We start from the raw sequence: 72,089 nt of genomic DNA, 5'->3' as shown, positions 1-72,089 counted from the left end.
GTGGGGGCCAATATTCAACGTTCTTAAAGAAAAGAATTTTCAACCCAGAATTTCATATCCAGCCAAACTAAGTTTCATAAGTGAAGGAGAAATAAAATCCTTTACAGATAAGCAAATGCTTAGAGATTTTGTCACCACCAGGCCTGCCTTACAAGAGACCCTGAAGGAAGCCCTAAACATGGAAAGGAACAACCGGTACCAGCCATCGCAAAAACTTGGCAAAATGTAAAGACCATCGAGGCTAGGAAGAAACTGCATCAACTAACGAGCAAAATAACCAGTTAATATCATAATGGCAGGATCAAGTTCACACATAACAATATTAACCTTAAATGTTAATGGACTAAATGCTCCAATTAAAAGACACAGACTGGCAAACTGGATAAAGAGTCAAGACCCATCAGTCTGCTGTATTCAGGAGACCCATCTCACATGCAGAGACATACATAGGCTCAAAATAAAGGGATGGAGGAAGATCTACCAAGCAAATGGAGAACAAAAAAAAGCAGGGGTTGCAATCCTAGTCTCTGATAAAACAGACTTTAAACCATCAAAGATCAAAAGAGACAAAGAAGGCCATTACATAATGGTAAAGGGATCAATTCAACAGGAAGAGCTAACTCTCCTAAATATATATGCACCCAATACAGGAGCACCCAGATTCATAAAGCAAGTCCTTAGAGACTTACAAAGAGACTTAGACTCCCATACAATAATAATGGGGGACTTCAACACTCCGCTGTCAACATTAGACAGATCAACGAGACAGAAAGTTAACAAGGATATCCAGGAATTGAACTCATCTCTGCACCAAGCGGACCTAATAGACATCTATAGAACTCTCCACCCCAAATCAACAGAATATACATTCTTCTCAGCACCACATCGCACTTATTCCAAAATTGACCACATAATTGGAAGTAAAGCACTCCTCAGCAAATGTAAAAGAACAGCAATTATAACAAACTGTCTCTCAGACCACAGTGCAATCAAACTAGAACTCAGGACTAAGAAACTCAATCAAAACCGCTCAACTACATGGAAACTGAACAACCTGCTCCTGAATGACTATTGGGTACATAACGAAATGAAAGCGGAAATAAAGATGTTCTTTGATACCAATGAGAACAAAGATACAACATACCAGAATCTCTGGGACACATTTAAAGCAGTGTGTAGAGGGAAATTTATAGCACTAAATGCCCACAAGAGAAAGCAGGAAAGATCTAAAATTGACACTCTAACATCACAATTAAAAGAACTAGAGAGGCAAGAGCAATCACATTCAAAAGCTAGCAGAAGGCAAGAAATAACTAAGATCAGAGCAGAACTGAAGGAGATAGAGACACAAAAAACCCTCCAAAAAATCAATGAATCCAGGAGTTGGTTTTTTGAAAAGATCAACAAAATTGACAGACTGCTAGCAAGGCTAATAAAGAAAAAAAGAGAGAGGAATCAAATAGATGCAATAAAAAATGATAAAGGGGATATCACCACGGACCCCACAGAAATACAAACTACCATCAGAGAATACTATAAACACCTCTACGCAAATCAACTAGAAAATCTAGAAGAAATGGATAATTTCCTGGACACTTACACTCTCCCAAGGCTAAACCAGGAAGAAGTTGAATCCCTGAATAGACCAATAGCAGGCTCTGAAATTGAGGCAACAATTAATAGCCTACCCACCAAAAAAAGTCCAGGACCAGATGGATTCACAGCTGAATTCTACCAGAGGTACAAGGAGGAGCTGGTACCATTCCTTCTGAAACTATTCCAATCAATAGAAAAAGAGGGAATCCTCCCTAACTCATTTTATGAGGCCAACATCATCCTGATACCAAAGCCTGGCAGAGACACAACAAAAAAAGAGAATTTTAGACCAATATCCCTGATGAACATTGATGCAAAAATCCTCAATAAAATACTGGCAAACCGGATTCAGCAGCACATCAAAAAGCTTATCCACCATGATCAAGTGGGCTTCATCCCTGGGATGCAAGGCTGGTTCAACATTCGCAAATCAATAAACGTAATCCAGCATATAAACAGAACCAAAGACAAGAACCACATGATTGTCTCAATAGATGCAGAAAAGGCTTTTGACAAAATTCAACAGCCCTTCATGCTAAAAACGCTCAATAAATTCGGTATTGATGGAACGTACCTCAAAATAATAAGAGCTATTTATGACAAACCCACAGCTAATATCATACTGAATGGGCAAAAACTGGAAAAATTCCCTTTGAAAACTGGCACAAGACAGGGATGCCCTCTCTCACCACTCCTATTCAACATAGTGTTGGAAGTTCTGGCTAGGGCAATCAGGCAAGAGAAAGAAATCAAGGGTATCCAGTTAGGAAAAGAAGAAGTCAAATTGTCCCTGTTTGCAGATGACATGATTGTATATTTAGAAAACCCCATCGTCTCAGCCCAAAATCTCCTTAAGCTGATAAGCAACTTCAGCAAAGTCTCAGGATACAAAATTAATGTGCAAAAATCACAAGCATTCTTATACACCAGCAACAGACAAGCAGAGAGCCAAATCAGGAATGAACTTCCATTCACAATTGCTTCAAAGAGAATAAAATACCTAGGAATCCAGCTTACAAGGGATGTAAAGGACCTCTTCAAGGAGAACTACAAACCACTGCTCAGTGAAATCAAAGAGGACACAAACAAATGGAAGAACATACCATGCTCATGGATAGGAAGAATCAATATCGTGAAAATGGCCATACTCCCCAAGGTTATTTATAGATTCAATGCCATCCCCATCAAGCTACCAATGACTTTCTTCACAGAATTGGAAAAAACTGCTTTAAAGTTCATATGGAACCAAAAAAGAGCCCGCATTGCCAAGACAATCCTAAGTCAAAAGGACAAAGCTGGAGGCGTCACGCTACCTGACTTCAAACTATACTACAAGGCTACAGTAACCAAAACAGCATGGTACTGGTACCAAAACAGAGATATAGACCAATGGAACAGAACAGAGTCCTCAGAAATAATACCGCACATCTACAGCCATCTGATCTTTGACAAACCTGAGAGAAACAAGAAATGGGGAAAGGATTCCCTATTTAATAAATGGTGCTGGGAAAATTGGCTAGCCATAAGTAGAAAGCTGAAACTGGATCCTTTCCTTACCCCTTATACGAAGATTAATTCAAGATGGATTAGAGACTTAAATGTTAGACCTAATACCATAAAAACCCTAGAAGAAAATCTAGGTAGTACCATTCAGGACATAGGCATGGGCAAGGACTTCATGTCTAAAACACCAAAAGCAACGGCAGCAAAAGCCATAATTGACAAATGGGATCTAATTAAACTAAAGAGCTTTTGCACAGCAAAAGAAACTACCATCAGAGTGAACAGGCAACCTACAGAATGGGAGAAAATTTTTGCAACCTACTCATCTGACAAAGGGCTAATTTCCAGAATCTACAAAGAACTCAAACAAATATACGAGAAAAAAACAAACAACCCCATCAAAAAGTGGGGAAAGGATATGAACAGACATTTCTCAAAAGAAGATATTCATACAGCCAACAGACACATGAAAAAATGCTCATCATCACTGGCCATCAGAGAAATGCAAATCAAAACCACAATGAGATACCATCTCACACCAGTTAGAATGGCAATCATTAAGAAGTCAGGAAACAACAGGTGTTGGAGAGGATGTGGAGAAATAGGAACACTTTTACACTGTTGGTGGGATTGTAAACTAGTTCAACCATTATGGAAAACAGTATGGCAATTCCTCAAGGATCTAGAACTAGATGTACCATATGACCCAGCCATCCCACTACTGGGTATATACCCAAAGGATTATAAATTAGTCTACTACAAAGACACATGTACACGTATGTTTATTGCGGCACTATTCACAATAGCAAAGACTTGGAATCAACCCAAATGTCCATCTGTGACAGACTGGATTAAGAAAATGTGGCACATATACACCATGGAATACTATGCAGCCATAAAAAAGGATGAGTTTGTGTCCTTTGTAGGGACATGGATGCAGCTGGAAACCATCATTCTTAGCAAACTATCACAAGAAGAGAAAACCAAACACCGCATGTTCTCACTCATAGGTGGGAACTGAACAATGAGATCACTTGGACTCGGGAAGGGGAACATCACACACTGGGGTCTATCATGGGGAGGGGGGAGGGGGGAGGAGGGAGGGATTGCATTGGGGAGTTATACATGATATAAATGATGAATTGATGGGTGCTGACGAGTTGATGGGTGCAGCACACCAACATGGCATAAGTATACATATGTAACAAACCTGCACGTTATGCACATGTACCCTAGAACTTAAAGTATAATAAAAAAAAAAAAAAAAAAAAAAAGAGGTGAGGCATTGTAATGGAAGAGAATTGGGAAGTTATCCTTCTGAAATAGTAAAGAGTATAATGAAGGAATCTATTATTTTATTTTTATTGTATTTTTGCCTTTGAGGCAAGATAGAGTAGCGGAAGGAGCAGGGATTGAGGTTTTACTCCAGGTTTTGCTGTGTTCTTTTTCTGTGACTCAACCTCTCTAAATTTTATTTTCTTTCACTGTGAAGTCACATGCCAGCGCCAAAGTTAGGGAAGATTTCTGAGAATGGTCTAAAGGTTAATAAGATACTGCCCAGCAAATATTTGGTGTTCCATAAAGTTTCTTTTTCTTTCTTTTTTTTTATTTTTGAGACAGAATCTCGCTCTGTCACCTAGGCTAGAGTGCAGTGGCGCGATCTCGGCTCACTGCATTCTCTGCCTCCCGGGTTCACGCCATTCTGCTGCCTCAGCCTCCCAAGTAGCTGGGACTACAGGTGCCCGCCACCATGCCCAGCTAACTTTTTGTATTTTTAGTAGAGTCGGGGTTTCACCATGTTAGCCAGGATGGTCTCCATCTCCTGACCTCATCATCTGCCTGCCTCGGCCTCCTAAAGTGCTGGAATTATAGGCGTGAGCCACCGCGCCCAGCCCATAAAGTTTCATAAAGCATACCTCAGATGGATAATGATGGGGAAACAGGTTTGTTCACAGTAGACATGCATCCATTTATTTGTTCTCCCCATACACTTTTTTTTGAGACAGAGTCTCATTCTGTCATCACCCAGGCTGGACTGCAGTGGCAGGATCTCAGCTCATTGAAACCTCTGCCTTCTGGGTTCAAGCAATTTTCGTGCCTTGGCCTCCTGATGTAGCTGGGATTACAGGCATGTGCCACCATGCCTGTCTAATTTTTGTTAATTTTAGTAGAGACAGGGTTTCACCATGTTGGCCAGGCTGGTTTCAAACTTCTGGCCTTAAGCAATCTGCCCACCTTGGCCTCCCAAGGTGCCAAAAACATTTTACTGAGCATGTATAATATGCCAGGCACAGGGAGTCTACATGTGTACATCATTCCTGTGCAACGTACCTCTAGAAGTTTATAGTCTAGAGGAGGCCTGACATCCCAGCAGCTTCTGTGGTGGATAAGGTAAGAAGCCCCACAAAAGAGGGGGATGATTCATTGTCTACAGAAATCAGGGAGTTCTTCACAGCAGAGTCCACCCTCCAGTGGTGTCTGAAAGGATGAGTAAGAGATCTCTGCATAGATGAGATGGAGAAGGAGGCGGTGTTACCTACTGAGGCATGAAGGCTCTTGTTGGGGTGGCGTGGATATTGATGGAGTGTAAGATATGAGAGAACAGTGGCAGGGATGATGATGGAGAGATAGACAAGGGTCAAGGTGCATCAAGGTGCAAAGGGCCTTTGTGCCCTGCTGTGGGATTTGGAGTTGATCCTGCAGGCACAGCAGAGCCACTGAATTTAGGGATTGATAAAGAAATAGTTAAATTGAGAGTGCTAGAATGTCTAAATGTGAAGAGTGATCATGTTTATATAGATTTCTTAGATACTGCCAAGCCTTTTTTTAACTTTCTTGATTTGGTATTAAAGTTGGAAGTGATTAGTAAAGTGATAACATTACTAATTTTTAAAACATTCTGGTCTCCTGGCCTTCACATTGTTTTATTGGACGATAAATCCTTTCATGGACGTGCTTATTAAATGGCTAATGTGGAATCCAAAAAAAAAAAAAAAAAAAAAAAAAATAAACCCATATATTTTAACATCTATAAAAAGATAAGAGAAAGATAAGAGAAGACATTAGAGGCCAGAACTGCATGGCCAAGCAAGCGGTAGGTAGAGGGAAAGGCTCAGCGGTGGTTAAGTTCACAAGCCCAAAGCTGGCAAGTGCTCCCAAGAACTCAGCCTGCACGGCGGTGATGGCAACCAGAAGCCAGGCCCAGCATGCTGGAGCTAGCCTGCTAGGGAGGGGCAGAAGGCATGAGCAGGAAGGTCTGCCCAGCCAGCAGCAGCCTATCGGTGGCAGGGGGACGGAGCAGCAAAGAAAAAAAAAACCAGCACAAACAAAAAGCAGCAACTAGGCGGGCACAACACGGCCACCATCCCAGGACCCACCTGCTCGGCTCTCCAACTCCGCAGGCAGCCCAGGGCAAAATTTCATGTGTTCCTTGTATACAAATGACATCCCAGATTATAATTCTCTGCTAAGATCTAAATAAAATTTAAGAATTTAAAATACCTAATAATGGCCACTATTATTACTTCTCTTCTATCCTTAACTCTCTCCAAATCCAATTTAAATAAAATAGTAACCTCTAAAGGGACAGAAATTACAAAGGGCCCATAAATTAGTTGAGGAGCGATTAAAAGCTAACCATATAGAATGATACAGTCAGTTGCTAGGTTATGATCCTGATATCATCAGAATTCCTTTAAGTAAAAAGCAATTTGAAGCATTATTGCCCTTATTGATGGAGATGGATCTGCAAATAGCAGTCTCCGATTATGCAGGACAAATAGAGCATGTCCTTCCTGCTGATAAAGGAAGGACATTTCTTATCTTGTACTCCTATGATCTTGCCTACAAAAATAGTTCACTCCCCCTACCTAATGCTTTAACACTGTTTACTGATGGTTCTGGTAAACACGGAAAGGCAGCAGTCTGGTGGAGACCACATAATTCACTCACTTGATCTAGGTTTACTAGCACTTAAAAAGCTGAAATTGGGGCCTTAATATTGGCTTTGGAAACTTTTTCTACTTAGCCCCTCAATATTGTTAGTGATTTTGCCTACTCTATTTATTGCAGAACTTTGGGACAGTCCTAATTAAATCCACCCTGGAACCCACCGTGTGCTCTTTTTCTCTGTCTTCAGCAATTGCTAGATCAATGTACACATCCTTTTTTTATTACACACATTCAAGCCCACAGCTCACTGCCTGGCCCATTGGCTTATGGCAATGAGCAAGCAGACCTTCAGGTTATGACATCACTGCTTGACCAAGCCACCCAATTGCATCAATTTTCCCAGCAAAATTGAAGAAACTTATCTAAACAATTTCAACTTACCCAGAGACTGGCTAAACAAATCCTAGAACGCCTAATTGCCAGCTCACAGGCATGTCCCCTACTTGAACAGGTGTTAATCCTAGAGGATTAGAACCTAATCAGTTATGGAAAATAGATGTTATACACATCCCTGAATTTGGAAAACTAAGATATGTACATGTATCATTAATACCAACACTGATCTAATTAGTACCCATGCCTTTCCTGGAGAGTCCACTCGATATGTCATTAAACATCTTCTATTAACTTTTGCACTTATGGGACTGCCCACAAAAATTAAAACTGATAATGGTCCAGCTCATGCCAGCTCACAATTTCGCCAAATTTGTCACACATGGAACATCCAACATTCCACAGCCATCCCATATAACCCCCAAGGATAGGCCATAGTAGAACGTACACATTCAACCCTTAAAAATACGCTCAAAAAATAAAAAAAGGGGATTATGGGTAAAGACCCTGCAACACTATTGGCACAAGTCTTATTTACCCTTAATTTTCTAAATTTTGATGATAAATTTCAATCAGCTGTAGAAAAGCACTTTACTGAAACCTCTCAAGACATAAAACCTGCAGTTCTATGGAAAGATGTAAACGGTGTGGTCCAAATGAACTGGTAACTTGGGGAAGAGGGTATGCTTGTGTCCATACCCCCTCAGGTCCTCTTTGGATTCCAGTATGACGCATCAAACCATACCATGGCATGGCTAGGAGCCAAGCCAGTACCAGAAATGAAGGAACTGACCCTATAGGACCTGCAGCCCCAGAGGATGCTGCTTCCTCAAACAACACAGGCCCCAGACATTATGCTGAAGAAGGCAAGTCAGAAGACTGAGCAAATCCTGCTGGGGAAAGACACCATTCACTCCAGATAATGTATTTTTTTTTATTCTCTTCCTGTGCCTGCTACCTCTACCTGCTACACTCAATTAAGCTCATTTTCTAAATCTGCCTTTTTTCAGCCCCGTTATCTGGGCAGACACTTCCTTCCCAGCTTCTAACAATGAGACTGTTTGGCTGGAAGGGGTTAACATACCCCCAGTGAGGTTCCTTAGTAACAGGATACATCAAACTGAAGCCAAGCAATGCTGCAGGTCATTCCTTGATTGGAAAAGAATGTTGCTAATTACATTCATAACTGTCTTATGTTATTTGCTAATTGTAGGATGCAAAGCCCGAATAAGAGCAATGACTGCCTCACCCGACAGACCTGTTGTTGCACATATCTGCATGCTTCGGTCAACAGAACTCAATGAAAAAAAAAAAACAGAGAAGAGGTAGATGTGGGAGTTCAGTCAAGTTGGTGGGAAAAATTTTAAGATGAAGTTATAGGATGTAGACACAAACATTCTTGGAAGGCCAGAAGGTTTTGCAAGTCTCGGGATAGGATTATGGCTGAAGGCAACCTAATTCTTACCTAGAGTTAATAGCTTGGGGTGCAGATACAAAGGAACATAGAGTAGTTCATCTAAATAGCTTGTTTACTCACGTGGCCTAAAACCAACCTTTGGTCATTCACAAGCAGGATGGCCCTCTCCGGAGTGGGGGCGACCAGGTTAATTACCCACACATGTGTTGACTCAAAGCCTTTGTCAATTAAATCTGTACTAAATAAATGGTTGCCAGCTTGGAGGGGCTGCAAACTCTCTTTGGATGCCACTGTGGCAGCCCCCTGGCCCATTCTTTCAGTGAATATCAGTGTCTGAGTACATGTCCTATCCATCGTGCAGCTGGGGTCTACAGGACAGATCCCTGCAGTCATGGTGTGTCATCCTTTTAATGTGCTGTTGAATTCAGTTTACTAGTATTTTGTTTAGAAATTTTGCATCAGTATTCATCAAGGATATTGTACTGTAGTTTTCTTCATGTCTTTTGATGGTTTTGCTACAAGGGTAAATTTGGCCTCGTAAAATTAGTTTGGGATTCCCTCCTCTTTAATTCCTCCAAATAATCTGAGGATTGATGTTAACTTTTCTTAACAACATTTTTTTTTTTTTTTTGAAGACAGAGTCTCACTCTGTCACCCAGGCTGGAGTGCAGTGATGCGATCTTGGCTCACTGCAAGCTCTGCCTCCCGGGTTCACCCCATTCTCCATTCTCCTGCCTAAACCTCCCAAGTAGCTGGGACTACAGGTGCCCACCACCATGCCCGGCTAATTTTTTGTATTTTTAGTAGAGATGTGATTTCACCATGTTAACCAGGATGGTCTCGATCTCCTGACCTCGTGATCCGCCCACCTTGTCCTCCCAAAGTGCTGGGATTATGGGCATGAGCCACCACGCCTGGCCTCTTTGCAACTTTTTTAAGGCAGAGTATCACTCTGTCACCCAGGTGCAGTGACATGATCACAACTCACTGTAGCCTCAACCTATCAAGCTCAAGCTATCCTCCCATCTCAACCTCCCAAGTAGCTAGGACCACAGGGACAGGTGCCACCACACCTGGCTAATTTTTAAATTATTTTTTTGTAGAGATGGAGGTCTCACCATATAGCTCAGGCTGCTCTCAGATTCCTCTGCTCAAGTGATCCTCCCACCTCAGACTCCCAAAGTTCTTGGATTATAGACATGAGCCACCATGCCCAGCCCTAATTTTTCTTTAAATGTTTAATAGAATCCTTCAGTAAAGCCATCTGGTCCTGGGCTTTTCTTTTCTTTTCTTTTCTTTTGGATGGAGTCTTGCTTGTCACCCAGGCTGGAGTGCAGTGGCATGATCTCGGCTCACTGCAGCCTCTACCTCCTGGGTTCAAGCCATTCTCCTGCCTCAGTCTCCCTAGTAGCAGGGATTGGTTTTTGATTACTGCCTCATTGTCCTTACTACTTTTATGTCTGTTCAGATTTTTAATTTATTCATGACTCACTCTTGGTAGGTTTTGTTTCTATAAATTATCCATTTCCTCTAGTTTGGCCAATTTGTTAGTGTATAATTATTCATAGTAGTTAGTCTTTCATAATTATTATTATTTATGTGACATCTGTTGTAATTTTCCCTCTTTTATTTCTAATTTTAGCTAATTGAGTCCTCTTTTTTTCTTAGTCTAGCTACATGTTTATCAATTTTCTTGATCTTTCCAAAAACGAACTCTTGGTTTAACTAATTTGTTTTCTCTTTTCTATCCTCTATTTATTTCTACTTCAGTCTTTGTTTTCTTCCTTTTGTTAACCTTAGGTTTTATTTATTTTTCTTGTTCTAGTTCCTGAGGTGTAAGGTTAAGTTGTTGATTTCAGATCTTTTTAATATAAGCATTTACTACTATAAAGTTCCCTTTTAGTGCTGATTTTGCTGCATCCCATAACTTCTGGTATGATTTGTTTTTGTTTGGCTCCAGATACTTTCTACATCTTGTGATTTCTTCTATGGCCCATTGGTTGCTTAAGAGTATATTGTTTAATATCCACATATTTGTGAATTTTCATGTTTTCCTTCTGCTATTGATTGCTAGTTTCATTCCACTGTGGTATGAGAAGATACTTTGTATGATTTCAATATTCTTAAATCTGTTGACTTGTTTTATGGCCAAACATGTAGTCTATATTGGAGAATGCTCCATCTGCATTTAAGAATATGCATTCTACTGTTGTTGGGCAAAGTGTTCTATGTGTATCTTTTAGTTCCAATTGGTCTACAGTGTTCAAGTTTTCTGTTTCCTTGTTGCTTTTCTATCTGTTTTGTCTACAACTGAAAGTGGGGTATTGAAGTATCCTAAAACCATTGTGTTGCTATCTATTTCTCTGTTCAGTTCTGTATTTTCCTCATATGTTTGACAGCTTTAATGTCAGATGCATATGTGTTATTTTTATGGTGAATCGATCCTTTTAGTCATATATATATATTTATATATATATGATTATATATATGTATATGTAAAATCCATTTTTGCCTCTTGTGACAGTTTTTTCTTAAAGTCTACATTTTCTGATATAAAGTATGGAATTCCTACTCTTTTTATATTCCTAATTACATTAAATTATATTTCTAACCATTTCACTTTTATCCTGTAATTTTTTTTCTTTTTGCTTCTTTACTTTGGTAATCTCAAAAGTCCTGTCTTGAGAATTTGCTGATGCTCTGTTGTGATTGGTTAAGTCTGCTGTTGATTCCTTCTAGTGAATTTTTCAATTCAGCTGCTGTATTTTTCAGTACAAAAATTTGTTTGGTTCTTCTTCACAGTTTCTCTTTGTTGATATTTTCATTTTTTTATAGTTTTCCTGATTTCATTTAGCTGTCTATTTGTGCTTTTAATTCACTGAACATCCTTATAATGGTAATTTTTACTTCTTTGGTAATTAATATTTCTACATTTATTGAGGGTTGGTTTCTGGATATTTATTCATTTGAATGTGTCATATTTCTTTGTATGTCTTATTTTTCATTGGGATTTTGCCACTTGAAGAATCAGCCACCTCTCTCAAATTTTATGATCTACTTTCATAAAACAAGAACTTTCTTCTCTCAGTCCAGCTAGAAATTCTGAAGGTATCTCAAGCCCTTTCTGAAAATGTGCCCTCTCTGGTCTTGTATGTGTAATCTCCTAATTGAAGAGGTTTGCCAGTTTCTACCCTGATGTCTCTCTGCCACACTGTGGCAACTCCGGTGCTATAATAAGCCTTAGTGCTGAAGCTCCACATAGTTTCTGTGGTAGTGCAGACTTTGGTGTACTTTGTTTTCAGACAGCCCCCCGCCACCCCTTGTCCACATGATATATTCCTGTGTTTGGATTCAACCATGATAAATACTGGCTCCTCTGGTAAATCTCTCTGAAAGTCAAAACGCTGGACCTACATTCTACTCTTTTCCCTCTCCAGGAAGAAAGCAAGAGTTGTGAATTTTCTCCCAATTCAGCCTCACCATGCTGGGGCTAGGGGCTCTGGTGATAATGCCACAAATCTTCCTATTGGGCTTCAGTTTGGTCCATGTATTTCTAAATCCACATTTCCATCAGGGAAGAAAGGTCTAGGGATTCCTATTCTGCCACCTTGCTGATGTCACCTATGCTCTTTTCGTTCTCTTTGTCTTGCAGGATTCTGAATTTCCCCTTTGCTTTTTTCCCTTTCACCATCCACAACAAAAGGGTACCTCCCAGTTCTTTTTAACTCTTTTCTCCCAGAAGTCATGCCTTTCCAAAACTGGCATCTCAAGTCTACATGATTTTAAGTCATTCTCCGTTAGTCATTACTTTTATCTACCAGGGTACTCTTACAGTATTTTCACACCTAGGATAGACGATGTTAGCTCACCCTCAGGCCCTGTGCACTCGTTCTCTCTTGCGTAGTTTTCCAGCCCCTTAAGACACCCCTTCTTCTCCAAAAGCTTGTGGCAAGAGTTAAAAACATAATTGCTGGAACTTGATGTTCATATACGTATTTATTTTTATTAACAGGTAATTTGAAAAGTTGTAGTGTTCTCTGGTTATGCTGAAGGTGTGGATCATGTGTGGCTTCGTTTGCTTTTTATTATTTTTCTATATAGTTTGTATAGGATGTGTAAAGAGATTTGTTTTTGGTGACTTCCATTATCCTCAGGATACTAGGTTCCAAAGTTTTCTCCCTCAACCAACTGATCTTAGGTACATTCCATGATGTAACAGGCCAAGGGATGGTAGTATGGCAGAAAGAAGCCTCTAGACTGTCACCATATTCCACTTTGTAGCAGTGCTGTTGAACATACTCAACTTTATGGATTTGGTGATCAAGTAACACCCAATTCACGATGGGCAACTCAATGTATTTGGTATCCCGTAGTCAGTATCTAGTAGAGCTTAATAACTGGCTAAGAGTTATTTCTCAAAAGCAGACTAATTCTTTGCCTAAGAGAACACAGCTTTGCATCATATCCTGCAGGCCCTCACTGTGATTTTCCTACCAGATTGAACGTGCTTCATATCCACAGACATCATAATTTGTGAAAGACACTTCAAGTATATTGGGACCCACTGAGTCAAAAGCAGTGAAGTTCACAGCTGTTTGCAGTGCTGTTTACCATCTGCAGACCTTTTGCCCTGGGTTTCTACTCAAAATCCACTAACTTCTGGTCCCTCAGTAAAGAGATCCAATGCAACTTTTCCTAATGTGTTTTTGTTCAGATTACTGTTCACTAGAGCTCTTCATTTTGTTTCTGAGAACAATTATGTGTCTTTTTACTTAAAATTATCATTCATTCCACTGTCTGAAAGTGAAAGAGATGTCACAGTGTGATCTTATCCACTTCTCTCATAATTTTTTTTTTGGATATCCTTCCAGAGTTCTGTATGCAAATACAAGTACATACAAATGTTCTTTTCCTCTTTACCAAAACATAGAACACTGCATTATACATACATTCCTAAATAAGCCTTGCTCTTTTTCACTTAACATTCTCTCTTCCTGTATCAAGAATAGTCATTCTCTTTTGTATAGCTTCTTAGTATGTACTGATAAATTTGTTAACCAGTCCTCTAATGATGGATACCTTTACACATATATCATTTCACATACACACATCCAAGTATATCCCAGAAGTAGAATTGCTGGATCAAAATGTTATGTAATTTTGGACAATAGCTTCCAAATTGCTTCTTATATAAATACCAATTTTTAACACCAATGACAACGTATGAGAATACTTACTTCTTTACAGGCTTGCCAAAAGTTTATCAAACTATGAATTTCCACCAATGTGAACTTTTAATCTGCCTTTCCTATCATGACATAAGCCATCTTTTTAATAGGTTTGGGAGTCATTTGTCATCTGCTTATTCAGACATTTCATCTATTATTTTCATGAGTGGACTTTTTCTTACTGGTATCTAGAAATATTAGAGATTAGCCCTTTGTAAAACAACATGTTCATTTATCGTCTTTTGACATACCTGTTACTTCCTTGTCATGCATACTTTTCTTTTTAAATTGAATTTAGCAACCTTTTCTATTATGGTTTCTACATTTTAAGTCATAAAGAAGTCTTTCCCTCCCTAACATTATAAAACTAGGGAAGAATGATAGGGTTAAACTTTCTGCATACCTTCTGATCTTTCCGCTTACAAGGGATTTTAAGCAAGACAGGTCCTAGCTCCATCATCATAGGTCATAAACTTCCACATTTCCGCCATGGTTCTTTGCATAATGTTGCACACAAAATTTGAAGTCTGTCTTTAGAACTGTTTCCCTGACTAATGAGATACATCATATGGCTAAGACTTATCAATAGTTTGTGATCACCTAAGGAAACCCTCATTTGAAGCAAATGCCTTATACAGCTTATTCTGTAAGAATCACAGTAGCAAATAATTAGTAGCTATGTTCACAATTCAAAATTTTATTCAGTATAAATAAGATTAACTGCTCATTCGAACATCACAGAAAGGGACAGTGTTTGACGTGAATGTACTAATTTCTATACTTCCAGTTAAAGGGAGTAGGGATGAAAAACTATGCTCTTCATACAACTATACCCATATAATACCACCCACCATCTGAATGTCATCCATTTGCCAGGTGTTTTACTTATGTGTACCACTTTATAGTTGGAGTGGGACCTAATGTTACTTAATGGAGTGGGATCTAACACAGCTTATATGCTTCTCATCCAATCACCATGGATCTGCAAATACAATGTGTGGTTGGTAAGCTCAACTGTTTTTTTTTGAAAGTGAAAAAGCTATATGGAAACTTGCAATTGTTATGATGGGCTATTTCAAGCATTTCTATGGAAAACTAAGTGTCACTTTTTCTTCCGGCTTGGAGTCTGAATAACCTCTGTATTCCAAGGGTATTACCACAGTCACCAACAAAACACTCACTGTATGCTTGCTGAGTGATACGCACCTGTGAGCCACATATACCTGGCAATTAAAGAGCAGAATCTATGCAATTCCAACAGTTGAGTAAAGAGAAATATAGCATTTGTTAAGCACAGTGTCTATACTCATTTAAATTAGAAAATCTAAGGCAGTAAACTGGAAGTATTGCATATGATTTATATGGAATGAACATTTAAAGGTTGAAAAAACTGAGATTAATTTCCACATAACTTCTGCTTGAAACTTGGGCAGAAAAAGATATTTGCAACTATTTCAAATTCTGTTTACAAATCCTATGTCCCATACAGCTGCACAATTTGATAAAAAAAGGTAAAGTTTATCTGATTTCTCAGACACCAACTATAAAAACTATCATTAGAAATCATTATAAATGTATACTAAAATATTTAAGTCAAAATGACTTGAATTAATTATTCATAACTGAAAGGCAGAAACTTCAGTAGATCTATTAACAAAGTATCTCTATTAGTCCCTGAAAATAATTTACTGTTTTGCAAAACTATTTTTATTTCTTCCAAAAAACAATGGGATACATGTGCAAAACGTGCAGGTTACAGATACATATGTGCGATGGTTTGCTGCACCTTTTGACCTATCTGCTAAATGCCCTCCCCTCACCCCCAGCACCCAAAAGGCCCTGGTGTGGTTGTTTCCCTTTGTCCATGTGTTCTCAATGTTCAGCTCCCACTTATGAACAAGAACATGTGGTGGTTTCTTGTTCCTGTGTTAGTTTGCTGAGGATGATGGCCTCCAGCTTCATCCATGTCCCTGCAAAGGACATGATCTCATTCTTTTCTATGGCTGCACAGTATTCCATGGTGTATATGCACCATATTTTCTTTATCCAGTCTATCATTGATGAGCATTTGGATTGATTTCATGTATTTGCTATTGTAAAGAGTGCTGCAATAAACATACATGTGTGTCTTTATAGAATGATTTACATTCCTTTGAGTATATAAAAACAATTTTCTTTCAACATCCTTCACTTGAGTCTCATGAAAGCACTGAGCCTATGACTGTGTAACAAGTGAAAATGTTCTCAAGAAAAGCTCAAAGTGATTGTGAGAGCTAAAGGTTTTGTCACTCTAGTAAAAAGAAAACACACATATTAGAAGCATCACATATTTAATGTCAAAAAATTTGAATTCAAGTACAAAAATTAACACATGATTTCAACATTAAAAACCCGTAACACTTGTTATTAAAACAATACAAAGAATATCAAAAACACAAATGAAGCATAACTATAAACTCCTTAAATACATTAACAGCAAAATTATAATTTGTGTATAACAAATAACAAAAATATCTGTAGTTATTTTCAAGGACCACAAAGGTAGACTGCTTTTTCTTTAGTACTGCAGAAAATTTGTATCTTAATCTTTTTGTCTCTTCATTTCTTTCTACATAATGGTTAGATGCTTCTGGTCATATAATTGTTCTAATCTCCAGTACAGATAGTGATCCTTGGTAATCAAATCTACTATAACCATTGTCTTCAAGTGCTTTTTGTGAAATGCTATTTAGTAAAATTATGCAAAAAATTAACATAAATGACTAGGTTCTATTGCCCACTCAGGAATCAGAAGAAAATCCCAAAAGTTTAAAAAGAATAGTAGTTTGCTGTACTTTTATCAAGAGAAACCACTGAATAACTTTTTAAACTTTGCATTTTTATAAATTCTGCAACTCCATGTTATTCTGAATTATAGCTGATGTTTAGTACTTTAGAATATCTTTCTAAAACCAAATGTGCAAACCCGATTCTAAAATAAAACAGTATTTTAATTTGCAAGTTTACTACTACAAATTTACACAAATTTTCGTACTAATGTTAGTATTTTCTTCAGAAGAATGAGGCCTGATTGGAGATATATAGTCGCTGTCCAACATGGCTGCCATTAGCAAGTGATATTGTTGGTGACAAGGGATAGCCCGGATAAGAATAAGGCCTTGAAGTATAAGGAAGCACGCTGGGAGTCCCAGAAGAGAGGGTAGCACTAACAGGGGAAAGACTATTTATTGAGCTGCGATGGAAATTGTAGTCTGTAAATAAATACATGAACAATTATGCTGCACATCTTTATGGACACAAATTTAATTTAAAGAGACAAAGCATTAAAACAATAATCACATTTTAACATAATGTTCTAACATTGGAAATCTTGATGATACTATATTGCTGGTTAAAGATTATTTCAGCATTCACTGCACTGTAAATCCTCAAGAGTTTTGTCAGTATTACCTTTCCTTTAGTCACACAATGTTTCAGAGATCTTACCAGAATGAATTCTTGGATATCTACTATTTCTTGGGGTTTTGATTATAGAAAAAGAGACATCTCATTTCTCTTGCTCTACAAAGAAGCTTCTTTTAAATTTGGTTCTAAGGGGTAGTCCATGAAGAAAAGATAAAAAACAGTGAATTCATATTTGTTTTTTTTTTCTTTGAAGTTGTATTAGGCATCAAACCAGCAGAAATATTCACCCCTGGACTGCAAAAACATTTGGTATAAACTAGCTGGCCAATATTTCATTATTTAAACACTAATATAAACATTTACCTAACTCAACATACTAACATTAAAAGTCCTACTGGTACGATAAAACAGTAAAATGAATCATCTTTATTAAATAAACTTCGAAAAACCATTATCAACTTATAGTTACTTCAAAAAACCATTATCAACTTATAGTATAGAAAAATACCCAAAATTAAACCAAATTATTAAAAAATAATTGTATTTGAAATACTGCTGTTTCACAATAAACATTCATCTTATGCATCAATAATTTCCTGTTTCATTAACTGCAACATTTATGTGTGCATATATGTTACAGACCAAATTTTTAAATCCTGTACCTTCCAAAAACTCAACTATGTTCTTTACTGTAAAATAAGCCAAGGGTGTGACAATGACTATAAAATCATTATTTAGAAACATTATGGTGTTTCTAGGAATGGAAGAAAAGAAATTAGGTCATCTAATGTACAGGTAAGGTTTTTTTCTATAATACTGTCCTGGTACTATAAATGATGCCTACGCCATAGGTGCATTAACTTAATGTTGTCATGGGACTTAATGTTTAGCCAACAGGAATGAGATCAACTGCAGGAGAGTAAGCTCAAGCAACATCAGAAAGGACCTAGTTCAGGAAAAAAAAAAAAAAAAAAAAAGGAAAAATGAAAATCAGTTAAATATACATTTAATTTCCAGCATTATAAAATTCTAATTAGACAAATTTTATGACCTTTTTATGAATGGTACCATAAGATCAACAAAGTGATCTGTTCCAGGAACACATAAATACATTTAGAGTAACCAGTTCCAAATATTTTCAGTATTTTGAAAATGAATGAGAAATTACTTTGATACCATTTACTTTTCTAACATCCAAAGTAGGATGACTATGTACCATACAATCTTTTTCTTTATTTTTATTTATTTATTTGAGACAGAGTTTCACTTGTTGCCGAGGCTGGAGTGCAATGGTGCGGTCTCAGTTCACTGCAACCTGTCTCCTGGGTTCAAGAGATTCTCTTGCCTCAGCCTCCCAAGTAGCTGGGATTACAGGCGCCCACCACTACACCCAGTTAATTTTTGTATTTTTAGTAGACACAGGGTTTCACCATGTTGGCCAGGCTGGTCTTGAACTACTGACTTCAGGTGATCCACCTGCCTCAGCCTCCCAAAGTGCTGGGATTACAGGTGTGAGCCACCGTGCCTGGTGCTTTTTTTTTCTTTTAAAGGATCCACTTCACCTGAAGGGTTTGGTAGAGTGTAAACAGGACCATTACTGGCTCCATGTATTCCCAAATAATTGCTTTATTTTAAAAAGTCTGATTCTTTTCTCCTGAAAATTATTATGCAAATACAGTCAATTCCTTATTAGCCATTTATCTGTAATACACCTAGCTTTTCAAATTTTAACAATGTGGTCATCAACAATTCAATTTAGAAGAGCAGGCTACTGCAAACAGAGAAATGTAGTTTTCGAAGAGAAATCACTTCTGTTTTGCGTTTACATCCACTCAAGAGGTAATGCAGCATATTCATGAAATGTGGATACTGAAGGTATCTTCAGGGAAAAATTTCTGAAAGTGGATAGCCAAGCAGTTGGCTATTAGCAAAATGCTTAGCTTCTCCGCATTCCTGATAGTCCCCACTGTAAACCTTGAACTTAACCCCTTAAATATATACAATGATCAATTGTTGTATTGTGTATTTTCAAGGAGACAAAATTAAATACAAAATTAAAAGTTGATTATGACTTTATTCATGTAGCATAAATCCAAAGAAAAAAAATCCCTCACAAATAACAAAGATTAGGAAACAAAAGGTTTCAGAAGTTAGTAAGATTTTACAAGCATTTCAAAAATAAATTTTATTACTAAAATCACTAAGAATCTAAATATATTCAGGAAGACATCTAGCTGTTTAGAAAATACAATACAAACCAAACTTCAATGAATGAAATGTGAGCTGAAAATGCTTAGTGGAATGAACCTAAAAGTACAATCATGTTTTCCTCAGATCTATTATAACATATAATTTTGACATCATAGGAAATAAAAAGGAATTCTAATTTTAAGAAAATAATACATAAATAAATTAGTTAAAATTCCTAGCATATACTTATTTGTCCACCCCTAGTTTTTCTTCCCAATGAACATCCTTAGCTCCTCAATCCCACTGTTTCTGCCTCAGACTGGGATCTGTACTTCCGATCCCTTCTTAAGGAATGACACAGAGCCAATTTCAGAATGTAAGTTATACACTAAGTGTTATTAAATTGCCTTAACACTTTGAACACTGATATACAATTCACATAAAATGCATATATCCTATGTTTATTTCAATGAGTTTTGATAATTGTATAAATCTATGTAATGAACACTCAAAACAAGATATAAAACATATCCCCAATCCAGAAATTTCCTGTGCCCTTTTCCAGCCAACAGACCTTCACGTGGAGGCAACCACCTTCTGATTTCTACTCCAATAGATTAGTTTTGCCTGTTCTTAGACTTCATATAGTAAGTATTAAGTATTTTTATGTCTACCTTTTCTCTCAACATAATTTTAAGTACATATGAATTAATTTTTACCAATAAAAAATTAGTTACAAAAAGAGGAGGCCTCTATACAAAGTAAGAATGCGTTTTTTTCCATTCACAAAGAGAATCCACTGACATATCTTGCCTTGCTAAGTCAAAATTCAAATACCTTGTTTTGGTAAAATTATTCCAGAAAGCTAATCCAGACAATCTCCTAATATAATTTCTAACATTCATTCATGTTGTGTATTTCAGTAGTTTCTTCCTTTTTATGATTGAGTATTATTGTATGAATATACTTCAATTTCATTATCTATTTGCCTACTGATGAATATCTGGGTTGTTTCTAAGTTTTATTATGAATAAAGCTGCTAGGAACACTTTTATACAAATCTTTTGGTGGCTATATGTTTTAATTTCTTTTGGGTCAATATCTGGGAATGGGATTGCTAGGTCATAGGACAGATGAACCATACTGCTTAAGAGTTCTCCAGTATGACTGTTTTATATTCACACCAGTAAAATATGAGACTTCCAGTTGCTCCACATCTTAACATTTGGCACTGCCAGCGATTTTAATCATACCTATTCTAGTGAATTATTGTATCTCACAGTGGTTTTAATTCTGATTTCCCTTATGACTAACAACATATTTACTGCCCATTTAAATATCTTTGGTAAAGTATCTGTTTAAGCCTCTTGTTTATTTTTATTGGCTTTGTCTTTTTCTTGTTGATACTGATAGTTTTTGATGAGTCAAATTCACTCATTCAAAATCACAAACCAGGAATAGGTTGAGACCTTATTAAACTCTAAATCAAATGACCTCTTTCACTGATGAATGACGGAGACAAAAGCTGAACAGACAAACAACAAGTTAAATTCACACCTTCTGATTCCTAGGAAAGTATTATTTCCACTTGCTTAAGCTTTCTGTACTCTGGCAATCTTCTCAAATATGGTTGAGAGAAACTGTCTGAAGAGGTTATTATGGGGAGGGTGACAGAACTAAAGCAGACAGTGCTGGTCTCTAAGCTACCTGGTTTTCACTTGCACTGCCCATTCCCATACTTCTTATTTCAACTCCCTTGTTTTATATGCTAAACTTTCACTTGAAGAAAAGGTTGTTTTGTGGGGAAAAAAAAAGAGAACAACTGCTCTGACACAGTGGATTATTACAGAAAACCTGATCAAATGTTATCTTTAATTTCATATTTATATATGGAATACAAATATTTTCATAGAACAAATTTGATATATACAAAGAATAGCAAATAAGCTTAACCTTAAGTGGCAATTCCAATTAAGCAGTAATGGCTAATAGGAATTTTAGATTCAGAAAGATTCTGGTGGTGTGTCTGGAATAAACAGGAAAGCGAGTGATGACTTATGCCACATCTGACACAGGAGCAAGAGTAGAGACTGGCAGTACATATACCACACACTTGTCAGGCCTGTTTATGTAGCTACTGTAATTTGGTCTACCACCTTTCTGTATTCAACACAAAGACAGTCTGGTAGCAAATAACACCAGTATGTTTCTCAGTGAAAATGTAAACAGTGGATAGATATATTGCTTCAATGTATTTCTTGTTTCGTTTCTAATTCGTCTTACACATCTTGACCAAACATCACTAATTCTTAGCTGTTTTTCTGTCTTAAAGATGAAGAAAACCCTTAATAGAGACTTTAAAGTGAGATAAAAGTGTCTTCTCATATTAATTTTGACTCCATTTTTCTTTTGTTTCTGACTATTCTTTAGACTAATTTTTCATTAAAAAAATATTCCTCCTAATTGGTTTTTCTTCTCTGTTAGCTATGTGAGTTCTACCACCACACCCATCCACTTTCTGATATATCTTTAAGTGTGCAACTTAGTGGTTTTTATCACATGTACAACACCACTATAAAATTCCAGAACATTTTCATCATCCTAAAAAGAAACCCTGTATCTATTAGCAGTCACGCCCATTCTCTCTTCCCTCAGCCCCAGCAACTACTAGCCTTTCTATTTCTATAGACTTGCCTATTCTGGACTTTTTGTATAAATTTATGTGGTCTTTTGGAACTGACTTCATAACATAATGCTTTCAAGGCTCATACATGTTGTAGCATGTATCAGAACTTCATCCCTTTTAATGGCTGAATAATATATCATCATACAGCTAGATTATACATTATTTATTCATTCATCAGTTGATAGGTATTTGGGTTGTTTCAATCTTTTGGCTATTATTAATGCTGCTGCTAAGGAATAATCTGCACAAGTGTCTGTGTGAACATATGTTTTCAATTCTCTTTAGTAAGTATCTAGGAATGAAACTGCTGAGTCGTATAGTAATTCCCAGTATAACTTTTTGAGAAATTGCTCAACTGTTTTCCAAGGTAATTAAGACTATACTACTTTACATTCCTACCATTGTTAAGATTGAAACACCTGATCTTTTCATCTATGAAGTACGTTTATCAGACCTTTAACACATATTTTAAGCATTTCTTTTGATTACTATGGGATTTGTATTAAAATTTTTTTAAAAAATCCTTATTGTACCATTTTATTATTATTTCAATTTCTAACGTTCAATAACCACAACTGAAATAACTATCTCAATAACTTACTTTCACTGAAACACTAAATTTTATCTGCAAAAAAAAAAAATCTTTTTTTTTTTTTTTTTTTTTTTTTTTTTTTTTAGCTGTACTACTATCCATTCCCAGAACATAAAATACGGCTGGGTTCAAACACAGAGATTAAAATATCATATAAGTATAAATAATATCTATCATTTATTTTGTACTTTCTATTCCAGTATAGAAAATCAAGAGCTAAATAAGCAGAGAAAATATTTAAAGAAATGAAATTTCTTTAAAATGAAATTCTAAATTATCTAAAGATTACAATTTAAATCTTCGAAAGCAAGGGTTTGAAATTCTAGAAAACACAAACTAATCTAGAGTGGTTGCCTGAGAGAGAATGGAAGGAAGAATGGATTACAATGGGGCATAGAGCATCTTTTAGGAGTGAAGGAAATGTTTGTTTTCTTAATTGTGGTGTCATTTCACAGATGCATACATAAATCAAAATGAAACAAATTGTACAGTTTAAATATGGGCATTTTGTTGTATTTTATTTATACCTCAATAAAGTCAGAAACATATTAAACAAAAACCAACAAAACTCAAGTGTGCCTTTTGGTTAGCTTCAGCGTTTTCCAAACTACATCCCATACAATTAAAGTGCAAGAATTTCTCAAAACAAGCATCCTATAGCCAAATAATCTCAAGAAAAATTCAGAACAGACAGGCTTATACATTAAACAGGTTGCTACCTCAATTACCCAGGATGCTAGTATGCACTATGATTTTCCAAAGGAAGTATTTAGTATAGTTTTTCCCAAACCTGTTTGACCTTAGAAGCAGTTATTTCACTGAATTTTGAATATCAGGGAAGAAATCTTAATAGAGTTAATATATAACAGGAAAACATTAAAAACAGAACAAAATCTTCAAATATATTAAATGCAGCAATTAAAGCTCAAATGCCTTCAGAGGCAAGGCAACACACAAAAAGAACACAAAGAGCGTCAAGAATAAAACAACAGATACTTATTTGTACTGAAAATAAGCCTAGTTGCTTTTCATTAAAAAAAAAAAACAACAAAAAAAACACATCTACAGCTTCTAGTTTGCTACCTTTGTATTAAGAGATAATTATGTCCAACTCCTTTTAATGCTACTTTCTAAGCCATTTGGAAAGTGAGTAATAGAACAGTAGCCTTATGAGAGAAAAAAATTACAATCAGAGCTGCAGCAATCCAGGTAGGCTTCAGTAAAAAAAAAAACAAAAAACAAAAAAAACCCAATTCTTTTCAAGTTTTATTTCTGTGAGTAAAATCAGTCCTTGTAATTCAAATTTTGAACTATAAAAAGTTGTAAGGATCTCTAAGACTGGCATCACTTATTTGAATTTTTATGCTAAGATTAAGATCTTTTAAAAATAAAATTTTAAGTCTCCAGTATAGTAAGCATTTCTCTGAGTCTGAGAACAGATTATATTAATTGTAACGGCCACTATTTATCACATATTAAGTGATAAAAATAATTACACAAAATTAGTACAACTGAATCCACATAACAGACTTGTAAGTACTATTATTATCCCCTTTGTCAATGAGGAAGTGAAGCACAAAAAGGTTAAGTTAACTCAAGGACACAGATGTAGTAGTACATGAATTACATCCTAGAACACACCACATTCTTTTCCCTTTACATGTAAAAAAAAGACTTGGTAAAGTAATAATCCTGACTCAAATAACAAGCTATCTTTTAACTTCTTACTAAAACTTGTGTTCCTCAAGAAGTACCTTGTTGAATAAACTAAACACTAAGTTTTAGTAAAACAACTTTTATTCCAAATTGTTGCAATAAGATTTGGGTTTAAGGTTGAAAAACAAGAGAGTCCTATTTTCAGATACTTTTGAGAAATATTTGGATAATCTATAAATAACACACTAACTCCAAATATATCTAATTTATAATACTGTTTGCCATCTTAGTGGTTCAAGGTATACTAGCATATTAAATGTTTTGAGAAGACCTGAAATACAGAAAACCACTTTAGCTTTTTAAAACATATGCTTAATGAGTCTATAATTAACAAGGCTATTACACAAAATACTTCATAAAGTTTCATTAGTTTCATTATAAAGAACAATTTACAACTGGTTTTTTGACAACTAACTATATTACATAATATTCCTAAGAGACTTTTACCTAATAAACTCTTACCTGTTTATTTTCTCCAAATTCTTCTACACAGGTCCAGGCTGAAGGGATTGTGTTCCCTGTCTGTAAGCAGTGAAGACAGAAAATAATTGAGTCTTTAGATTGATGTTATCCCTATCTTGGAAGTGCATGGAATCCTTGATAACTTTAGTTAAAAACCTTTTGATCAGTAAATAAAAAAACAAGTTCACAGAAAAAGAAGTAAGGGGCAAATAGTTATTTCTGGAGCTCTACAAAGATGAACAAAGAGAAGAATATTTTGATATTTGAATGAAAATTGTGAGTAATACATTATCAGAAAAAAATTTATCTTTCTAAACAAATTATCATTTATCTTTCTAAATATTACTACCCTGCTAAGATAAAGAAGAGACTTTAAAAATTAATGAGATCACCCAATTTCTGATAAGTAGAAAGCCAAAGAATCTAAGCAAGTTTGGGAAATAGAAATGTTGTATAAGGTGTAGTTATTTTACATATGAAACAGCATTTCCTTGCTGTCTTAAAAAAGATAGATGGCCAAAATAATACTAAACTTAAATCTTTCTTCCTAACAGCTAAATTTTATCTACTTGAAATCTAATTTGGTCATATACAGTACAACTGTAGGCATCCATTTATTTTAGTGGTTATCTCTTCATATGCCTTAAAACTTTCTGTTATGGATGTATATCCAAATCTATGCTAAGAAATTGTGCATAAAAGTATAAACAAATGAAAAATGTCTGATAATCTATACAAAACTAGATTTTAAAATAACCATCTAAAGATTATAATTCAGTATAAAAACAGTCACAATTTCTTCTGCTTTTACATGATGAACTAGGTAACATTAATCAAACCTCTTGGTAAGAACTAGAAAATGTAAGAAACGATTAAAATCAAAAACATTTGTTTGAAGTCACTGAGAACCAAGACAGTGACGAATTACGGGGCTGTGATCTCAGACAAGAAAACCCAAAGGTATGTGCACCTCTTTGGGAGGTGCATTACCCCTGGAAGGGTTGGCCAATCCCCAAAAGCTCCCTTTTGGGGATTAACAGAAGATGCCAAGAGACAAATGAAGCTAGGAAGACTAAAATTAGAACTAAAGAGCTACTAACAAGGAATGACTGGAACTGAGGAAAAATGAACCAGAAACAGACAAACTTTAACAGAGACTAAATTTAACTTTAATCCCTGTCTAGATTAAAGCAATCTGGGTTTGTCAGTCCTTTGGCCACCTTTCTGAAGCCAAAATAAATCTTCTATGAATAAATATAACATCATGCTAGCCTTCAAATTGTCTCTACAATTTTCATACACAATATCTGGTATTGAATAAAAAATAACTAGTCATACAAGGAGGTAAACTAGTATCACCTAAAACCAACAGAAACAGCAGACAACAGTAACAGATCCACAGGGTATTTAGATCAGAACTGAGTATTGAAATAACAATGTCTAATACACTCAAGAAAATAAAAGACTAACATTTTTGGAAGAAAGTAGAAATCATAAAAGAGACTCAAGTGAAATTCTAGAACTGAGAAATGAATCTACTGAATGGTTCTTATGATAAACCTTTTAAATTCTTTACAGATCAAAAAATTACAAACCAGAAAACAGGTAAGAAAATACACAGACTGAACATACAAAAGGATGGACAATACAGAAGAAATATAATCTATATACAGGTTACAATAAAAAGGTTTAACATAAGTAGAGTTGGATTACTATAAAGAAAGAGAGAAAATGAACAAATGCAGTATTTGAAAACACAGTAACACAGAACTTACTAATACATTAACCTAGACTCCAGAAGTACCAAGCAAGATGAAAACTAAGAAGACTATACAAAAGTCACATCCATAATATAAAACTTCTGAAAATCATAGATAAAGAGAAAATACTAAAAGTAGCTGGGTACAGGGAATGATGGCACAATTTATGTTCAAAGGAGCAACAAGCTGATCAACAACAGATTTCCCAAGAGAAATAATAGAAGCTAAAGGACAGTGGAATCACACCTGCAAAGGGCTGAAGTAAAATAACTGCAAAGGGCTGAAGTAAAATAACTGCTGGCCTAGCAAAAATACCCTTTCAAATGGCAGGTGAACTAAGAATACATTCAGACAAACAAAAATTGAGATAATCTGTCATAAGCATATCCACACAAAAGAAAATATGAATAAGTATTCTTTAGGTAGAATAAACAATTCCAGTGGAACCTTAGAGATGGAAGAAACAGAGGGCAAAGGAAATGATAAATGTGTAAATCAATATCAATGTATACTAAGTCTAAAAACGATTATAGCTAGGTATTTTTATTATATTGGGTATTGTGGGGTTTTAAATGTATAAGGTTCAAAATATATATAAGTACCAATGACACTACATAAATTGTAAAAGAAATGAAAAAAGTCAAAGTGTACTAAGTTCTTTGTATTGTCTGGGATGTGATAAAATACTAATTAGTATTAGACTTCAGTAAGTTAGGAATGCATGTTGGCATCTATAGAGTAATGACTAAGAGATTAAAGACTCTATAATTAATACAGCTAAAGGAAAGAAAGTCAAAATAAACACTATGTTAAAAAAAGGCAACAAATGAGAAAAGTAATATAGAACAAGCAAAGAAAACAGAATGCAAATGGCAAAATGAGAGACCTAATCCCTAACATGTTGATAAGGACATTAAATGTATATTTAGAAATTAATACTGACGGTTCAAGAAGAAATCAAAACATAAAAGAGAAAATATTTTTAAACAAATGATAATACAAATAAAACATATCAAAATGTATGGAACGCAAGGCCAGGCGCGGTGGCTCACACCTGTAATCCCAGCATTTTGGGGGGCCAAGGTGGGCAGATCACCTGAGGTCTGGAGTTGGAGATGAGCCTGGGCAACATGGTAAAACCTGTCTCTACTAAAAATACAAAAATTAGCTGAGTGTGGTGGTGCACACCTGTAATCCCAGCTACTTGGGAGGCTGAGGCAGGAGAACTGCCTGAACCCAGGAGGCGGAGGTTGCAGTTAGCCACGATCACGCCACTGTACTCTAGCCTGGGTGACAGAGTGAGACCCAGTGCCAAAAAAAAGAAAAAGAAAAAGAAAATGTATGGGATGCAGCTCTAACCATACTTAGGATATTGGTAGCCTTAATAAAAGAGGGGCTAAAAACTCTAAACTAAGATGGTCTTTTAAATAATATTCCACATATTCAAAAAAAGATGTAACACCAATCTTACATAAATTCTTACAGAGAACAGTGAAATTTAAAACATTTCCCTACTATTTTTATGAGGAAAAGAATGAGCCAATCTCACTAATGAACACAGATGTAAAAATCCTAAGGAAATACCAAATAAATTTTAGCAATATATAAAAAGTATAATGTACCACGACCAAATTGAGTTTACTTCAGAAATAAGATTGATGTAACATTCAAATATCAATCAATGCAACTTGTTGCATTAAAAGAATAAAAGACAAAAATGATGTAATTAACTAGATGCAAGAAAGTATTTGACAAAATTCATTACCTATTCATGATAAAAATACATACAAAGCAGGAATAAAGGAGAATATCTTAAGTGATAAAGGGCTTCTACAATAAAAGCTACAACACACACCATATCTTAATGGAGAAATACTGAAAGTTTATAAGGATGGTTCCTATCATCATTTGTATTCAATGTTGAAAAAGTAGTTCTAGCCAGTGCAGTAAGGCAAGAGAAAAAAGGAAATGTATAAAGGATGGAAAGGAAGAAAAAGATCTTTACATTTAGTTGATAAAAGTGTACGCAGATAAATAACTGTAGAGTCAAACTGTTTGACACAAATAAGTAGTTTCATCCAATATATTAAAAAATAAATTTTCACATAAAGCAGGAACAATTAGAAACTGAAATTAAGATAAGTTATTTTTTATGATGACATTATGAAAAACTAAAACTAGGTATAAGTCTGGAGAAAGATGTAGAAGACATTTAAACAGTAAACTACTGAAAGAGCAAATTTTTTAAAAGCCTAGGTAAATGAAGACAGGTATCATGTTCATGCATCAGAAGACCCAATACTATAAAAATGTTATTGTTCCCAAATTGATCTACAGATTCAATTCTGTTCCAATCAAAATCCCATTAGGATTTTGATTTGGGGTATAAAGTTACAAGCAGATTCTAAAATTCATATGGAAATTCAAGGGCTGAGAAAAGTCAAGGTAATTGTGAAGAAGAAAAAATAAGTGAGAAAATATTATTTACAAAATATAAAGTTACAGAATTAAGACAATACGGTATTGGTGCAAAAACAAACAGCTCAATGAAACAGAATGTTAATATCCAGAATAAGTCATATATGTATGTGTGTATTAGAAGGCAGTGTATATACACATACTTGATTTATGTTAAGGTGGCACTGCAGAGTCATGGGAAAATGGCAAGTCTTCAAAAAATGGTGTTAAGTGAATATTCATATGCGGGGGGGGAAACTCTGATACTTCGTATTGTCACTAAATTTAGATGATAGAAAGTTTCTAAAAGATAATACAGAAAATATTTCATGACCCTGCGGTGAGTAAAAGTTTTCTAAGAAGGATGCAAATGGCACTAGTAAGATTGATCAATTGAATCATACTAAAACTAAGAACTTCTATGTTTCAAAACATACCTGAATAAACAGGTAAGTCATAGAGTAGAACAAGATATTTTAAAAATATATTCAATAAAGGACTTGTATATTAAGTAATTAAGTAAAAAACAGACAAACCAATAGAATGAGGAAGACTTGAACAAGAAAGATACTTCACCAATACAATAGTGCAATGCCCTATAATCCTCCTAAGATGATCAATATCATAAGTTATCATTATATAAAAATTACAATCTCAATAAGAAATATACACTAATCAGAATATCCAAAATGTAAAAGACTGATACCATAAGTGCTGGCAAGAATGTGAAACAACTGGAACTCCCATTTACTGCTAGTAAAGTGTAAATCAGTGTCCTTACTTTGGAAAACTATTTGGCCCTATTTACTACAGTTTAAAAAACATGACCCACACCACTTTCACTCCTATATATTCAACAGGAATGTGTGCAGCAAATGAGCACCAAAAACACTATGTCCAAGAATCTTTAGAGTGTCATTATTCAAACAGCCCCAAACTGATAGTTCTTTATATTTTCACCAACAAAAACAGCAAGTTATATATAACATTCCGATGAAACACTGGCATCAATGAGAGCAAATGAACAGTACTGCTACATGAAACAGTATGAATCGATCTCACAAACATGTTAAAATAAGCCAGACAAGATGATATAAAATGTCATATAAGATTCAAAAATACATAGAATAAGTCAGAGGAGTGGCCTCCTTTGAGCAAGAAGAAAAGTAATGTCTGGAGAATATATAAGAGTCTTTTGGGGCCGGGTGCAGTGGCTTAAGTCTGTAATCTTAGCTCTTTGGGAGGCTGAGGCAGGCGGATCATGAGGTCTGGAGATCGAGACCATCCTGGCTAACACGGTGAAACCCGTCTCTACCAAAAATAAATAAATAAATAAACAAACAAACAAACAAACAAGCCAGGCGTGGTGGCAGGCACCTATAGTCACAGCTACTCGGGATGCTGAGGCAGGAAATTGCAAGAACCCAGGAGGTGGAGCTTGCAGTGAGCTGAGATAGCGCCACTACACTCCAGTCTGGACGACAGACCAAGACACCGTCTCAAAAAAAAAAAAAGGAGTCTTTTGGAGTGTTGATATTTTATGTCTTTACTTCGGTGGTGAGTTATACAGACATAGTCCCTCATGGTAATTTACTGAATTTACACTCATTATCTGTGCACTTTTCTGTTTGTATGTAATGTTACAGCTTAAGGAGTTTTCTTTTTAAAAACGGGGTGGTGGGGGAGGGATAAAAACCTGCCAGTGATACACATAAAGGAGAAGTTGATAATGTATAATTATGATAAAATATAAAATCACTTTATAGTTACTACCAAACTAGAGCACATGTGATTGAGACAAATTTAAAAACTATAATGATTCTCAGTACAGATGCTACATAGAAATATTATTAAATACAGAATAATTCTTTTCTTCATAATGCCTTCACTATCTACCACCTGGAGTTTTAGAATTAGCTTTGTTAATCTTTGGTTTGAATGAAATCAAATTTAACAGGAAAGATGCTGGGATTTAAATTACCAGTGTATATGAATTAAATTTCTGTCAGCATATAGAAGAGATGGTGATAATTCCCACAACAAAAGCAAAAACTATCAGCAGAGTCTCAATTTAGTGTCAAATGCAAGGTTGCTACTTACTGGTACTTTCACCCAATTTAATTTATCATCTTATTTGTGTCATCGCTTTTTAAAAAGCAACAACTGTTAATGAATATATTCTGAGAAATTATTTCAGAAGTGATTATTTAGTAAGTAAGACAATAAGAAAGAGACTAGGGGAAGAAAAGGCATGTCAAAAAGTGGAGAATAAGAATAGGATACATTAAACTTCAAAGATCAGAGTCAACATCTTTACCACCTCTCTGTAAAATGCGAATCATTAAATGTTTTATATTTAGTTTTCTAGAAGTTATGTAGGAATAAGGGCCAAAATAAGGGAAAACTAAGTAAAAATCTAAGTAGACTCTTAATTTTCATTATTTTCAAGAAAACAACAATGTAGACAGATGACTTGTTCTACAAAGATGTGACGAAGTTTTAAAAGTCATTGAAAACTAATTACAAAAGCATATTCTATATCTTTGAAGAAGACTTTACTGGTCTTTAGTTTGACAGAAAATTCCACATAAATTTTAAAGTAAATGATATGAAAGATAAAAATTATTTTCAGACTCTCAGATATGTCATACTATTTCTTCTTTGAAGACAGAAAATAACTGAGTGCACAGGATTCCGATGTATTCCAAATAAGCCTGCTATATTAGCACCCCGAATTTTCAAGGTTTTTTCCTGTCTTTAGGAAACTAAACTGAAAGGAACACCACCATCTTCTCAGTCTACACCTGTGTAGAAGAATATAAAAGTATAATGCTAGTAATAAAAAATTAGAAATAACATACAATAAGTGATTGACATTTCCTATTTGTGAAGCCTTGATCAAACGTAATAGATTATGCTAGATATAACTGTGGATTATATAATGAATTCTAAAAGAAATTTAAAAATTGCACCTAACATAAATCATTATATTCTATACTATATTTGGTTGATATAAAGACAAAGATTTTCTCAGAGGGCTTAAAAATAACAATTACAACCTAAATCTCCTATTCCACTATACAAATTTATATACATATATATTATATATATATATATATATATATATATATAATATACACATATCCAATATAAAATCATCCAAACCCAGTCTATATTTCAAGGGTTTATTGAAAAGGGAATATTCTGGGCCTTTTACAATTTTAACTCATTTAATACATGTAATTACCCTATGAGATAAATACTGTTATCATCATTTCTATTTTACAAATGATAGAACTGAAGGACAGAGAAGTTAAGTAACACTGGAGTGCAGTGGTGTGATCTCAGCTCACTGCAACCTCCACCTCCTGGGTTCAAGCAATTCTCCTGCCTCAGCCTCCCAAGTAGCTGGGATTATAGGTGTGCACCACCACACTCAGCTGATTTTTGTATTTTTAGTAGAGACAGGTTTTACCATGTTGCCCAGGCTCATCTCCAACTCCAGACCTCAGGTGATCTGCCCACCTTGGCCCCCCAAAATGCTGGGATTACAGGTGTGAGCCACCGCGCCTGGCCTTGCGTTCCATACATTTTGATATGTTTTATTTGTATTATCATTTGTTTAAGGGTTTCTACTATTTTGAAACCTCCAACATGAACATGTTAAAAATTATATACTGATAATTTTTACTTTGGTGACGTATATACAGGATATTTCAACCCATCAACCACCATTCATAATTTAACCGTGCCTGTGTTTATACCTGTCAACTTCCTATCTCATATATTTCTTTACCAATCTTTTCTTCTTTCTGCTCAAAGCACAGCCCAAATGTATTTTCCTTGGAAACTTTATATTTTATGTAGATTGCTTAAACTTATTTGAAAAGCACCATATGCTGAGTACTAAAGGAGACAGTACTCCCCCATATAATGCAGGGAATAACAACAAATCATACATGTACAAAGTCCACTGGCTTTATACATACTGATGGATGAACAATGTTAAGAGTAAATAAGAATATAAAAATTATTGAGTAATATCATAAAGAAAAAGTCATTTTGGGTTACTGTGTCCAATAAAAGCTTAATATAAAAGTAGATGAGGATAAGCAGAATATTCTAAGCAGAGTGCACAGCAATAGGAAGGGCCTAGACCTACCAATGAGCATGGCAAATTCAGATGATCACAGCAGGAAATGTAAGCTATGGTTAGGTTAGGTGGGGCTAAACAGTAGAGCATTCTGAACAGGAGAATGTGGAGTTCAGAGTATTTGATAATACCTCAATAAGAGCCACGATAAGTTCCTGACCAAGGAAGTAACAACGAAAAAGTATAAACATATTGGACTGATAAATTATATGGCTAAACTACGTATTGGGATATTTTGAATATAATCAGAGTAAAATGAGTACCAAGTAACAGGGGACCAGGAAATAGATACAAACAAACTTTGCCTGTTTGATGTTCTGTCTAGAATCTGAATGGGGGAAAGACATATAATATCATCTGCCACCTTGACACATGCCATTCATTGGTTGGCAATGCTGATTCTAGGGTACATTTAAAAATCAAGAAGCTACCTTATAAACAAGATATGTTTACAAGATTTTTCTAACTCAGAATAACTCAGAGTTCAACCAGATGTCTCAGGTCAACATTACAATGGAGTAGGGTCTGGTACATGGGCCTGCAGGTTTCCTAAAGCCAAAATAGTCTCTGGAAAAAAGGTAAGGCAGGACCGAAAGCCCATCTCATTGTATTTTAACTTACAGAAACATAATTTGCCAATAATATTTCACAAGTCCGCTGTCTGTTATCCAATGTTTAATATTAGGCAAAAACCAGTTTTTCATTGGAATCACGTGAATTTACAAAGGATAGCAGTTAAGAGCACAGCCTCTTAAGCTAACTAGGATCTTGGGCAAATTATTTAACATACTAAAGCCTGTTTGTTAAAAAAAATAAGAATTGTCAACATTAAAATCCTATCTACCACAGGCCAGACATGTTGGCTCACGCCTGTAATCCTAGCACTTTGGGAGGCTGAGGCAGATGGATCACTTGAGGTCAGGAATTCGTAACCAGCCTGGCCAACACAGGGAAACTCCATCTCTACTAAAAATACGAAAATTAGCCAGGCATCGTGGTACGTGCCGGTAATCCCAAATTCGGGAGGCTGAAGCAGGAGAATTGCTTGAACCCAGGAGGCGGAGGTTGCAATGAGCCAAGATCGCACCACTGCACTCCAGCCAGGGTGACAGAGTGAGACTCTGTCACACACACACACACACACCCTATCTACCACAAAGAACTGTGAGAATACATCATGTAAAGGTATTTAGCACAAAATCTCACACATAATAAGTGTTCAAAGAATCTTAACTATTATTTTTCTAATATTTATATTATATATGATTGGAAAGGGGTGTCTTGGATTTGTTTTCTGAATAATTATTCTTCATCATTTACGTGGTACTTAATATATATAAAAGGGAATGTTCTGGGCCCTTTACAATTTTAACTCATTTAATACATGTAATTACCATATGAGATACATACTGTTATCATCATTCCTATTTTACAATGATGGAACTGAAGGACAGAGAAGTAACTTTTCCAAGTAAGTAGTGAAGCTAGAATGTGAACCCAGGAAATCTGGCTCCAAATGCCATAATCTTTTTTCCTATGTTGCCTATATGCTATGCCATAGTACTTAATTTCCTTTTCCCGAAATTCTTTCTCAAGTGCAATGTACCATTTCCTGACCCCCCATACCAGTTTAGGTCAGGTCACCCAGTTGTATGTTCTCATAACACCCTGTACTACTTCAGTGCATTTATCAGAACTCTAACTGAATATTGGTCTCAATAGAATGTAAGGTCTATAAAAGCAGCAACTATGTTTAATTCACTAGAGTGATCCTTATAACTTTACACAAAAGAGCATTAGGTAAGTATTTGTTGAAGGAACACATTTTAACAAGATTTAACAATCAGCCATCTGCCAGTTAATAAACTAAACACGAGTATAGAAGCCTAAAGGAATGAATAAGCAAAAGGGATATTCTTATAAGAATAAAATTTCCCAAATTCCAAGTGGTATTAGGGAACATAATTCTGAGCTAATATAGTCTAGTAAAGACTCCTTCCTTCTGCCATATATTTCACAGATTTAAAATAAATGTTTAAAAAATTATTTTTGTTATTTTGTACTGAAAGGAATACAGAATTTTTAGTAGCTGAAAGGCTCAGATAGTTCTGACTTACATTAAGCCATAATCTACCTCCTTAAAACTCTGCTCTTTTAGACTTAATACCACTTCCTAGAGCTCCAAAGATAAAGACTAATGTCTTTTTTCCATGTGTGAGCACTTCAAACATTTGAAAACTGCAATCACATTTCCTCTGTATTAGTATTTACACACTAAACAGCTCCAAATATTTCAGTTGTTCACTGTCCTATTACATATTAGGGAGTTTCCAAGCTCACCCTAGTTGTCAAGGTTGAATTAAATTGTGATGCCCATAAGCAAACAAAACATTCCAAACAGTCTGAGTAAAATAAAATTATTTAGTCTTGATACTATGTAACTTTCCTATTTTACCTTGAGTTATATTAATTTGAGAATCTCTAGAGTAAAGACTCTTATTCAAATTTTGACAAAATAACACAAGTTCTCACCCTTGGCTGGCTTTCATTCTTTCCCAATTTAATAATGAAATATACAAACAGAGAAATATATAAACAATATAGATGTGTATGTCTTAATCAAAAAAATGAAAATATGTACTCATCACCCAGGTTTAGAAAAAGGAAGTTATCAATACCTCAGAAGTCCCTTTGAATCCTTTCCAATTTCTCCCTCCAAGTAGTAACTTTTAAATGTTAGTAATTCCCTGGCATTTTTATGGTTTTACCTCATAATCGTCTATCCCTAAACAACCTATTGTTTGGTTTTGCCTGGCTTTATTTTCCTAATCATAATTTCCAATTGTCTCAATGTCTTCAATTTAAAATCTGAATCCTTTTGTATTTTACATATTTTTAAGGAGCCACGTCAAATCTTTTGTGGAATAAGGCAGGAATGAAAGTGAATAACCTACCCTTACCAGTAAAAAGGATGAATAAAAGACAGAGGGTGACTAATATAATACTTAGGTAAGTGCACTGCATTAGTATGAAACAATGTCATCTCTGCAGGATAAGAAATTGAGTGGAGGAGAAACTGAACATCTTTCCAACTTTTCCTGAGCTGGGTTTTGTACTGAATTTGTGTAAATTTCTAGAATCAATATATCATATATTTAAAGAGCATTCTAGGATAAACAATTAAATAAGCTAACTATATTCAGATTATTTCATTTCCATTTATTCATGCCTGCTATCTAAATATTTGGGAGTTGATTATAGAAGTTTTTGTCATAGAAAATTCATTATAAAGAATTTCAGAATAAAAAAATAAAATTAAGAATCATTACAGAAAAATACTGATTAAATCTAAAGGCAATGAAATAATTTTCCAATGTATTAATTCAAATGAGAGCATGTGACAGCATGAAGCTGCTTTCCAAGGCCTCAGAGGATTGATGAAAACCCTGTCCATCCTTCTCCCAAGCCACATTAGCTAATGTAGCAACTCCCTGCTTGAAGCATAAATCACAATAAAAATAATACATAAATAAGAAAATAAAATGTAAAGACTTTTAAAAATCAATAAAAGTGAGTTTTAAAACACCAGTGTATTAGTGAGAAATAGCAGAGTCACACATACATATAGGTATTTCAATAACTTAAAAATCTTAAGTCTATTTACTAAGTAAAATAGGGAAAATATTAAGCAATAAGAGAAAATCATTATTATCTCATTTGTAAATCCCTCTCTGAAACTGAGTGAGTGCCTTCACAGTGAAAGCAATCATATTTTGCTTAGTATCGCCTCTTTCCCTTTAATTCTTAAGTGAAAAGAAATAATCTTTCAATGTTCTGGTATTATCACTGTTTCTATACTTGATACACACACCTAAGTTCACACCAAGGAATCCTTTAAGCGATTCTTATTCTCTCAAGGAAACACACGTACACACATACATGCAGACGAAAAGCCTTTAAATTAACCAGCATTTCAATGCTTGAATTATTTACAGCTCTGAATACAACCTTAACCTGTCTTGCAAAGATTGATAATGGCTCACCTGGAACCTTATAAATTCTGTGCCCCAAATTATCCAATACTTTCATAAATTCGTAACTACAGATTTGGCCACCCTTGGACCAAAAATTAACTGGGCAGCAGCAGGGGGAAAAAAAAAGCCATCCACATATATGGCACATACGCTTCAAATTTTGTGAATATTCATTTACCCCATAATCTGGTCAGTAAACAAGCTGACTGGAACTATGTATTGCTGAAACAAAGTTAACAAGAAAAAAATTAGGTAAATGGGCTTCAGTCTTACAAAAATCCACATACAAAACAGGATTAAAGAAAAGTACAAAAAAGAAAAGTAACTAATAAAAACATACTTAGACCACATAATGAATGGAAGGACAATTAAACTGCACAAAAGAAAAAGAAAAGCATAGGTCAACAAAGATCTATCTACTCTACTAAAAGAAGCTGGAGTTTTACATCATGGTTTACATTTTTATTTAAATAAGTGCCAATCCCTTGAATTTGTGTACAGAAATCAAGGTATACTGTTTAAACACGGAAGAACAGTAACAAAGTACACACACCAAATTACCAAGCAATACAACTGTAAGAGACTGATGTTTTCCGATGATTGTGCTCCTATATACTTTTTAATCCAAAGTTATAAACAGAATTATAGTAGAGCTGATAACACTATTAGTGTAGTATAACGATTATATTTACTGAATCAAAGCAATACATAGGCAAACTAAATTTATTTAGTTACCCAAATTATTTTCTTAAAATATGAACTACTGTGTACATAAAATTTCATATGCAATCCATTCTTAGAGCTCAAATGTTACTTGCTAAATATAAGACAAATAAGGACCCACATGTCATTAATACATCATTGACCAAATACTATCACTTTAAGGAGCATGAAAATCCAAGGAGTTATTAATATTCTGGTGATTTAAAGCTTCTAATTATTTGGGGATACTAAGATTTTCAATTTTTGTCCTACTATTTTGAAGTTTCACAGGAAAGTGAACCATTCTTGGAGGTAATGTACTACCAAGTCTTGGAAAGAGGATGAAATGCTCTGAGATTGATGAACTATCAGATACTAACTAGTAAGGGCAGATACTATTTTTGATTTTACCTAAAAGGCCTGGAAGAAACACTGAATTTTAAAGTAGTTTAAAGCACAAATTAAATTTGTCACAGTGAAATCATCATTCTACATTTTCTGTCTCCTTATTCACCAGTCCATTCACTTAATTACACTGCTATAGCATAAAAAAAATGTTGTCTACTAAATATTAAACAAGAAGCAGAGATAAGGGCATGATAGGCTGAAGAACACTAAGTAGAGCGTTTCAGAGAGATTTTTCTGATTCTAAAAAAAAAGGTAAGAAAGAAAGACCTAAAAATCAATGTAACATTAAAATTTCTTTCAAAGCCACATTAAAAAATCTGTATTTAGGGACATCATGTGGCAAAATTATGAACTGCTACTAACATTTAAGAATGGAACATATACACACAATTTCTAATGTCATCTGATATAAAGGGAAATTTTTCAAACCATTTTTAAAAATATAAATTAAATAAGATCAGACAGATTAATACAGCAGTAGCTGCTATTAAAACTAGTTTATTAGAAGGAGTATTTTAGGACTGTATTAACCAAAGACATTAGGAAGTTATAGGGTAAAGAATCAAGCATGATTATATAGATTTATGAAGTAAATAAAATACAAAGGATCACTTTCAACAGTTAATAAATCTAACTATGGGACAGATACTCCCCTCATGGCATGTTTCGATACACATCATTATTTTCCTAGATCCTCTGTTACAAAAAGAAAACTATTTCCAAACTTTTAAGTAGTTGCCTTGTTTTATAAAAACCTTGCTTTTGGCTGTAGTAATCGGTTAGCAAATTCAGAGAAGAAAATAACCGAAAAACAATTACATGTCATCATGCAAGTAACAGTTGATTGACTGAATCTTTTTTTTTTGTCCAGCTGTTCTGCTGTGAAATAGGCAGGCATAAGCTTTGAATTCTATAAAGGAAGGGATATTAAACTGATGGATTATTTCTTGCAAAAGCAGCTCTTGGTTTTAAACTATTTGAACTCAAATATGTATCTCTGCAGACATAAAATATTTTAAAGTATTACTTTTGGTTCTACATAGGATTTTTGACCATATTTTAAATGAAACCATAATCTTCTTAGAAAAAAGATTCTTTAAAACTTACTAAATAAAATGCTGATATTTTAGATCTGAGGACACTGAAGTCCAATGACGAAACAATTTATTTGCCATTCTAAGGTCACACAGTTTCTCGATGGCTGAGAAAGGATTCTTAATTCTTATACTTTTATTCTAGTAATCATTATTCTAGTAAGCTGCTTCTCTCACTGTACTAACCCCATAATATTTATGATGCATTAATACAAGTGTAAGATGAGAATTATAATACTAGATGTTCATTCAAATGGTCTTTCAGGAAAAAAAAGTAAATTTCAAGAGCAATACAAATACATTTTCATGAGGACTAAGCCCTCACAGAGGGTCAAAGACACATAGTTGAGTTAATGGAATTTTGGTCTCACCACTTGGTCTTATGAAAACAAATGTGTAAAATGTTGATCCTGATACCTATTTCTCATTTAAGTAGGTGAATTTTAAAAGAAATTTTGCAAATTACCTTTGTTCTTTAAAATACCAGTTTGAATAGTATCATCAAAGTTAGAGCTGTAGTTAAAACTGGAAAAAAATACTCTTCTGAAAAGTATTATTTTTCTTCTAAGTATAATTTATAACTCCATTATAATATCAGAATCATTATTTCATGTTTGGCTTAAGTGCCTCCTAGAACTATTTCTTAAGTTAAAAAAAAACCTGGAGAAAGTTTCTCTTTATTTCAAAGAAATGGTTTGGAATATTTTTATCTGAAATTCTTTTATTTTTGCATTTCTGCCCATCAATCTGGAAAGAATAATAGCTCATAAGAAAAAAAGCACCAAATATTTTTCAGATTAAAACTTCTCACAATAGTATACTTTCACAAAAGTATAACTTTCAACAAATTTACAAGTGATAACAGAAATAAAAGATTGATTTGAATAAAAGGATAAGCTAACAGTGACTATCATGTTTAGTATATACTAAATACTATTCAACTACTAGAAAAAAATGCAAGACTCTACTGATGTACACCATTTCAAAGTCAAATATAAGAAGCAATATACAAGTCCATTACAAAATGAATATTGAAAAAAGTACAAAAGATATTGTAAGAATGAATATTCACACACAAAATGGTCCACGCACATCAAGATGGATTCATCTAGGAAAAAAATATTTGCTCAGAGGAAAAGCAGACATATCCAACATAGTTGCACTAAAAAAAAAAAAAATGCAAAGTTTTAAGAAACAGGACTAATGAAATTTTAATTAACTAATGTTTACATCTTTTCAACTCCTTTAATTCCTCCTAAAATCTCACTGAAATCATCAAAGCAAACAATATACAGAACTACCTGCCATTAAACCACCACCATGCTATTTTTCTAAGAGTAGTTTGCTCACGTCGTGTCCCTCTCTGACCACAAACTCTACAAACTCTATAACTGAGGTAAGGGAAGCGTACCTTTTTCCTCTTGTACTCCCAAAATAACCTATGCAAAGACTTTGTGTATGTGCCTTCATCACTAGACTGTGACTCCTTAAACAACAACAACAAAAAAACAATGTTTTATTTATCTTTAGCTCCAGAACGCTTAGGAAAGAACATTTAGCATGTAAGAGGCTTTCAAAAAAGACCTGTAAAAAAAAAAAAAACAACCTTAATCATTTATGGTCAGAACGACAGTACACAAATCAGATGAAATTAAATCAGTGGCACAAGTTAGTTTGTGACAGGTTCTTCATCCCTGTTTTAAAAAGTTTCAGATAGCCATACAAGTAAGAAAAAAAAACCACTTGTATCAGTATTACACAAACATAGAAGAGATGCCCTGCTTAAAATTATAATATCGAGACCATCCTGGCTAACACGGTGAAACCCCATCTCTACTAAAAAATACAAAAAAAAAAACCTAGCCGGGCGAGGTGGCGGGCGCCTGTAGTCCCAGCTACTTGGGAGGCTGAGGCAGGAGAATGGCGTGAACCCAGGAGGCGGAGCTTGCAGTGAGCTGAGATCTGGCCACTGCACTCCAGCCTGGGTGACAGAGCGAGACTCCGTCTCAAAAAAAAAAAAAAAAAAAAAAAAAAAAAAAAAAAAATTATTTGCTAACAAATTATATAACAAGGTGAATTATCAATACAGGTAAGACTACCTTCCTCTTTCCACTAAGTATTCTCCAGGACTTTCTTCTTCAAAACTCTAACTCTCCAGGACGTTCCTTGATCTCCTTGATTTTGTTTATTCCACTTCTACAATGCAAAGAATCCTCCAAAGAAAAGCAGTGGCAATACTGAAAGACCCAGATTCAAAACAGAGTTGACTCCTAGAAAGAGCAGTACTATTCGCCTTGACAGTTTGCTTTATTAGTAACAGATAATGAGATTGTGAAAATAGAAAAGGCTTATTTAAAAGTAAGTGATACTGAATGACCCAAGATATCTCCATATAGCAAATATTTAATATAGAACTTATCTATCCTAACCTTCAAGTCTATATTTGGTTTAGATCATTCTTGCATTGCTATAAATACTTGAGACTGGGTAATTTATAAAGAAAATAGGTTTAATTGGCTCACAGTACTGTAAGCTTTACAAGCATGGTGCCAGAATCTGCTAGGCTACTGGGAAGGCCTCAGGGAACTTTTACTCATGGCTGAGGGCGAAGCAGAGGCAGGCACATCCCATGGCAAGAGTAGGAGCAAGAAACAGAAAGGAAGAAGTTGCTACACACTTTTAAACAACCAGATGTGGCGAGGAATCATTCACTATTGTGAAGACAGAACCAAGGGAATGGTACTGAACTGTTCATGAAATATCCACCCCCATGATCCAATCACCTCCCACCAGACTGCACCTCCAACACTGGGGATTACATTTCAACATGAGATTTGGCAGGGACAAATGTCCAAACTATATCAGGATTCTACCCATTAAACTCATTTACTATCCTACAGATACAGATCCCTAAAAATAACCCAGTAAATACATAATTTCTTATCCTGCTGGTTAGGTAAATGAGTTTTCAGTGAGATAAGAGAGGTCATTCTTTGCCATTATGAAGATGAAGATAGTCTCTAATTTTGAAGTAAGTGAAAAGGATAAGGAAGGTTCTATTTTGGCATTAACCCCAACTTCCAGCTTTTCTTTTATTAAGGGTATTATGCTTAAAATAGAGCATGCTTTAGATAGAACCAAATATTTTAAAAATTGATTTCAAAGACCTGTAAACCAAGAACTTTTGAGATGCTAATAAGATCACTAAATGCTCACCAGAAGTAAACTCCATGACTTCTAGTTCTCATGTAGATGCCTGTTATCCCTAAAAGGACGTACTTTTTTTTTTCATAACAGCAATGATGGCCATTTAAGCAAATGAAGCCTAATTATTTTCTTTTATTTTTCAAACTTGGGAAACAGAAGTGGTAACACCAAAACAGTGTGGATACTAAAAGTACACTCTTAAAGAGATCTGAAATATTAATTTTTAAAAATGACTGTTTATATCACATATAATAGTAAAAGATCATCAAAGTTAAGATTGGATAATTCTCAAAATAGTATCAAACTGAAAGGGTTAAAATAAGGATACTGAGGCAAATTCTTTAAAAAAATTACTATCCCCAAAGAAAATACCTTAAAAACAGTAGTTAAATGCATTCTCTAGAAAATTTGACTTCTCAAATTATTTAAGAAAATAGAGCCAAAAGATTACTTAATAGGTAAGGAACTTCATTTGAGAGACTCTAGGAACTAATAACAACCTCTCAAGACTTCAAAACAATTCAATCCTTGGACTACGTAAGTATTTACCAGGATGTCAAGAATACACCACTACCACCAATTGATCTCAACTCTGAGCTATTCGATGAAACCCTATGACCTTTAACTAAAAGAAGATGTAACTAGAAAGGCATTAACCTTTTAAAACCCAGAGGCTCCAACATTAACAGAAGGGAAGAAGTGATCCAGAAAACTGCTTAGCAACACTCAATCTACTCTTAACCTGCCATGTGGCAACATGGAAACTTCTCGCTGTCTACAGCTCCTGGCCCTACTTTAATGATCTCTGAAGGGTTGATATTTGTTTTCTGATCAAAGTTTCCTAGACCCCAGATCTCTAGCTCTTTTGCTTCCCTGAATTCTTTCTCCTTCTCAGCTGCCTAAATGTATTTTCCTGCCTCTAACTCAACAATCTTCACTTACATAGGTAGTCAAGCACCATAAGGATTTCTGTGTTACTGTCCATAGACAAGACCTCAGGCTTTGTGTACTCCACTGAAATAGGACCTAGGGTTTTGTTTAATCTTTTTTTTATATGTGAATTTTGCTTACATTATATTAGCTGTTCTGATACTGAATACAGATTGAGGAAATACATAAAATACAAATTGTTCAACTTTTTATTAAAATTAGCTTTGATACAAGGTTGATAAAATCTGGAATAGACCACTAAAGCAATCTGCATGTGCCCACTAAGGACTTCATTTATTGATGCTACCTTGATCACTAATTAACTATAATTAAGTTGAAAATATTGTACCTGATTAGGTGTTTTCTTAGGGAACTATAGGTTTGTTTATGTTATCTAGTTAACTATGGTAATAAGGGAGTTAAAAACTCTGTTTCCATATAGAATCTGAATCTTCTTTATAAAATGGGCAAACAATGTCTACATATAAATTTGCCATAAATTAAACTAACATGGCTATGTTGTAAGAATTTTAGAAGTTTAAGTTAAACGTGTAAGGGAATGAGGGGGGCTAGAAATTTTTAAAATCTTTCAGTATTAGCATGGTAGATCAGACACAAGTACCCTTGGAAGAAACTTGATCAGCAACTAATTAACTACGTCCCACTCCAAAATAATATTTTGACCCATTTTTCTCTAAGAAACTTAATTTGAATTATTTGCTATCTACCTAATAATTTTAACTTAAATGGTCTTTATTAAAATTGAACGCTTCTATTTTGTACATCAATAGAAGTAAGAACTAAGAATTTATTAGCTTCAATGATGCTAAATCCCCAAATATCTCCAAACTAATAATTGAGGACACTACTTAAATGTGTCTTCAAGCGGAACCCTACCTTTAGTCCCACAAGTTTTGTTGTTTGTTGGTATCTCCAAAACAGAATCTCCTAAAAATATTCGTAATATACTTCGGGAGGCTAAGGAGGGCGGATCGCCTGAGTTCAGGAGTTCGAGACCAGCCTGGCCAACATGGTGAAACCATGTCTCTACTAAAAATACAAAAATTGGCCGGGTGTGGTGGCAGGCACCTGTAATCCTAGCTACTTGGCAGGCTGAGGCAGGAGAATTGCTTGAATCCAGGAGGCAGAGGTTGTAGTGAGCCGAGATCATGCCACTGCACTCAAGCCTGGGTGACAAAGCAAGACTCCGTCCCCAAAAAAAACAAATCATAAAACTATGGCAGTGGTACCTAAGCAAGCTTAAACAATATATAAAAATTATTCTCCCTTCTGAGAATGTTTTTCTTTTTTGACTGTTTTCTCTTAAACTTGAGAATATGAATTTTAAATACATATAAGCTTCTGTACTGTGGTTCTGCAACCATATAAAAAATAATTTTCAGGCAAGAGTTTCACAATTATAAACAAGAAACAATGAGAACCCTCAAAAGATCTTTCTCTTTTATTTCTGATTCTCAGGAAATCACTACTCTTCCAATAAATATTATTTGGGACACAAAGTAATCATCAACTAAAATCTATAGCTGCATTAAAAAAATAAACAGGTTGTGGGGGCAGGGGAGGCTAAACTAACAGTAAAAAACAGCAAGCAGGAAAACACCATAGTGATATTATGTCTCTTCCTTTACAATGTCAAATATTTAGTTAGCATATCTTTTTATGCTTTTGCAAAACCTTTCATAATTATCCTTCAAACATTTTAAAGAAAATTTACTGTTTGAAAAACATGAAGCTAAAAAAGAGAATGGTCACAAACATCTCTTACTGATGCTTTTTGTCTTTCATGAGTGATAATATAAATTTCCAGATTGGTGAGCATAAAGCTGTGTCTGCACACCACCCATCTGAAACCCCACTGATTTTACTAACTCCCTACCCCTGCCCCTCAAAAAGATCATTACGTAGACTTCACCAAAGATACAGGGACACTCTATTATAAATTGGTTTAATTAACATATCCTGTAACTTATACAAAAAAAAACTCTTTATTTCAACTGAGAATTAGTCATTTAAAAAACAATAAATTAATAAAACAGGATTATGAACACTGTAGTAAGTCAAAACCAAATTTTCCCGCAGGTTAGGTAATGCTTAAAAAACTAAACGTAGGTCATGCGCGGTGGCTCACACCTGTAATCCCAGCACTTTTGGAGGCTGAGGCAGGCAGATCACAAGGTCAGGAGATTGAGACCATCCCGGCTAACACAGTGAAACCCCGTCTCTACTAAAAATACAAAAAATTAGCTGGGCCTGGTGGCACGCGCCTGTAGTCCCAGCTACGCGGGAGGCTGAGGCAGGAGAATCGCTTGAACCTAGGAGGCAGAGGTTGTAGTGAGCCAAGATCGTGCCACTGCACTCCAGCCTAGGTGACAGAACAAGACTCCATCTCTCAAAAAAAAACAAAAAAAAGCTAAATGTAGGAAGATTTTACAGGGCACGAATTTCAAGAAAGTTATGACTTTATAAAATTGAGATAAAATTTATGTTACATACTTACCACTAATGTTGAGTTCAAATTAAATGAATTAAAAAATAATCTACATATTTCCTAATTTCATATTTTACACTGTTTAAAGTATTTTAAAACTTACCCAAATGAAGTAACGTAAACTGGGCTGCCAGTTCCTTTGCATCTTCTAATGTAGTACAGAGTTTGTCTGGCATGAAGTAACTCTGGGATCCATTTGCAATAGCAGGAATAACTATCTTATAGACCAAGAGTACTTTCCCATCTTGACTTGTTGTTGAATATAAATAATATTCTGGTGGTGCCCAATTATTTTTGTTGCAGTAATAATCCAAATGCATTACTGCAGAATTAAAATGATTGGATTTTAAAGAATACATACTAATCGGAGTAAGCTTTGTTCCAGGATAAAAAGGGTAAGTGCATCTTTCAACTTCAGGCGGACTTGGGCTATGCTGACCATTGAGACGAGCAGGAAGAGCTGGCAGCTTGCCTAGAGTTTTTGGGTGGTTCTCTTCTTTGTTAGTAAACACAATCAGATTTTCAGAATTTGGACTAATCTGACCATTAAGATGCTGTCTCCAAGTGTTTTCTTTATTTACTGGTTTAGCTAGTGTTACCTCAATACTTGCTCCATCAATGCATTTTCCATTCATAACAGACATGGCAGCCACTGCATCTTCTCGGTTGAAAAAGTGAACAAAAGCATAATCTCTAAGTTTCTTTACTCGTTCAACTGCACCAGGCTTAAATTTATTGAATTCTGCTTTAATTGTTTCCTCTGTAGTTGAGATCATTAAATTTCTTACATAAAGAACTTTAACTCTCTGCATGGTTTCCTCATCCACTTCTTTCTCTGGGTCAGCCCAATCTACCTGAATGGTGTGGCCCCATAGTTGGAATGTTCCTGTAAAAAAAAAAATAATTTGAAGAGAATTAAAATAAAGAATAAAAGTTAAAGATGTTCAGTAAAACTGTTTCCCCAGAGAAGCAGAAACTCAACTACACATCAATAAATTAGGTTAGCATTTGTTTCCTATTCACACAAAAATTTTTACTAAACAACTAAAACTTACTATGTAATTTAAGAGTCAATAGAACAAATACACTTCAAAGATAGACTTTATCAGAAGAATTAAGTGTTGCCCTTTGGATTTTTATTAAACAACAATTAATAGCTCAAAGTGTATACAACCAGCAAAAATATCATAAATCGGACTCATTTTACAGGAACAATTTCTTGTCTTTTAGAATTATGTGATTTATTTTACTTCATTACTCAAACAATTCTTTACTCCTCTTTAAGTGGCATTATTTATTTCGATAATATTGATCCCTGATGTACTATCATTTCTCCATATTTGTAAAAAGGTTAATACTGAAAAACAACCTTTAAAAGAATCAGTTTACCTGGAATTAGTTTCCTCCTTGCCATAGCAGCAGCTCTGTGAGATTCATATTCCACAAATGCAAAACCACGATTTTTGGTCTTATCAGTTGCACTTGGATAAACAATGACGTCTACAACTCCTTCTGTAACTTTCCTCATTTCATCTAAAATGTCTTCTTTCTTCTTTTCCTTGGGAATAGCTCCAATAAACAATCTACAATTATCCAAGCTTACACACACACCAATAAACTTCCCTGGTCGAATTTCATAATTATTAAGAATTCTGATGGCTAACTGGGCTTCTTCTTTTGTAGTGTACATCACAAAAGCATAACCTCGATTTTCACCACTAAATTCCATCATAAGTCGAAATTCATATATCTTCCCAGCTCTTTCAAATACAGGAACTAACTCATCTTCATACATATCACGAGGTATTTTTCCTACAAAAACTTCACAGCCTCTAGGTGGAGGTGGACCTTCCCAACCTGAACAACAAAAATGAATAGGAATAGACACATAAATTCGAATCAGGTATTTGTACTCACTATTCAATCATATATTCATTCAACAAATTTGCTGTGCTATGTGCCACTCACAATTCTAGGTATTGGTGATACAACAGTGGACAAAATAAAGCCCCTTCCCTTATGAAGCTAATATTCAATACAGAAGGGAGATAACAAGTGAGTGATAAGTGCTATGAAGAAAATCAAGGGAGTGGTCAGGCAAATCTCTGGGTACATGAGATTTAAGCACAGACCTGAATAGAATGAGGGAGTGAGCCATGAGGATTATCTGGGAAAAGGGCATTCGGAAAGAAGAAAAAGCAAGTGCTTTACATGTCAGAGCAACATAGATTATGGAAGCCTGTACAGTTAACATGTACTTGAGAAAGGAAGAAAGTGGTAAGTGCTGCAGCCATTGAGGTAACCAGAAGATAGATTTTTATTTTAAGTGTGATAAACTGAAGGGTTTCGAGCAAAGGAATTGTACTGGCTATTGGTAGAAAAGTCAAACATTCTATTTACCTGTTTTCATTTGGTTTTCTAGTTTAAACACCACTCACCTACTAAGTGCTGTTTCAAATTCCTCCCCAGATGATCTCCTCTTTAACACCTAGAGTAGCACCCTTTTCCCTACTTTCCCAATCCTGACTTCTCAACCTAGCCCAGCTTCTTTCTCAACTGCTTCTTAGATGAAGAGCAGGGCTGAAAAAATTTAAGGGTAAGACATGAATAACATTTATAATCTAACTCTTTCTCCTCAACAGTAAAAACAAATGTCTTAAAGCAGTTACAAGGAGAGAGCTATTTTTTGGAATACTTGTGGGGATACACATCTAATCTACATGACGAGGTTAAAGATTAAATTTAAAAGACTGTTAACAAATCCACACCTGGAGGAGGACCACCAAATTTCCTTTGTCCATTTTCCTGAACCATGTTGTAACCAGTCTTTTCCATCAAAGCAAGTAATGCTGCTTCATTCTGAGTACCAGTTCGAACTTTACTGCATCCATTTGTTCCATCTATATTTTCTTCATTCATGGTTGCAGTTCCTAAAATAAAGTTTAATAACACTGGTTAAGTTTACAACAGAATACCAAGAATCTATATGGCATTTCTTTGGGTTGCAGCAAAACAAAGACAGTTGTGGCTGCCATGTTGGATTAGCCTTCACTGTCCTCTGAGGTTCAGCCCCAAAGCTCTTCCCTACAGTGGAAACTTGGAAACTTCTTTCGATGTCACTGACCAATTATGCAGTACCTTTAGAAGGCCTAAGCTATAAGAAAGGGACACAAACAATGAAAAAGAGAAAGGAACAAATAATGGAAAAACAAAATTATATGGCATATCCTCTGTCACAACTTTACCTGAGAGTCTCCTAAAGAACAGGAAGTCCCCCCAAGTTGGCTTTTATGAAAATGGAATATTCAGAAATGATAAACTCTCAATGCTAAATTAGGTAGTCTTTAAATCCTTCCTAGTTTTTTTTTTTTTTTTGAGACGGAGTCTCGCTCTGTCGCCCAGGCTGGAGTGCAGTGGCCGGATCTCAGCTCACTGCAAGCTCCGTCCCCCGGGTTTACGCCATTCTCCTGCCTCAGCCTCCCGAGTAGCTGGGACTACAGGCGCCTGCCACCTCGCCCGGCTAGGATTTTTTTTTGTATTTTTTAGTAGAGACAGGGTTTCACCATGTTAGCCAGGATGATCTCGATCTCCTGACCTCGTGATCCACCCGTCTCGGCCTCCCAAAGTGCTGGGATTACAGGCTTGAGCCACCGTGCCCGGCCTAGTCCTTCCTAGTTTTAAAATATCTGAATTTTTGCTCTAGAGTAGTGATTCTTGGTGACATATCCTTTCCACTCCCACCTTCATGACAGACTCCACTATAGAGACACTAATACTCTCTTCTGAGTGATAATGAATATAGCTACAAAAACATCCTATAATACATACTACAAACATACAGTCTTTTTACAGTGTTTAAAGCTGTTTCCAAGCTATTTTTATATTATATCCAATGTAGTAATCCCGGAAAAAAAAAAAGGCAAGAAAGTAGCTCATGCACTCACAGAGTTTAGTACTTCCCTAAACCTAGTATCTCTAAGCCCAATTTTCTTTCCTAAGACTCTCATTTATCAAATTGCCCAATGAACCTAAGTGTTGAAAATGAGATATTCATAAAGCACCTCAAATTCAACATATGAAAAACTGAGTATAATTTTATCTTCCAAACCTGTTCCTTTCTGTTTTACCTCATTTCAATGATTCATCCATTCAACCAATAAATGGCACCCCAACAAACATTATTTCCTCTCTTCCAGACTCTCACAACCAGAAATCTGGGTATTATCCAGAGTCCTTTGATGCACAGCTCATCAGTCACTAAGACTTGAAGACTTTATCAAATATTTATTTCATTTTTTGGGACAAAAGTCTCACTTTGTCACCCAGGCTAGAGTACAGTGGTGTGAAGGTGGCTCCTGCAGCCTTGGCCTCCTGGTCTCAAGTGATTCTCCCACCTCAGTCCCCCAAGTAGCTGGGACTACAGGCACAACATGCCCAGCTAAATTTGTATTTATTGTTGTTGTGTGTAGAGACTGGGTTTCACCACATTGCCCAGGCTGGTCTCAAACTCCTGAGCTCTACCAATCCACCCACCTAGGCCTCCCAAAGTGCTGGGGTTATAGGTGTGAGCCACTGCAGCCCGCCCTAAATATTTCTTGAAATCGGTCTATTCCTGTTCATCCCTACAGCCTGTTCTCAATTATTTCTTACTTCAATTACCGCTAGGTTCCTAAATGTTATTCCAACTTTTAATTTTGTTGCCCTCAAACAAAATCTCCATAATGCTGTCAAGGTGATATAAAATATGTATCTGCTTAATTTAAACTTCTATTTCAAATAAAAAATAAGGAAGAAAATGACTAAATTATTAATTTTTAAATCAGGGAGATCCTTCTAAAAAATAAGTTTAAAAGCTTCAAAGGTACCTGGGAGTTTGAGGCTGCAGTGAGCCATGACTACACATCACTGCACTCTGGCCTGGGCAACAGGGCAAGATCCTGTTTGAAACAAACAAATCCCTCAAAAAAAAATACATTAATAGTTTTTTTTACTACATAAAAATACTTTAGAAGGCAAAAAAGAAAAGTCCACAAAAACTAAGTCAAAAAAATTACACATAAAAAATGATCTGAAACACGTTATAAAGAGCTAATTTCCTTAAAATAAAAAGATTGGCATGGTGTTATAAAGTGCAGACTTGGGTTAAAGACTGGCTAAAAACTCTGAACCCTGGTTCTTTGTTTACTAAGCTCTGACTTTGGACAGATTATTTAGCCTCTCAATGCCTATGTTTACCTGTCTATAATAAGTAGATAATATTAGTTTCTACCTCAGGGTAGAAGGATTCAGGGGATTCAAAATAAAGGGTTTAAAATAGGTCTTAGAATATAAGCATTATACATGTATTTCCTATTATTATTACCTAATAAAACAGTAAGAAAAACAAACTGCACAGCAGAGCCTGCAAATTCAAAATTTATTCATTTGTTCAACAAATATTTATTAAGCACCAACTATATTCTATGTACTATTTCTTACATCTGGGATACTATTAGTAAACAAAAGGCCAAAGTTTCTCCCTTGCATAGCTTACACTCTAATGGGGAAAAAAATAGCAGACGATAAAAAAAATAAGCAAATAATAAGAGGTAAGAATACTTAGGGAAAAAAGGAACAGGAATAGGGCACATGGGTCCGTGGAAGGTTGACAAGGGAAGAGAACATGCAAATTTAAACAAGAAAGCTAGTGCAGACTTCACCAAAAAGGTAACCTTCCAGCAAAGAATTAAGGAGCCTACCCATTCAGCTATCTGGGAAGAACATCCCATACAAATGGAGAAACCAAGACAAAGCCCTTATATAAAGGTGTACTTGGTATTTACAAGGTATACCTTGTAAGTTAGGTAACTTCTTATAAACTTCAGCTTTTACTATGAGTTAAATGAGGAGCTACTATAGATTTTGAACATACGAGTAACAGGTTCTTTCACTGTAAAAGGATCATCTGGCTGTTACATGGGGAAGTCAGTAGAAGGGCAAAGGTGGAAGCAGTGAAACCACTTAGATGATTACTACTAAAATCCAGGCAAGAGATGATGGTGGCATGGGCCAGAGAGGTTGAGGTGGAAAGGATAAGTGGTCTGACTTGAGATGTATTTTTAAGTACATCCAATAGAATTTTCTGACATACTGTGAGATAAACAGGCAAGTGAAGGATGATACCACAGTTCTGGCCTAAGCAACAAGGAGATGAAGACTGAGTAGAACTGGTTTTAAGGGTAAGATCAGAGTTCAGTTTTAGGTATTTTAAATTTGAATATCAAACAATCACTCAAATGCTTTTATAAGACTCTGGCAATAAATGTTAAGAGATCAAGAAATGAGGCCATAAGAAATGGAATGGACCGTGCTCCTAGAAAGTACAATGCACCATCCGAAAAGGGCAGTGGCTACTAAACTCCAACAAACTAATACAAGAGAATCCAGCTTGCCTCCAGTTATACCAAATTTTCCAATTTTTCAAAATCTCTCAATATTTAAAAACTGAAAATTAATTTAATTGTAAAACAGTAACGAAAGTGCACAGACCAAACAAAACACCTGCAGGCTTCCTATGGTTCAAACTCTGGGCTGCATGAGGGCAAAGACCACTTCGGCCTCGAACACTTTCTCTAGTACTCTAGTACCCACCATAGCCTTGGCACACAGAAGGTACTCAATAATTATCCGCTGGGAAGTCCACCAGAAGGGAAAACTTAAGACTTCATACACTGCTAGCACGTATGCATTACTGAAATTATCCTTTTAGAGGGAAATTTGGTAACAGTTATCAATATCTAAAATGCACATATACTTCATAATTACTAAAAATTTAACCTACAGATATAACTGCAAGAGTATACAAAGATGTAAGAGTAAGAATGTTCACTGAAACACTGTATATAGAAATAACAGTCTAGAAAATATCTAGCTGCTTTTCAGTAGAGGATGCATCAAAAATCAGGATACGACTACACAAGGAATGTTATGCAGCTGTTAAAGAATATCATAGATTTGCGTGTACTGATATGGAAAAATATTCAAGAAGTATGTGAAAAAGAGCAAGTAGGAAAATACATTTACTTTCATATTAACTGTGTATGTGTTCTTGTAAAGATACACATGTACACATTCATAGATGGCTGTGCAGGAATATAAAAATGTTGAAACAGGCCAGGCGCGGTGGCTCACGCCTGTAATCCCAGCACTTTGGGAGGCCAAGACGGGCGGATCACGAGGTCAGGAGATGGAGACCATCCTGGCTAACACGGTGAAACCTCGTCTCTACTAAAAAATACAAAAAATTAGCCAGGCGTGGTGGCAGGTGCCTGTAGTCCCAGCTACTCCGGAGGCTGAGGCAGGAGAATGGCATGAACCCGGGAGGCGGAGCTTGCAGTGAGCCAAGATTGCACCACTGCACTCCAGTCTGGGCAACAGAGCCAGACTCCGTCTCAAAAAAAAAAAAAAAAAAAAAAAAAAGTTGAAACAATTTACAAGGAACTTTACTGGTAGTTATCATTGGTGAGTAGGAATAAGGAGTCAAGTAACCTTTACTTCTCACTTTTCTGTGATTATCAAGAGCATGTGCTACTTAGTTAAAATTAAAAGGTCCTTTCAGGGGTTTTCCAGTTCCTTAAAAATAAAATCTAAATTCTTTAGAAAGCCATAAGGATCTCTTAATCATCTCTCCCTCCAGCTTCATTTCTTATGATATGCCAACAACAATGCTGACCTATTTGCAAATTCTCAAATATGCCAGGTGCTCATATATGTTCCTTTATATAAATTGTTCCTATAGTCCTTCTGTAATTTCTTGGCCTTTCCTACCCCTAATATTCTCCAGGAAAGCCCTCCCTGACCCTCCCTCTCAACTCTAAATCGAGTATTCCCTTATATATACTTATATCCTTATATCACAGAATCCATTTCAGAGTGCTATGACTGTCAATTTCCTCTACCTCCCTCCTGCTACCAGACATTGAGAAGGGTCTAGCCTTTCATTTCTGAATCCCAAGCACCATGCAGACTTCCTGGCATATGATGAATGTTCATTCAATGAATGAGACAGGGAAGGAGAGACATCATGATTTAACCAAAAATAATGCAACTGTGTGGGAGACGACCTGAATTACAGTTGTTGGTCAGGAGACCTTTGGCAAACACTTTACAACTCTGACCTTTACTTTCCTAATCTATGAAATTCCATTTTATTTCTACATTTAATGATTTGGCATATTAAATACCACATATAATGACAGGCACTTTATATACATTATCTCATTTATTCTTTTAGTAATCCTGTATTTTTCTTTTCCATTTTAAAAATACGCAAACCGAGACCAAGAGAGAGTCATACTGCTATTAAATTGATAAGGTAAACACGGTATTCAAATCAGAAATCTGTTTGCCCAAATGCTGGGCTCCTAACCCCTACTTGTATTACCCTAATTTTAGATATTTAAAATTCACATCTCTGAAAAGCTATGTGATTTACTTGAGGTCATAAAACTTACAAATAGCAACACAAGTACCTGAATCCAGATATTTTTCATAATTTTTTTAGATTATAACATCAAATCAATTATTCATACCTTCTTTGAAAAACTACTGCATGCTTTTAAAACAACCCAAACACTGTATTAACTTAGATGGAAAAGTTCAGCAACAAAACTTTTTGGAAAACCCTTAATAAAAATAATTTCAGATTTATTAAGAGATATTAAAAATCATCTAATTCAACCATCCACCTGAGATGTGTATCCTCTTTATAATATTGCCACAAAGAAGATATTCATCTTATTTTTGATTCTTACAAAGAACTCATCCTCTAGAGCAACTAAACTTTGAATAACTATTTAAGAAAGTTACTTCTTATAATGTATCATAATCTCTTTCCTGGTAATTTTCATATATCAATCCTGATTTTAACCTTCTGGCCAAAGAGAACCTGCTTCTTTCATATAATTGCATTTGAAAGATGATTCAATGCCAAGTACCCGGGACTACAGTCATGCACCACCACACCCAGCTAATTTTTTATAGAGATGGTGTTTCAACATGTTGCCCAGGCTGGTCTCGAACTCTTGGGCTCAAGTGATCCACCACCTTGGCCTTCCAAAGTGCTGGAACTACAGGCGTGAGTCACGGCACCAGACCTCATTGGCAGCTATTTTAACCAGACACTTCCTAAACTGGCATCCCTTAAAACATTGTTCCAGAGGTGATTAACAGGTCTCCAAAATGTGTTCCATGTCTAAACATATCTGAGAAATCACTGCACATCCCTCTTAAAAGGATCATAATGATCATCTGTGTATTTAAGGCCAAGAACAATTTCAGTTAAAAAGAACTTTCCAGCTTTAATTCAAGTGTTTTGGCATGATACCCTAATTGTCCTTGGCCTATCTATTACGTTTCTACAGAACCACAGGAAAATGCTACTTAACTGTTTCTTATATGACATAGTTTATGTTCTCTCATTATCCTGTCTCTTCTTCCTTCAAAAGTGTGGTTGGCCAAAATCGAAAACTCCAGCAGTACAGAGAAACAGCACAATGGTGTTCTACACAGCTGCATGCTATTGTCAGTTGAAATTCAGCATGCTGTCAACAAAAACCTCAAATCTGCCCTGCCCTATATCAAGTAACCAGATTTTAGAATCAACTTAATCTCATCTTATTAGGTTCAACCTGCCAGTTCTTCCTACCTCCCATCTGATCTTTTACTCACTTGTCCCATCAATGAAATGGCTAACTTCTCCCCCTTTTCCAAGATAAAACTTTTTATGTTAGCAAACTTAAGAGCAACCTGTCCAAATATAAATAGAAAACTTCTTAAAACTTCCCTAGTCTGACCAGTAATAGAATTCTGCATTGTCTTAGTCAACATTGTGTCATAATTGTAGTATCATAGAATATCTACCCATCAATACAATCTGGACCCTAAGAGTTCATTTTAAGATACATTTACATTTGAAAAATGGGTATATGTGATATTCTGAAGAAACTCATTTTGCTCTTTTTAAAAAATTTATTCCCCTGAGGGGAATGCACCGTTCCTGGAGGTACTGCAATATCAAGATGACGAGTGGAGTGGATGGAGCAAGCTCCTATTCCCTCTCCTTGCTCAAAAACTCCATTTAAGATTTGTCCTCAGCACAACATACCAGAATCTCTGGGACACATTTAAAGCAGTATGTTGAGGGAAATTTATGGCACTAAAGGCCCACAAGAGAAAGCAGGAAAGATCAAAATTGACTAGCCAACACTGCAATTAAAAGAGCTAGAGAAGAGCAACCACATTCAAAAGCTAGCAGAAGGCAGGAAATAACTAAGATCAGAGCAGAACTGAAGGAGATAGAGACACAAAAAACCCTTCAAAAATTCAATGAATCCAGGAACTGGTTTTTTGAAAAGATCAACAAAATTGACAGACCGCTAGCAAGACTAATAAAGACAAAAAGAGAGAAGAATCAAATAGATGCAATAAAAAATGATAAAGGGGATATCACCACCAATCCCACAGAAATACAAACTACCATCAGAGAATACTATAAACACCTCTACGCAAAAAAAAAAAAAAACAAAAAAACTAGAAAATCTAGAAGAAATGGATAATTTCCTGGACACTTACACTCTCCCAAGACTCAACCAGGAAGAAGTTGAATCCCTGAATAGACCAATAACAGGCTCTGAAATTGAGGCAATAATTATAGCCTACCAATCAAAAAGTCCAGGGCCAGACAGATTCATAGCCGAATTCTACCAGAGGTACAAAGAGGAGCTGGTACCATTTCTTCTGAAACTATTCCAATCAACAGAAAAAGAGAGAATCCTCCCTAACTCATTTTATGAGGCCAGCATCATCCTGATACCAAAGCCTGGCAGAGACACAACAAAAAAAAAAGAATTTTAGACCAATATGCCTGACGAACATCAATGCAAAAATCCTCAATAAAATACCGGCAAATCGAATCCAGCTGCACATCAAAAAGCTTATCCACCATGATCAAGTTGGCTTCATCCCTGGGATGCAAGGCTGGTTCAACATACGCAAATCAATAAACGTAATCCAGCATATAAACAGAACCAAAGACAAAAACCACATGATTACCTCCATAGATGCAGAAAAGGCCTTTGACAAAATTCAAGAGCCCTTTATGCTAAAAACTCTCAATAAACTAGGTATTGATGGGACGTATCTCAAAGTAATAAGAGCTATTTATGAGAAACCCACAGCCAATATCATACTGAATGGGCAAAAACTGGAAGTATTCCCTTTGAAAACTGGCACAAGACAGGGATGCCCTCTCTCACCACTCCTATTCAACCTAGTGTTGCAAGTTCTGGCCAGGGCAATCAGGCAGGAGAAAGAAATAAAGGGTATTCTATTAGGAAAAGAGGAAGTCAAATTGTCCCTGTTTGCAGACCACATGATTGTATATTTAGAAAACCCCATCGTCTCAGCCCATAATCTCCTTAAGCTGATACGCAACTTCGGCAGTCTCAGGATACAAAATCAATGTCCAAAAATCACAAGCATTCTTATACACCAATAACAGGGAGTCAAATCATGAGTGAATTCTCATTCACAATTGCTTCAAAGAGAATAAAATACCTAGGAATCCAACTTACAAGGGATGTGAAGGACCTCTTCAACAAGAACTACAAACCACTGCTCAACGAAATAAAAGAGGACACAAACAAATGGAAGAACATTCCATGCTCATGGATAGGAAGAATCAGTATCATGGAAACGGCCATACTGCCCAAGGTAATTTATAGATTCAACCATTGTGGAAAACAGTGTGGTGATTCCTCAAGGACCTAGAACTAGAAATACCATTTGACCCAGCCATCCCACTACTGGATATATACCCAAAGGATTATAAATCATGCTGCTATAAGGACACATGCACACGTATGTTTACTGCGGCACTATTCAGAATAGGAAAGACTTGGAACCAACCCAAATGTCCATCAATGATAGACTGGATTAAGAAAATGCGGCACATATACACCATGGAATATTATGCAGCCATAAAAAAGGATGAGTTCATGCCCTTTGCAGGGACATGGATGAAGCTGGACACCATCATTCTGAGCAAACTATCACAAAGACAGAAAACCAAACACCACATGTTCTCACTCATAGTTGGAATTGAACAATGAGAACACTTGGACACAGCGTGGGGAACATCACACACCGGGGCCTCTCGTGGGGTGAGGGGAGGGCACAGGGATAGCATTAGGAGATATGCCTAATGTACATGACCAGTTAATGGGTGCAGGACACCAACATGCCACATGTATACATATGTAACAAACCTGCATGTTGTGCACATGTACCCTACAAGTATAATAATAATAAAAAAGAAAATATGGCGCATATCCACCATGTAATAATACTATGCAGCCATAAAAAAGGATGAGTTCGTGTCTTTTGTAGGCACACAGATGAAGCTAGAAACCATCATTCTGAGCAAACTATCACGAGGACAGAAAACCAAACACTGCATGTTCTCACTCACAGGTGGGAATTGAACAATGAGAACACTTGGACACAGGGTGGGGAACATCACACACTGGGGCCTGTCTTGGGGTGGGGGGAGCGGGGAGGGATCGCATTAGGAGATATACCTAATGTACATGAGGAGTTAATGGGTGCAGCACACCAAAATGGCACATGTATACATATGTAACAAACCTGCACATTGTGCACATGTACCCTAGAACTGAAAGTGTAATAAAAAAAAAAAAAGATTTGTCCTCAAAAGACGTATCAGATATTAAACTGGTAATAACACATACTATACTTGATCTTGGCCAAAAGGCCAAGAAGCGATAGAAACTCACTTATTAAAAAATAATAAAGCTATATTATAAAGATCTATCTCCGGAGAAGGAAAAATTGCTATTCAGCTTTCCTCCTTTCTTGTTCATTTCAATATGATAAGTACCATCTCATTTATCTTTATATTGTTTTTAGGTTCTCAAAATTTACCAACCTCACACATTTATTGTTTTGTTTTTGTTTTTGTCTTCCAAGATGGAGTCTCGCTCTGTCACCCAGGTTGGAGTACAGTGACTCTCCTTCCTCAGCCTCCCAAGTAGCTGGGACTACAGGCACGCACCACCATGCCTGGCTAATTTTTGTATTTTTAGTAGAGATGGGGTTTCACTATGTTGGCCAGGCTTGAACTCCTGACCTCGTGATCCACCCGCCTTGACCTCCCAAAGTGCTGGGATTAAAGGTGTGAGCCATCGTGCCTGGCCTACTGTTTTGTTTTGTTTTTCTTTTTTTTTTTTTTTTGAGACGGAGTCTCGCTCTGTTGCCCAGGCTGGAGAGTGCAGTGACCAGATCTCAGCTCACTGCAAGCTCCGCCTCCTGGGTTTACGCCATTCTCCTGCCTCAGCCTCCCGAGTAGCTGGGACTACAGGCGCCCGCCACCACGCCCGGCTAGTTTTTTGTATTTTTTAGTAGAGACGGGGTTTCACTGTGTTAGCCAGGATGATCTCCATCTCCTGACCTTGTGATTCGCCCGTCTCGGCCTCCCAAAGTGCTGGGATTACAGGCTTGAGGCACCGTGCCCGGCCTACTGTTTTTTTTTAAGTGAAGATTTAAGATGAATATCCTCACACATTTATTAAATGGCAGAAATATAGAGTAGAAAATAATTTTTATCAAGGGAAAAGTCTTATGTCTGTATTATCAGCTGTGTATCTTACACTACACTTCATGGAAGATTTATGTGACACCAAATGCAACAAATAAAACAATGTACTATTAATAGATTCAGATAAAAGAAATGTTATTTTTTGTAATCAGAACCATTAAAAAGATAAAGACTAGCCAGGTACAGTAACTCATGCCTGTAATCCCAGCACTTTGGGAGGCTTAGGTGAGCAGATTGCCTGAGGGCAGGAGTTCAAGACCAGTCTGGCCAACGTGGTGAAACCCGTCTCTATTAAAAACACAAAAAATTTAGCCAGGTGTGGTGGCATGTGCCTGTAATCCCAGCTACTTGGGAGGCTGAGGCAGGGGAATGCCTTGAACCAAGGAGGTGGAGATTGCAGTGAGCTGAGATCGTGCCACCGCACTCCAGTCTAGGTGACAGAACAAGACTCGATCTCAAAAAAAAAAAGATAAGGACTGACTGAGCAACCAACTTTCAGTCTTTTGTCTTTTAAAAAATTCAATGTTTTCTGTCACCATTCCTTTAAAAGTAAGAGCATTTTAAATGATATAACTACTTTTCTCAACTTAACACTATTTGACTCTAGGTTTTGCCATATACCATTACTAAAGATTTTGTAGTAAGAAAATATTAGAACTGCAAGTGGACCTTAGATGACCTCCAATACTGCAGACAAGAAAACCAAAAGCAAATATGAAGAGTCCTGCTTAAAGTCACAAAATTAGTAATCGAAAAGACCAAGGGCTCAAAACAATGGAGCCTCAGAAATTCATAACTCTGAACTCTCTTCCATAATTTAGTTTAGAGAGTCTTCAATGGCCTCGACATCCCACAGGACATCATACTGGCCCACTACACTAAAGATCATGTTGATACAATGTGAATAGGGATTGTGAGATTTATATTTTTTAAACAGGCTACAGGAAAAACAGCGAGAGAAAAAACAAGAATCTACTTAAAAGGCTGTTGCAAAAGTAATCGCTGTTTTTACCATTAGTAATAGCAAAAACAGCGATTACTTTTGCACCAGCCTTAATATGGTTCTTTACATACGCTACTTACTGGTTATAGAAGCAATAAATATGCTCCCATTTTATCCAAAATGTAGAATTTAACTTAATACCCAAGACTTTTTTTTTTTTTTTTTTTTTTTTAACTACAATTCATGGCTAGCTCCAAATGGCTGATTTCTGCAATCCAACCCATCCCTACAATTACCTTACAGGTCTATTTTTTGGGTTAATTCATATCTCTAAAGTTATATTTTTAAAGAGATTATCTAGGTTCTTATGTTGAAATAACAGGCCAATCTATACACATTAAAGGCTTCTTTTACTAGAGAATGACTAGAAACATATGCTACACTTTGTACATCTCAAGAAATCTCAATCAAATTATTATAAAAGCTTGAAATTACAGAAGTAAAAGACACACTCAAGAGTCACCAATTCTATACTCTCTTTAGAATAAAAAAGTGTTATCTCAAAGCCTCCAAAACAAAACATATGCACGTGTATAATTCACAAGTTCAAAATTACCTAACTTTATCTTATTAATTTAACAAAAGTATATTTCTAAAAGAGGCAAAATTCAAGAATAGCCAGAGAAATATAATCAAATCTAAAACAAGCATACAATACATTCATTCTAAAATACTCCAGAATCAATCTGAGAGTTACCTAAATATCCAACAAAGCACATCTGTCCTATACATTAGAGCAAAACTGACATATCAATTGAGGCTTCCAGACTCAATTTGTCCTCTGCCACTTTCAGGTGTGGAGTCGCACTCCAAAGCATTCTAAAAAACTTGTTTCCTTACCCTGCTGACCCAAGTAATCCAAGTAAGGAGGGATCCTGAGTAAGAGAATGACAAAAATGGTTTTGCAGACAAAGTGGGAATGAGAAATTAAAAGTTGTGCCATATTTAACTCCAGCTTTCAGATATGTATTTTTTCCCCTAAACTGTGGACTTTCAAAGATTCCTCTCTAGCTCACTTTCAAAAGAAAAAAATAGAAGAAAGGAAAAAAAAACCTCTTTAAGGTATGAAGCAAAATGCCAAGACAGGATAGCAAATCATAAGTTATTGAAGTAACAATCTGAATCAAGCCTTTTTCTTTAAGTGCTCACTATATCTCCTTTAATTTAACCTTCTTAATAATTCTCAAAAATATGTATTTTCAAATTTGTACTGCCTTTCAAAAATAGAAAGTATATTAATAAAAAAATGACAAGCACAATTTAGGAAAATATTAATGAAAAATATTTAAAGGAACTGTGTCAGCTGTATTAAAACTACTTCAATTGAAACTTCATCTTCCAAGTTACTGTAAAAATTTAGAAAGCTGTGAAAGTGAACATTATATAATCTTATTGTTGGTTTTGAAAACTCAATGTAATAATGAAAACAAAATAAGAATATCAAAATGTGCCTTTATAGAGGCACATTAAACCTTTATGACATTCCTTGAATGACATGGTACTAAACTCCTCATTTGTTAGTTCAGTTGTCATTGAGTATATATAGTACATGGAAACCACGGTTGCCAGGTCAATGGAGGTTTTCGGTTTGTTTTTAAGCAGCAATTCGTTTTACTGAAAGACTGCACTACAGCCAACATGGTTGGAAAATGAGAAGAGTTAATCAAAAGTGTGTGGATATGGAAGTCTAAAGTTATTTTGAAATAAATGTATAGATGGATCAGTTCAATTCCATCTTAGGTTGTTTTTATTAAAGAAGGAGAGTACATTTTATTGCTAGAAGTTAAATATATAATGGGTACGTTTTAATATTAAGTTTAAATTTGGAATGACTTAAAACTTGAGCTACTTTAAAAAACTGTAACTAATACTTTTAAAAAATATTGCTTTGAACACAAAGGCGTATAGGCTCTTTGAATTCAGGATAAGGATATCTACATATTCTTGTCCAAAATAAGTGCACCATTCTTCACACAAGGTCTTTCATAATCTGTTATTTTAAATCTGTTACCAATTTGAACACAGAGATCACATTTTCTTGCCTTATCAACCTTCGGGTAGTAAAATGAGAAATGATATTCGGCATTAATATGCAAATCTGGGCAATTTTTACAGCAATTACTTGATTTATATTCACAAACTCTACTTAAACTGACATGTCTTCCTTCTAACAATAAAATAACCACCATTAAACCTGAGGCTTAATTTCAGTCCATAAACTGGCTTTGCTCTCGTTATCAATAACTCTTATTTCATGATATATCCAGTAATGCACATATTTTAAGTGTTGATATGTATATCTGGCAATAATATTCAAGTCCATTACTCCATCCTAAGTGAAAATTAGCAATCAAAGCAGTGCCTTAAGCAGAAAGCATTAATATTTAGTGATTGCAGCACTAATAGTCATCTTTGTCTATAAAGATGCAAACAAATTTTATTAACAATGCAAACAGATGCAGACAGATGCAAACAAAGTAGAATGTTTTAAATGTGTGCCCTGAAAACAAATCCATCATTAGACCCCCATAAGGAGATCCAAACGGAAGTCTCTCAAACTGTATATACGTTATGGTGATTCTTGAAACGAAAATATCTTCCCATTATTTAAATAAGCAAAATTCTACCGACACTTGAACACGACCTTTACATGTTATTCTCCTTATACATGCAACATATCCTGCTTCCTGGTTATAACGCCATTCTCAAACACAAAATCAGGCCAATTTTTAAAAGAAGCCAAGACTTAAAAAACTCCGTGGCGATGGCTCACGCCTGTAATCCCAGCACTTTGGGATCTCGAGGCGGGTGGATCATGAGGTCCAGAGAGCGAGACCATCCTGGCCAACATAGTCTCTACTAAGAATACAAAAATTAGCTGGGAGTGGTGGCGCGCGTCTATAGTCCCAGCTACTGCCGGAGGCTGAGGCAGGAGAATCACTTGAACCCGGGAGGCGGAGGTTACAGTGAGCCGAGATCCTGCCACTGCTCTCCCGCCTGGGCGACAGAGCGAGACTCCGTCTCAAAAAAAAAAAAAAAAAAAAAAAAAAAAACCTAAAAAACTCCTTATGATATTTCCTCTTTGATATCTGCCTATATTAGAATTACCATATAACATAAAGGTTACGGGGAATTTATCAAGAATGTAAAGACAGTTAAAGCTTAAAGAACTTAAATATTACCTAAGCTAAATTTACACAGGAGAAAACTGGTGCCCAAATAAATCAAGAAGCTTCGCAACATCTCAGAATATTAACGCCAGGATTAAATCCCGCGCCTCCTGACGCCGGGTTCTGCGGTTTTTCCAGTAGCTCAAAAGAAACATTTTTAAATTAGTGGTTTAAAAACTACCAGATGTAAGGAAACAAAGGTGGTGCCACGACTTGTACTGCCGTCCGTATGTCGGGGGAGTGGCGAGCTATCTTCCCTAAACACCCGCGGCCTCCCACTGCCCACAGCCCAGCACACAGGAGGTACTCGGGGAAGAGACAGAAAAGAGACAACGGCAGAGGAAAGTTCGAGGCTAAGCCCCGTCTAGAACTCCATGAAAACGACGAGGAACCTGCTAAAGCTGACCCAGCCTGAATTCAATTCTGAAACGAGACTGCTTAATCTCACCCAGCCGTCGGGACGCCCCAAACGGCGTCCCAAAGCCTCCAGGGGACGCGCGGGCCCAACAGCCAGGCGGCGGCCCGGGCCTGCAGCGGTCGTTGGTCGTCGGCTGGAGCGTGTCAGGGGAAGAACACGGAAGGCAGCATAGGTGGGAAGCGGCCGGAAGGCAGCGGGGGAGAGCGGAAATAAGGCGGAGAGCGCACAGCGCCGCGGAGCGGAAGAAGCCCCCAGACGCCCCAGAGACTGGCCACTGGGCCCTCACCATGCAGCGCCTGGGTGACTGCGAGGGCGCCTTCTGGCAGGATGCTGCCGGGGCGGGAGGCAGCGTCTCGGACACTTGCTCTCCCACTGCTCGACGGGGCTGGGGAAGGACGAGGGGAGAAGCCCGCAGCCACCGCCTCCAGCCCCCACTGTGTATTCGGCGTGAGAATGAGCCGGGCACTGTCTCCAGCCGTTAGCAGTGGTTTGGTAGTGACCCCGTTTCCCCTTTCCCCTCCTCACCCCTTCGGGTCTCCAAATGTTGGTCCTAAATCTCGGGGACCAACGACCAAAAACTGCCGCCACCGTTTAGGGGACCAGTCGGTCAGAGCGGGGAGTCGCCGCAGGGGGAGGGGAGCCCACCAGGAGCGCTCGCGCTAGTCCTCGTGTCTCCACTCGTTTCCCAGCGCGCACCGCGCGCAGTGGCCTAAGCAGCCCCACGAGGAGTGGTGCTTCGGCCAATCAGGAATTAGCTTTGGGGCGGGGCGAGGAGGGGAGAGTGGGGGTAAAGTTTAAATGAGGCTCTCAAGCTAGCCGAAGTGCTTGGAGTGACAGGCAGTTCGAGCAATTGGGGTGAAGAGAGCGGTTTTTAGGGTGTGGGTGGGCACGGAATAATAAATGAAGGTCCTGCGTGCATTGTTTAGGTGTTTGAAGACAAAGGCTATAATGTGAAATTCTGTAGTTAAGAGGAAACATAGATGCATCGTAATAGTTCTTTTTCTTGTTTGATGTAGTTTTCTTGTCTTAAACTGCTAGTTTGACGCAAAACAACCACGTATATCCGGTGGACCTTTGAAACTAGGGGCTGGGGGGAGGTGGGTTATAAAGCTAAAAGATGGATTTGCAAATAGGACTGAAAGTATAAAGTATAAGTGATTTAAATGACTAAGAAAATGGGTTAAAGTAGGAGACCTAGCAATAGGCCCGACGCTGCCACTCATCAGCTTGCAGACTTATTTGGCAGAGGCAAACTGCCGAACTGGGTTCTATGCTCGCGTAAAACCAACTTTCACAGATAGGGTTGTTTGGCATTCTGTATGCATAACTTCAATTTTGCTTCCTTTGAAGACAGCTCGAGATTGAATGCAGTCAAGGAAAGAAAAAAACACCTTCAGGAACCAACTCTTTATAGATAATACTAGATTCATGGAATATTAGACAATAAAGAACCTAGCTCATGTAGACTCGCTAACAAGGAACTTCATGTGCAGAATAATCATCGAGTAACACAGGTCTCCTTGTTCCCAACCTCAAGGCTATTTCTTCCACATTAACTACTAATGTACTTTCTCCATATGTTCAAGGAGCCAATGAATGTCTACCAATTTAAACTTTGTTGACAAAGTTTATTTTTAATTTTTAAATATGCTACAACAGTGAGGAATTAGCAGGGACTTTGGAGCCAGACAGACCCTGTGTAAGGTGGGGATTGTGAGGATAAAATAATAAATGATATTAACAAATGCTGAGCACTTTTAGATGCCAGAAACAATCCTAAGGGCTTTTCGTATTTTCATTTAATTCTCACAGTAACTTTGGTAAAGTTACTAGCCATACTTTGCAGATGGGGAAACAGATGCAGAAACCATAAGTAGTTTGGACAAAGTCGTATAGCAAGTAAGTGGCTCCAGTTTGAAACCTACAGACATAATTACTATACTATACTGTCTCAAAATATGTCCAGAAACAAGTGGAAAACTTGGCATAATACTAGATGCACACTGGAAGCTCAACAAATATTTTTTGTAAGCTATCTGCCCTTTAGTCAATGAATACAAATGTCATTTTACGTAAGATGTGTGCATTCAAAATAAAGCAACTAGGAAACCTAGATTGATAGACCTGGTTGGCTTTGTTTGACTGTCACCAATTCTGTACCTCGGAAACTGTGATTGTTGTATTGATTACTATTTGTTGCTGCTCTTTTATTTCTCCAGAAAAAGATTCTCCTCATTCTTCATTTTCATGTCAGTACCTTGTCAGTTCCCAGTAATTAATTCTAAATACGTGTGTTTAAGGTTAAACTAGCTGTGCTGAAATGAGGTTAGGCATATTACTGTAAATTTAAAACGAGTAATTTCTAGGAATTGCTGTAAGATCCTTAAGGAGTCACTAGGTGGAGATGTTGTGAGGTACAAAGATTGTTCTTGGAAATAGCCTGAAGGATTGTTGAACATTGCTGGTTTTCTTGTTTCCCTTTTTTTCTTTTTTCTTTTTCCTCAAGTGTAAAGAAAACCAAATAGACAAGGGCTTCTCAACAGGCATTATAGTCAGACCATAGAACCTTGCCATAGATGAGACAGTGTTGTTTAAAGACCCTTCCCATACTTAACATTGTATGTCATTTTGGTTAGATTTCTTCTAAGTTTTTATTATCCAAAAGTTTATTAATAGGTATACTTTTCAAATGCTATAAAAACTAAATTCTGCATGTACAATTAAAGAAATGGCCTTTAACTTTATTTCCCAAGGCTGCCAGAGAAAGATCCAAAACACTTTTATCAGCTAGAATTCTTCAGTAACAGATTCCAAATTAGGATTTGTTTTAAGATTATTTGAGCTTATGGGAAAAGGCCATGAAGGATGTGTGAGGCAAAGCACTTTCTTAGAAATGACATTTCTCTCTTAGCACTCAATGGATGGCATCTTCCCTAGATGATTCTAGCTGTGACATTCTAATTCTGTCATTCATCACTGCAGAGGAAGCAGAGAGAGACTCCTGCTTGGTGCCCAAGAGGGCACTTTACTTGCATTTCTCAAATGCAGGAAATAAGGAGAGTCCATGGAACTCGAAGGGGAAGGAGGAATGCCATTATGACCCATAAGGCGGTCTGGGTTCTAAACTAAGCATCAGATATTTCTAATGAATCACTATATCTCTCTTAAATTGCATTGGTCAGCTTGTATGCACAGTCACTGGGGCATCCCTGAAATCACTGGCTTTTTATGTTTTACCACCTTTTACTTATTCCACTCCAATTCTGATTCTTACTAAATTAGATACATTTCTCTCAACCTATGTCTTAACAACACTGAATTGCTAAACCCTTCTGACAGAAAAAAAGAAAAAAGGCCAAAAAGCAATCTTGTTCTGCTGTCAGAATAATTAATTCAAATGTAAACTTTCAAAACATCTACAATCTGTAATTCTGGTTTTCATTAAGACTGCATCCTGTAGCCCTATGTATGTGGGGCAGGCTAACCAGAATGAGTTAGAACTTCTTCTCTGGTGCAGTCCAGTAGCTCTGTGTAGAACCAATAGAGGTCTTTAGTTCTATTAATAAATGTTATTCTATGAGATAGAATAACTCCGTAGTATGTATTTAGTGGGGTAAAGATTGGGTGAGTAGAGGATTAAGAAGGGGAGTGGTAAGTGAAATGACTATAAGATGTAAATTCAGAATGATTGCTTTGTTTAAGAACAGATATCAATGGCGTAAAATTACATTAAAATTTTACATAGCTTTTTTTCTTACTACTTATTTACTAAATGTAGCAAATAGTTACATATATTTTATAGTTTATAGGTGTAGAAAAGCCTCATATATATGTTACATGCAGAATAGTGTAATGTAAAAAAACAAACACTGGAATTAGAGTCAGAGAAGCTATATGAAAATTTCAGCTCTTCTCTTGCCTGGTTGTGCATAGCCTTGGTCAACTCCCATAACCTCTCTGAGCTTGTTTCTACAGTCGTAAAGTGAACAGAAACCAGTTCTCTCACAGGTGTGGAGGATAACAGGAAACAGCAGGTGAAAATACTAAGCTCTGTACTAGCCACTTCATTGTTGGCATGTGAGATTTTTAGTGTCTCTTGAATTGTTTGTTTACAATAATTTTAGAAATTTAAAAAGTAAAGTACCACATACTTTATCACATCCCAAAATTTACTATTGTTAACATATGGCCATATTTGCCTTATTTTTTTCTGTCCAGAAGATGAAACATCTGTTAAACTTCATAAAATACATTATTTTAAACCTATTCTTTTAGGATTTTAATAAATGGGAAAAATAGGATCACTTTTCTGAAAATAAGCCATTTTTAATTACTTTTTTTTTTATTAAAAGAAAGTGTATAGACCACATATGATAAAGTTAGACTCTCCCTTTGGCCATCATCCCTAATCCCATTCACTCCCTTTTCCCATTGATTCGTTCATTTATTCAACATGTATTTACAGTGTGCCTACTATGTGCCAGAGGGCCTACTGTGTGCCAGGCACTGTGCTGGTTGCTAGGATGGGATTTATGGTGATCAAGACAGACAAAAATTCTTCTTTTCTCTTCACTTTACTCCAGCTACACCGACTCCTGAGTGTTTCTCACTATACAAGGCACAGTTCTGTTTTGGAACTAATATTCTTGCTTTTCCAAGATCCTGGAATGTGCTTCCTCCACATAGTCAAGTAGCTAGCTATTTTGCTTTATTCAAATTGCACTTCCTCAATAAGACCTTCCATGGCCGTATTATGTTAATTACATCGTTCTTTTGCATCACACATACAAGGTCTATCTCTGCATTATTTTTCTATTTCTGCAATATTTTTCTTATATTTTATTAACTCCACCTAGAGAGTTAGATGTGTACATCTAACTCTCTATATTTCATTTATCTTATTATTATCTGTCTCCCCTACTAAAAATAGGACCCAAGAGGGTGGAGATTTTTGTCTATTTTATTCATCACTTTATCTCCAGTGCCCAGTACAGTTCCATTGATAATTATTTGTCAGATGAATGAAGGAATGAAAAATCAGAGCAGTTTATTTTCCTCCCAAATTTTAATCCTCGAAGTGACCTAATGAAAGTTTAATTCCTATGTGATTTCCCAAATTACTAATATATAGACATCATTTCCATTTTTCTGCTTCTACAGAAAAGTTAGAATACTTAACTTTCAAAATAGGAGTGGAATGACATTTGTAATGTCGAGAGTTTAGAGAAGTCTTTGCTAAAGTATGTTGAAATTGTTGGGCATGTGACTCTAAAATTGGTTTTAGACAGTCTGTGCGGCTCTCATTAATTTATCCCTTGATGGAAATTATGGTGAAGCTTAAATTCCTGCAGATCCCAAACGAAAATTTTCAGCCAGCCTTCTCTTTAGCCTCTGGAAGTATTCTTAACTGGCACAGAGGACTTCATCTTCTTCATTACTGGAAGAGTGGTTCAAGGGCGTATTCAACATTGCTCAACAAATCTGGAACTTTCTGATTTCTGAATATGATAGCAAGTCTAATGAGTTGTACTTTAAAACAGTTTTTGAAAAGTGATAAGGTGGAAATACAGTGGGCTTTGGAATGAGACAGGTCAAATGCTGGCAGTGTAACTTCGGACATGAATTACTTAGTTTCCTGAGTCTCTACTTTTACATCAGTCACTTTTTTTTTTTTTTTTTTTGTAAGCAATATTGTCTACCTTGTGTGATTGTTGTCTGGAATAAGTAAGATACTGTGTCAGTCATGATGGGCAGGTTATGCTGCAATAATAGACAGTTCCACAAAATCCAGCTTAAAACAACAAAGTGTATTTCTCTCTGGAGCTGTGTTATCTGTAGCTCTGATCCCAAGCAGTTATCCTTCAGCTCTTTACTCAGGAATCAAGACTGATGGAGCATCACTGGTTGTTACATTGCAGGTTGTCATGGCAGAGAGAAAGGAGACTCTGCAGGATCCCACATGGGCAAGTCAGTGCTAGGTTCTAAAATGGCAAGTCTTTTTCAGGTACAGGCTGTGATACAGGTGGTGGTCAATTTCAGATTCACCATATATTCTAAGAAGCTGGTGCAGGGTCCTCCTCCTCCTCATGCAGGTTACCTTCTGGGACATTCCAGCATCTGCAGGGCCCTTAGGATTACATGTACCCATGTACCTGCCCCTTTCTGGCAGGGAACCTGAGAATGGACAATCATAGTCTGGTGGATGATCAGCCCATCTCTGATCAACTTCCAGATCTGCTGGCTGTTTGGTTGGTTTCACTGGGATCCTATGAGGCTTTTTTGTCATGGCAGAGGATGCTGGAGGCAAGCCTCTTCAGTTGCCTGAGCAATATGCATGGCTGTGGCCACAGTACTCAAAGAAAAATAACATACCTGATTTTTTCTCTTAAAAATTACATTATCTTTTAGATAAATGAGAATCAAACAGATTCTCCTGGAACACATCCACAGGCTGAAGGCAGAGAAGGCCTACAGAAAGCCACTGGCTAACCAGATAGGCCCCCAAGATTAAGACCAAGGAAGTACAGGAGTGCCCCGAGGAGCCGCTTCAGGCCAAGAAGGAGGTAACCAAGACTCTGTCCAAGCAGGAATAGATCAAGTCGTGAAGGTCCCCCTCTCTTACGTAAGCACAGTAGTTGATATGGTTTGGCTCTGTGTCCCCACCCAAATCTCATTTCAAATTGTAATCCCTGTGAGTCGAGGGCGGGTCCTGGTGGCAGGTGATTGGGTCATGGTGGCAGTTTCCCCCATGCTGTTCTCATGATAGGGAGTTCTCACAAGATCTGATGGTTTAAAAGTGGCAGTTTCCCCTGGGCTGTCTTTCTCCTGCTGCTTTGTGAAGAAGGTGCTCTCTTCCCCTTCATCTTCTGCCATAATTGTAAGTTTCCTGTTTTATGCCAAAACATTTTTAGTATTCTCAGGGTTTCTCACATTTTTAACAATAGGTTTTTAGATCCTTTGAGGTCTGTCTTGAAATTGTGACATCTCCAGGGTTTGGTACTGGGAAACTGCTTGCTGCCAATGCAAAGTAGCCATCTAATAAGGAACCAGAAACCCTGGACTCAGTCGTTAAATAAATACAGAAGTGGGAAGATAACTTTTTTGATACAATACAAATAAACAATTCATAACGTAAGTGAAGATTATCCCTCAGAAGTACTCAATTGATAAACTTATTTTGTCGTTTCTTGCTAATGGTACATACCAACCTGTAGGGACAGACTCCAAGGCTTCCCATTTTTTATCACTCTATCTCCTTAGAGGAAGTTTAATGGAAGAAATATAAATAGACTATAAATGGAACTTGGCTTCTATAACCATCTTCTGCTTTTCTTTCTTTCTCTTTTCCCATGATGTAATTAGGGTGACCTGGAATACTGGAAAGTGGGCATGGTGGGGTCCAGGGGGGATGAAAGGCTGATTATGGATTTGGTTTTATAACCCTGGCCCCAACAAACTGACCTGGTAAACATTGGACAAACGTGGCAGCACTGGGTTTTCATTCTGTTATT

General features: G+C 36.3%; 1 protein-coding gene and 2 non-coding genes across 5 annotated transcripts; all 3 read right to left on the bottom strand.

Moving 5' to 3' along the window:
* Positions 1–16,341: 16,341 nt before the first annotated feature.
* RBM46 (RNA binding motif protein 46) lies at positions 16,342–65,265 on the bottom strand. Of its 3 annotated transcripts, XM_010356858.2 has the most exons (6): positions 65,104–65,265; positions 49,102–49,263; positions 47,723–48,190; positions 46,437–47,219; positions 25,080–25,139; positions 16,343–18,379 (listed from the first exon to the last, which is right to left on the bottom strand). In XM_010356858.2, the coding sequence occupies exons 2-5, from the start codon at positions 49,250–49,252 to the stop codon at positions 25,084–25,086; spliced, it is 1,458 nt and encodes a 485-aa protein (XP_010355160.1). In that variant the 5' UTR covers positions 49,253–49,263; positions 65,104–65,265; the 3' UTR covers positions 16,343–18,379; positions 25,080–25,083. The 3 variants fall into 3 exon arrangements, with proteins under 3 accessions (XP_010355158.1, XP_010355161.1, XP_010355160.1); XM_010356856.2 differs by lacking the exon at positions 25,080–25,139 and having other exon boundaries at positions 16,342–17,279; XM_010356859.2 differs by lacking the exons at positions 25,080–25,139; positions 65,104–65,265 and adding an exon at positions 64,865–65,025 and having other exon boundaries at positions 16,342–18,379.
* Positions 56,354–56,547, bottom strand: LOC115896307. The gene has a single exon (XR_004056197.1). It is a non-coding gene; the product is annotated as a U2 spliceosomal RNA (small nuclear RNA).
* On the bottom strand, positions 58,970–59,156 carry LOC115896296. Its single transcript, XR_004056194.1, has one exon. It is a non-coding gene; the product is annotated as a U2 spliceosomal RNA (small nuclear RNA).
* Positions 65,266–72,089: the final 6,824 nt, after the last annotated feature.

Source organism: Rhinopithecus roxellana, chromosome 2 (genome assembly GCF_007565055.1).
Source record: "Rhinopithecus roxellana isolate Shanxi Qingling chromosome 2, ASM756505v1, whole genome shotgun sequence".
Lineage (NCBI taxonomy): Eukaryota > Metazoa > Chordata > Mammalia > Primates > Cercopithecidae > Rhinopithecus > Rhinopithecus roxellana.
The sequence above is the reverse complement of the archived record's forward strand: the minus strand, read 5'-3'. Positions and strand labels throughout refer to the sequence as shown.

Excerpts from the sequence above, each read along its gene's own strand:
- RBM46 (XM_010356856.2), bottom strand. The coding sequence starts at position 49,252 with ATGAATGAAGAAAATATAGATGGAACAAATGGATGCAGTAAAGTTCGA. Across the intron at positions 48,191-49,101 it reads ATTTGGTGGTCCTCCTCCAG|GTTGGGAAGGTCCACCTCCA; the intron begins GTGTGGATTTGT and ends TTTGTTGTTCAG. Across the intron at positions 17,280-46,436 it reads GTTTACGTTACTTCATTTGG|ACTACAATTTCCATCGCAGC; the intron begins GTAAGTTTTAAA and ends ATTTATTTACAG.